Source organism: Girardinichthys multiradiatus, chromosome 5, assembly GCF_021462225.1.
Source record: "Girardinichthys multiradiatus isolate DD_20200921_A chromosome 5, DD_fGirMul_XY1, whole genome shotgun sequence".
Classification (NCBI taxonomy): domain Eukaryota; kingdom Metazoa; phylum Chordata; class Actinopteri; order Cyprinodontiformes; family Goodeidae; genus Girardinichthys; species Girardinichthys multiradiatus.
The window spans coordinates 28240176-28301123 of NC_061798.1; the positions used below are offsets into that span (position 1 = coordinate 28240176).

At 41.0% G+C, this 60948-nt stretch overlaps 1 protein-coding gene across 1 annotated transcript; it reads right to left on the reverse strand.

The window, feature by feature from the left end:
• Positions 1-11636: 11636 nt before the first annotated feature.
• LOC124868771 (B-cell lymphoma/leukemia 11A-like) lies at positions 11637-60051 on the reverse strand. Its single transcript, XM_047366344.1, has 3 exons — positions 58910-60051; positions 54277-54669; positions 11637-17417 (listed from the first exon to the last, which is right to left on the reverse strand). The coding sequence occupies exons 1-3, from the start codon at positions 58962-58964 to the stop codon at positions 15436-15438; spliced, it is 2430 nt and encodes an 809-aa protein (XP_047222300.1). The 5' UTR covers positions 58965-60051; the 3' UTR covers positions 11637-15435.
• Between the last annotated feature and the right edge of the window lie 897 nt (positions 60052-60948).

A 60948-nucleotide genomic window follows, 5' to 3' on the forward strand; every position in this document is an offset into this window, starting at 1 on the left:
CCATTCTCAGCAAACCCAAGAGATGCTTGAGCATAAAGTGACAGTGGTAGGCTACATTGTAGCCACAGCTGTCCTGGGGCGGACTGACAAAAATGGGGATGCCATACAATCGGAGCCCCTGGACCCTCCGACAACAATCAGCAGGCAAGTGAATTATGTTACCCAAGGACAGAACAACTGAGACAGGGGTTCGAACCAGCAACCCAGAACCACCTACCACCCGAGCTACCATTGCCCAATATAGCGGAGATGCAGATGAGTTATGGTAAGCAGAGCCAAGGAAAAGGACCAGAGAATGGCTCTAGTGGATGAACTAGTGCACCTAGTGTAAGTATAGTAATTGTACCCTGATTCAGAACAAGACTAACAACTTTGATGGTTTCTTCAGAGAAGACTTCAAGCTAGGTTGAAGAAATTAAGTCTGAGTTGCAAGAAGATGCCAGGTAAGTAGCATGAAAGTAATAACAATAATACTTGGAGGGCTTGACCACCACAACCAATACTGACAATCAGGTGTCACATGTCATTTTTTTTTTTACAGTGAGCTGACAGGAAAGGGGTGGATGGAGGGGCCAAGACATGCGGCAAAGGTCAACGGGTCGGGACTCTGACCTGTGTTGAGGACTTAACGCATGACCTCCAAACATGGGTCGTGCATTTAACCCCTGCTGCCCCTCAGGTGTTGGGTGAAAATTGTCCTGGTCCTTTTAAGCAGCGGCTTGGTGAAATGGTTGGATGAAGCTGAGTCTGTAGCAGAGCAGCTACCTCATGGAGAGAGAATATAGGGGGGAAAAGGCACAACAAATGCACAGCAACCACAAGATCATGACAAGAGATTGTACAGCAGGCCCAGGACTCCATCAGATTTTAAGATCAATTTGGGGTGAAGACTGCAAGATAAACTTATTTTGACCAAGAGCTGCACAGCTGACACAGAGTCAAGATGGGCAGATGGGTTTATTTTAGTAAACGTTTAATTAGAGCAGTGTAAATCCTTATAGTCATTCATTAAAGTCCAACTGATCAAATCCAGACTTGGGGTGGTAATTAGGGGAAAAAACTTCCCGCAACAATCTTGTTGGAAAGGGATCTAAAAGGAAAATTGATTAAGTCAGCATAGGTTTCACTCCAAATGTGAAAAATGAGAGTGACAAAAGTACAAATCTTTGTTTCACATAATCTCTAGCCTTTCTATTCAGTGTGAAAAAAAATTCATTGGATGTAAATTTAAAAAAAACTGAAAACTGTATCTGCAGGCAGAGAACAGTATGTAAAGAGTGCACTAAGCTGAAGGTCTGCCGGGTCAAGCGTGTGACTGTAGCCCTATCCCTCTTCACTCCCCTTTAAACCCACTCTCTGTAACCCCTTGGGCCTCAGAAGTGAACCAGGAGTGAACTGAGCTCACAGCAACAATTCTCAGGAACTTGCAGTAACTTCCATTGCCCGTCACCCCTCAACCTTAACGGTTTCAGCCTCCATCAGCCCAGCAGCAGCTGGAGTAGATCATTGAGCTCAGCCTGCCTCAGAGGAAGGGTCAACACCACACTATCCCTAAAATACTCACGAATGCATTGAAGGGCACATATGTACACTGACTAAATATTGATCACAAAGGCTAAAAGGGTAAATGCATGTAAATAAAATAAACCTCCCACTGTGTATAGTATAAAAACTATGGCAGTTGACAGGACTTTAAAAATCCTTTGGCTCAACTGCATTGCAAAAGCTTGTCTTAGTGGGCAATAAAGCAGTGTTAGACTATGGGTCATATATTTCATTCAACCAAGAAGTTTGTTCTTGATAGGAAATGAGAAAGGCTACTTTTAGAAGATAATACTACACTGTATAAGGCGTATTAATTCTGTAAACCAACAAGGTTACTTGTATCCCAGTCTAAATGTATTTATGGTAAAATAACCTGTAGATGAAACCATATATTTTCCCACAAAAAAATTGTATCTTCAAAAGGATATGGGGGTGGAATATTTCCTTTCTATCTATCTATCTATCTATCTATCTATCTATCTATCTATCTATCTATCTATCTATCTATCTATCTATCTATCTATCTATCTATCTATCTATCTATCTATCTATCTATCTATCTATCTATCTATCTATCTATCTATCTATCTATCTATCTATCTATCTATCTATCTATCTATCTATCTATCTATCTATCTATCTATCTATCTATCTATCTATCTATCTATCTATCTATCTATCTATCTATCTATCTATCTATCTCTCTCTCTCTCTCTCTCTCTCTCTATCTATCTATCTATTTTTTTGGTCTGAATCTATGAAATGTTGCATTTCCTATAATCCGGTGTATTTTATTGAACATTGCCTGCCTGGTAACTCGTGAAATATTAAAGTGATACTACAGAGGGCAAGTTTGAAACCCTCGCTTTTTGGCAGGCTTCACAGTAATCCACCAACCCAACTGCTTCCTCCATACATGTTGCCAAACTAAACGTGATGTCACCCACCTTTTTGCATCAGCGTTGAAATCTTGTCATGGATAAAGGTCCTGAGATGTGGATGTCTTGTTGATGTTGATGTAATTCTTTGTGAAACAAGGTTTGGGAGGTCATTGACTTAATTTGGTTTCACCAAAACCTTACACTGGAGAAATATTGGACGTTTGAGAGCAGTGACATCTCGATGTTTTTGTGCAAGAAAGCTTTGGTCCACAAGGTCTTACATGTGTCTGTTACTAGTATGCTAAAGACTTACATTTTCTGGAAAGCTATGATAACACACAAATAATATACAATATAATGCATGACATTGATGACAATGCTTTCATTCCCCTTTTGTTAATATCACATTAATATCTCTGGGAGAGGTTCAAAAAGCATGTCAAAACCAGAGTCAACAAACAGTGTCTCGAACCTCTTGACATTTTCACACTAACGAGAATGTTTTTATTGGAATTTTATGCGAGTAACACAAAGCACAGCATAGAGGTGGAACAAAAGTAAACTAGTTTCAAAAGATTTATAAAAATCAGAAGAGTAAGGCTTTCATTTGTGTTAAGCCCCCTTAGTTAAATCTGATACCTGAAATTAAAATCAGATTTAGTCAACTGTTAATTAGGTGACTTTAGAAGTCACCTAATTAGTAAATCGAGTCCACATTTGTGTAATTTAAAATTAGCATAAATCTAACTGTTGCTTTAAGAGTTTTGTTGGAGAACAATAATGAACAAACAACATCATATGGAGCAAAGAACACAGCAGACTAGTCATTTATAAAGTTGTGGAGAAGTGTGAAGCAGGGTTAGGTTATAAGACAAAATCAGAAGCTCTGAACATTTCAGCAGAGTCGTGCTAAATCCATCATCTGAAAATGGAAAGATTATGATGCAACTGCAAACAAAGACATCAAACTAAACTGACAGGCCAGGCAAGGAGAGCATTAAGAAGCAGCCAAGGGACCCATTGAAAATCTAATGAAATTTATTACACAACTTCAGATAATGCCAATCTGACTTTGTACAAATATTTTTCACAAATCACTGTGTCTGCAGCAAACATCTCCTGTATTTATGCCTGTCTTTGCCCTCATTGCCTTTTTACTATGACACCCTTGAACAAGTCTTAACTCCCTTCCTCATTGTACACCTTTTTCATCTGTGCGTGTTTGCTTTTCTTTTTTCTTTGTCAACAGGTTATCTAACTTTATCTAACGTATGTCCAGATCAGCATTTTAGCTTTGGACCGTTCTCCTCCTTGTTTCTTTCTGTCCCTGCTTAAGCACTGGAGGGCAACATGACAGACTAATCGCTCTCCTTGTCCGAGCCCGGCGCTGTTTGCCTTGCAGAGCCAGATTAAAGTTCACAGATAGAGCGAGGTTCCTGCTTGGGCCAGGTGTTGACAGTTGAGATAAAGCAGAGACACAAGGAAGTGGAGCTGGTTGGGAGGGTGTTACAGGGGAGTAGTTATTAGCTTGTGTGTTATATACACTTTTGTAATCTTTAGAGAAGCAGTTGCTCTGGCTCAGTCGTCAAAGATCACCCAAGTTCAATGTCAGGAACAATGCTCAGGCCCACAAATCCTGACACCAATCAAGCCATGCATAGCAGACATACTTCTCCCATAGCACTCTTCCAACCCTTGCCTACTATCCCCTGCCCCCACTCTCCAGCCCTCCCCCACCACATTTTCAAGACATATGTCCTAAACTTGTAAAAGCAACTATTAGAGCTTTTATAATGAAAGAGTAGGTTTGTATGCTTTTTAAAGCCAGTATTTTGCTTTAAAAAGCTCTGTTTTAACAGCTTCATGAAACTTGCTATTTACTTGCTAAACAAGATGTTGGAGAAAACAACAAGTGTTAGTTGAGATATACGTATGGCTGACTAACCTTATAGCCATGGTTCTCCACCTGTGGTAAAAGTGCCACCATTAGTATCATGTTGGTTTCATGTCATTGTTATGATTTGGGGTTGTTCGATTTCAGTTTTTTTCTTATATGTTTCTCACAGTTTTTGAATTATGTTTCTGTTTATTATTTTTCTGGTTATCTCTGTTTTGCTCCAGTCATGTTTTGTTCTCTCCTGTCTGTTAATCAACTTCATTCGGTTCACCTGCACCTAGCTAATCTGTCTCCTTGCTTCACCTGGTTCACGCTCCATATTTACCCCTCCGTTCTGTTTATTCCTCACGGAAACATTTTCTCGATCATGCTCATGTCTTGTTTTTCAAGTCAGCTATGCCTGTCTTGCCTGCCCGTTTATTGCTTTGTTCACGCCAAGCCTGTTTTTCCCTGCCTGTCCATGTCTGCTTCTGCCTCCACCTGTGAGTGAGTTTTTGTGGTTTTCAAAAGATTAAATCTGTTCACTTACCATCATGCTGCCTGCTCGTTTGCATTCTGGGGTCCTACGCTGCATTCAACCTAACAGTCATTTATTTTCACCGTAAATAAGAACCAACATTTCTGGAGAGCTAAATAGCACCAGCAGTCACAAAAATGTTTAAGCAAACTGATTCCTGCTTTCTCAGAAACATCTCTAAAGTAGAGTGCAGTGGAGAAACTTTTGAAGAACTCTATCCAAGTCCTGAAGAGGATGACAGAAAACCGGAAGCAATTGCTTTTGGCCACTTCTGCTGTGTTCCATTTACCTCTAAAGGCAGAAACTGAATCTGGGAATGACATCAAACCATATTCCACTTTCATGTTCAAAAACCAATGGAATTTGCTAATTCATGTTTTCAGGGACCAAGCACTTTAATATTCTTTGGTATTATGTTTACTAAAGGAGTGTGTGAAAGATTTGGTGGGATCCAAACAGTGTAGGCTACAAATAAGTTGTTTTTGTTACAGTTAACAAAAATGTTTTTATGCAAGGCAGCCATATTGGATTTTGAGGTGAGAACTCCTTTGAGTTTCTCACTTGGAATTCCTACATTTGGAGGAGCGTCTTGCTAATTTCTCTTGAAATGCAGATGAAACCTTCAATCCATGACCTTCATCGTGCACTAGAGTGCTTCACAGCGTAGTGTGATCAGTCTGGATTACAGACAGCTTCTCTAAAATCTGGTTAATGCTTCCCATCCTTTAGTTATCAGGCTCCTCTCCTGTGGAACCAGCTCCCAGTTTTAGTCTGTGAGGCAGACACCCTGTCTACTTTTAAGGCTAGGCTTAAAACTTTCCTTTTTGATAAAGCTTATAGTTAGAGTGGCTTAGTTTATCAGGGAGGGAGCCTTCCTCCCTCCCTGTTGGATGGAGTAAGGGGGAGTCAGGTTTAGCCTAAACCGGCTCAGTTATGGTTGAGGTGAAAACACACCCTCCATTTCTGCTACCTGTATGACCCCATCTCTTTTCCAATGGTTATAATCAGTCTGACAGAGAGAGGTATCCCAATCCTTGTGGTTTTTAGTATAACAATGACCATCAGTGGGACCCTTTGTGGGGTGCCTTGAGATGACATTGTTGTAAATAAGTGCCGTTTTACTAAATAATCTGAACTGAAACTATCTGTGTAGTTATGCTGCTATAGGCTTAGGCTGCTGGAGGACATAATGACCACTTTCACCCTCTTCGCTACATTCTCACAATACTCTCCAATTTTGCATTATTTGCTGTTATTTCAGCTTTTAACTTTATGTTCTCTCTTTTCTCTTCCTAGAAGCTACACCTGGCCTGGCTCTGTGTCTACCTGTGACACCTTTCTGGAGAGGGGAATGGTCCGAGATTCTGCTGGCAACAACTTAATGCTCACCCTCTACCGATGATCCACATAGCCCTGTCTTTTAGTGTTTAACCCTTTCTCTCTCCTAGACATGGCAATTGACTGAGCTTAACTGTAACAAACTCTATGTGCTCTCTTTCAGACTAACCTTGAAAACTGGCTCAGAGTTTATCTGTTCTTTCTTTCTAGGTGAAACGACTAAAGGAGCTACATCCATTAACATTTACTTTTCCTTCCCATAGAAAGTACTCCTGGATCAGTGCTTCTGTGTTCTTTTTGTGTCTCTGCTCTGTTCTCTCAAACCCCCAGTCAGTCGTAGCAGATGGCCATTCACACTGAGCCTGGTTCTGCCGGAAGTTTCTTCCTGTTAAAAGGGAGTTTTTCCTCTCTGCTGTCGCTACATGCATGCTCAGTATGAGGGATTGCTGCAAAGTCAACGCCAGTCACTGTCCACTGTCTCTACATGCTCATCCGGGAGGTGGGAATGCTGCAAGTCACTGACTGGATGCAATCTGCTGGGTTTCCTTAGATAGAAAAACTTTATTCAATTTGAATAAAAAGCTAACTCTGACTGCACTGTTCAATTGTTAGGACTAATTGGAATGTATGTACCTGACTGTTGTGAAGTGCCTTGAGACAACATGTGTTGTGAATTGGCGATATAAATAAAACTGGATTGAATTTAATTTCTGACCTGGTGAATGGTGTTGACTGACAGAAGAAATGATACATTCCCTGATGAGTGGCATTCATCAATCAGGATTAGGAGATTGTAGATTCTAAAAGCATGCTAATTACAACAGTTTATGTACAGTTGAATATCAACACAAAAGGAATATCTATTGCAGAATATGAAAACCACTTTAAAAAACAAGGTCAAAGTATTGAATGCACTTCCTCTACATATTATTCTTCTACTAGAAATCGTTGAAAACAGGTAGATTTATGTGTTGCAATATCTGTGTAAAATGAGAACTGCAATGCATCATGTCCCTTTAGCAAAGGTTTCAACTGCAAAGAGTAGTTTTTCATGTCATATTTTTTCCAGACATACACCATATTTCCAAAAGTATTTTTCTGTCTACTATTACATGTAGTTGAACTTTAATAAAATCCTATTCTTAATCTATAAATTCCAATTTGATGATGGACCCATTGTTGCCAGAAATGCTAACTGTTCTGTGAACATCTTCCACAAGGTTTAGGAGTGTGTTCAGTTAGATGAGAAAACCAAAATTGCATCCTCCGCTCTAATTCATTCCAAAGGTGAAGGTTAAGGTCAGGACTCTGTGCAGGACAGTCAAGTTTCTCCACGCCAAACTTTCTACACTTGCAGCCATAGAAGTGTTTGTAACACTGGAATTCATTGATGAGGTGGTGTGACCCAATACTTGTGGAAATATAGTGTATGTTGCTATGGTTCTCGAAAGGAAGAGTCAATATAACCTATTAGGTTGCAGGTCAGTCACTGCTTTAAGTTGAGTAGTTACTATCTTGGTGTGTTGTGATGGTAGGATGGAGCAGGAGATGCATAGATGGATTGTAGCCTAGTCAGAAGTAATGGGGGCATTGCTCCGGTTTGTTGTGGTGAACAAAGAGCTGAGCCAAAAAGCAAAATGAGTTTTCTCCATAAAGTGGCTGTACTTATTTTTAGACGAAAGATGAAGTGCTGCAACATATGAGAGGAGCTCAGAGTAAAGCTGAAACTACTTTGCTTTGAAAGGAGTTTCCTGAGGTGGTTAAAGGAACTGATCAGGATGCTTCCATGATGTCTCCTTTTGGAGGTTTTCAGGGCACATCATACAGGGAGGATACCAAGGGGCGGATGCAAAACTGGCTTGAAGGACGTTATACCCCTAATGGCCTGGGGACATCTTGGGATCCTTCCTGAGCTAAAGAAAGTTACTGGGGACCGAGATGTCTGGGTTTTCCTGGTAGACCTGTCACCCCAACAACTCGATCTCATGTAAGTGGAAGACAATGGATGGATGAAATGCACAATTAAGCTCCATCCTTCAACCAATCAGGCACTGTCAATCGCTAGAAATTTTTTTTGGTTTGTTTTCTTTATAGGACACAGCAACACAATATGTCCTGTTGAGCCGCTGTTTTAAAATATGTGTCAGTATTGTGGTACTTGTAAAACTTGTGCTAAAAAGCCGCCATAGAGAGATAAAGTGTATTTTTTCTTAGAGGGTAAAAATTCTCTAGTTTGTTTTTCCAATTAAAGGTGTTTGTAAAGAAAAAAGAATAAGATATCTTTCTTAAGGTTTTTCTCGTCTCTGCCTCATCTTTCTCTATTGGTCCTGGTGTGTGTTTAAAGACAGATAAAGCCAGCAAAGCTGAGGAAATCCTGTCCAGGAGAGAGTTGATGTGTTGAATTAACATCATAATCCTTTTTAACATGCCTCTTCTTTCTGTCTTGCTAATTTTTTCTAATGATTCTTACCCTATTTTAATTTTCTATATCTCTAACATTCCTACTTCAGTGTTTTGCTAGCAATAGTTTAGACAGATTTTTTTCCCCGCCTCGAGCTCGCCTCACAAGTATCTGTGAGTAGGGGAGGTCTGAAGAGCAGCGATGGAGAGGCAGACTGCAGCTGTGTCATGGTGTGGTGAAGACCGGGCCTTGTCCGGGATCCTTGGAACAATATAAAAACGCTAATCACCCAGGACAGCTTACACCCCGTGCCTAACATATACTAACTGTATTCCACAGACACACTCATACATACACAGAAATCTAAGGATCGCCTTCACAGGGTGGAAGGAGAGGAGCTCTGCCCAGGCAGGTCCAGTGCATGTTTTGTCTGCTGGTTAGCGATGCTTCAGGGCTGAAAGAGCTCTCAAATAAAGGTGCATGTGTTTACCTCTAATAAGAAGCAAGCATATAAAACAACTTCAAAGTTAGCACGATACAGTATAGAGGGGAATTTTCCCTTCATGCATGATTGTATGCAGAATCAAACACATGCTTATCTTGCACTAAAAAACACACATAGTAGATCGGGTGCATGCACACTCTAGTACATACATAGACGCACACACACGTGCATACACAAAAGTGTCTTGGGGAATTTGACCTTTTCCCAAAAGCCTCCCTTTCCTGCCACTGCTCCCCTCCCCCTCTGGCTGTGTGAAGACTGAAGGGGTCAAGGGTTAGGTTTTGGGGGGCTGAAGATTTGGTTTCACATGACTGAGCACCTTTGTTGGGGCAGGCCGGCAGAAAGGAAACGTCCAGGAGGGTAGCTCTGTCTGTCTGAGTGGAGAGAAAGAAGAGAGGGGGGGTGGAGAAGGGAAAAAGAAGAGAGCACGGATGGAAGGGCAGATGGATGAATGGACCAATGGAAGGACAAGGCTTTGGTTGAACTTGAGGACTTATGCTGAAGTGCAAGATCAAGGAGGAAGTGTAAGAAAAAGTGAGAGCATGTGAGAGCAAAAATGAGAAAAGCAGAGTGACTTCATCCCAAAAATTCCTCACAAACCTCTTATACTTCTTCTGCTTGTCTTGACCACGTGGCTTCTTCTTGGAGCTGCAGCCAGGAAGTGTCCTCATAGGCTGCGCTGATCTGGCGTGTGACCACACAGTGAGAAGAAAGTCCCGGCCAAACAGTAAAATGGATCACAGCAGAACCAACGCCCCACCCCCTTCGTCCTCCTCCTCCCTGGTCTCTCCACTTCACAACATCTGACACGCAGGCTGCCCGCTAGACAATATGCGCTGTAACTGGCAGGGAAAGACTTGGCAGAGACCTGGATTACCTCGCTTGTGAAGTATTGCTCTAAATGTCTGCGTGTGTGACTTTTTTCTCTCTTTCTCCCCTTCTTCCTCTACATCTTAGAATTAGAGAAAGGGATTTTAACGACGTGCAACAGTTTAAACAAAATGACTCTCAGAGGTGGGACTGGTACTTCTGATGGTTTCCAGATAAGGTGAAAACTTTGACCTTAGAGTGAAGAGAAGGACTGAGGGCAGGAATGTGTCGAATGTATCACACGCAGGCCTTAGTTGAGGGAAACCTTTTTCTGGTTTCATCCTATAAGATCACAACATTTCTCAAAATTTTGTTTATGGACAATGCATTCTTTAAAAGTGTATTCCAACACTTTGTGCATTTGTGCTGTTTTATATGTGCGTACAGTGGGTGCACAAACACACAGGGGGGCAAGCCTTGTAGTGGTCACTAGGATTTCAGTAAGAAATGCAAAGTTTGGCACTGGTAACTGGTTGGCACAGGTACATGGTTGGTCTATCAATGACAGGCTTTCCATTGGCACGCTGCAGGGTTGGCTCATTCCAAAGCATTGGGTAGTCTGAGGGGAAGGTAAAGGAGGTGAAGCGGGAAAGGCCAAAAGATTCCAGACATGGACTGATCTGACCTTGAACCTCAAGATATTGAGATTAGGATGACAGTTTTTTATTGTTTCTTTGCTTTTTTTTTTTGCCAAATTTTGAGTTTTTGTGGTTGCATTTGACATTCAATGTTGGCGGTAGATGCATTTATTCACTGCAATAAGCTGCAATCACAAGCATCCATATGCGCGGGTTAATGTATACTTGTTTAATGTAAGCACAGTGTTTCCTAGGTGCATGCCTAGCAGAGTTTATATGGCCAGTATAAAAGGGTCATATTATCAACATCCTCTGACTTGTGTGTGCTTTTTTATTGTATGTGCATGTGTGTCTATTTGTGTGTGACTTGAATGCTGTGTGCACAATTAGAGATGGCAGGGTGCCTGTCTACTGTCTTGTAAATAAGAGGCTAAAGTTCACCCCTCGGCCTCTTTATGCCACTATATCTCAGTGTTAGTAAGGCTGGACAGTAACTGAGGAAATGCATATTTTACAGCCTCTAAACTGTCACCAATAAAGGATTTGGAGTTATTGATTCTGGCAAATATCTCACTGAAAAACATGTGCACTGTCTTTCTTTCCACCTGACACTGAATACAGTTGAAAAAGTATTATTTTTCCAGCAACGCTTTTTATATTTCATCACATTACAACCAAAAACTTCTATGTATATAATTAAGATTTTTTGTGAGAAGCCAATACAAAGAAGTGAATAATTGGGAAATTTTCTAAATGTTTAATTACAAGTAAATATAGAAAAATCTTTGGTTTTTCCGATTGGATGGAGAGCATCTGTCAAAAGCATCTGTTAGTGATGATCTTGTTGTATGTTTATGGTCATTGTCCTGCTGCTTTACAACTACACAGATTTTTTGGTGCCCCAACAAGGGTACAGAGAAGAGATACTACAAGGAACTTCTAACATTATGATCAAACAAACAGTGGTGCACCTCAGTCTAATAATAAATTGTGTCTCTGTGAGTTCAGATGTTTCTGTCTTCCATATATACTTCATGGTTTATATATTTTTAAGAAGGCAGGTTAGAACAGGTGGTGCAACAGAAGAAGCGCAGAATTCAGATATGTATATAATACATTTTATTATTATTATCAAGACAAAATGGCTGAGTGAAGAAAACAGCTGAAAATAGAGTGGCATTTCCATAAACTGAAAACAATAAAAACAAGAAACTTGTAAGTCGAGCAAAAACTCATAGATGTTGGTCAATGACCTTTGGTCATCAAACAGAGAAATTAAGCCGTCACAATTCATCAAGAAGGGAGAAGAACTGAACTGATGTGTTTTTGCAGTGACTCTGTTCTGAACAGAGCAGGTGTGTGCGCGCGTGTGTGTGTGTGTGTGTGTGTGTATGTCTGTGTAGTCAGAATAAATAATGTCGGCCTATGCCAGGGGCCAACTTCAAGTTCAGTTCAGAGCAGACAGCTTGAAAGCAGATGCAGGACACGGGATTAAATGTTAAATGTACCCCAATATCAGCGGCATGTACCCACATTTCTGTTTGTGATTTTACTCCTTGCATATGAGTTGTACCATCTTCTAATCAAAAAGCACCATGGTTTATTTTGTCAATGAAAAACAAATTTTTACAAGTTGATATTGGACTGATTGCATATGATAAAATGTTTTTTTAATTTTATTTTAAACAGCTGGAATGTTTTCAGGTGGTACATGATCAAAGACAGTAAAAAGTTGGCTACCAAGAAAAACCCAACAATAGCTTGTATTCTGCATATAAAATGGCAGGAGAGAAAGAAATATATAAACAAACTAAAAAGATATGTACAACCACCTGTTTTTACCTCAGTGTGGTCACCTTCCCCAGCGGGACTGCCTGAAAAGGCCATCATATGGCCTCTCACCCTTTGGGGAATACCACAGCTTTTTTTATTTTTCAGAAAACATGTTTTTTTTCTCCCAAGCATACAAATTATTCACACTATATTATCCTGCCAATTAAGAAAATATACGCTGGCAGCTTGTTGGGATTTTTTTTTTCACTACAGAAAAAAAAAAAAAGAGTACACTGAAACCTTTAAAGAGTACAGGCAAAATAGTTAAAAATACAGGCTTCAACATAAATAGTATAAGTGCCTACGCTAAGTGAACATTAATTTCAAATACCATTCTAAATACAGGAAAAAGTAGACCATAGATGTGTTTTGAACATAGGAACTTACAAGAGTGTGCATTTTCCTGTGTTTTAGGTTCTCTCTATATATTTATATATCATAAATCTCTCCTCAATGCAAATTTGTGTTCAACCTGAAGACTTGTATTTTATAGTAAAGGCAAAAAGATCAGAGACATGTTTTTTTTTTTTGTTGTCTTTTTTTTTCATTACATAGTGATCAAGTCCTGGATGCTACCATAACAGATTAGAGAAACATCAAAAAATTATAAAAAAAAAAAAAACAAATTAAAACAAAATTTAAATACAGTTTCCCCTAAAAAATATTGAAGTGTTATTTAAAACAGATTTCATTCATTTTTTAAATCTAAATTTACTACACTGAGCTTTATTACATCTCTATGTTTGTATGGCAATTCCTGCATTTATACCCCCAAGAGCAAAACCTCTGTTTAGCTCTCAGAAGGAAACATGGCTGGCAAAAGACTCTAGATCAACACCTTTTTTTAATCTTCCTCTTTTTTATTTATTTTTACTTTTAATGCTAAGCAATGACACCGTGCTAATCTGTCAGCAGAGAAGCAAGTTTTCCCTTGAGCGCCCAACTGTAAACTGGGAAAATTGAACAGTGCATGTAGGTAGCGCCAGATCTGGAATCTGGTTCTCATTTTATACTCAACCGACTGTACCTCCGATTAGAGAGACAGATACAGAATCCAAGGCAGAGTGACAAGTGCTATATCATCATTATCATTGACAAGGGCTGGAGATAAAAATAACTGAAAAAACTGGCACCATTAGAAGGTCTACAAAAAATTTAAAACAAATTGACCTTTCTAGTATGTATGTATAGGGGGGGATTATTTTTTTAATTGAAATTATTTATTTCTTAGACAGTCAGTTTTCAAAACATAATGCGGAAAATAGGTTTTCACTCTAAGGATTTTTTTGTTAAACGTAACCTCTAGAGATTCACCAACTCATCACCCAGCGATCAGAATGAACCAATTTTCCGATAGATTAAATGCTCAAAATCTACATCATTTTTGATCTACAAACACATCAACCAACAGCATGTACTTGGATGCACTTTTTGTTTAATAAAAATTGGATTTTGGTTGTGGACGCATGTTAATCCTGTCAGACACTTGTTAAACTAAATCACTGGAGATGCACTAATTAGTCGGTCAGAGATAAGACTTGGCCAATTTTACTTGATCGGTAGGTAAAATGCTTAAAAACTTGAAATCTTTCCCCTATTAATTCAATGTTCCTGCCATTTTCAGTCTATAAACACTGTTGATACACTTTTTTGAGTTGAATAACTTAAGATAAAGATTAGAGTTATATAATTTAATGTACTTTATGTTGGATTCAAAACTAATACCTCAATAACAGGATCAGCAGTACGTCTTCTTCTCTTTTGTGTGCTATGGAACTGGCAGGTCAGATCTCAACAGAAAATCACAAAATGGTATCGGCAAAGAAAAGCCTGACTGGTTCATCTCTAACATTCACCCACCCTCATGCTCCTAAACCCAGATCCCTCTCCTTTAGTCTATTTGAGTTGCAAGAACTAAATCCCGCTTTGTCTTCGAGTGACTTCTGAAATAACAGCTTAAATGGCTAGCACAAAAGGAAAAACATTTTCAAAGAATATAAACACTTTGAAACCTTTAAGAGCTTCACGTTGGTAAAACAACTTGTCACAGTACCTTTTTTTCAGTTGTACCAAACACAAACACCAAAACCAAAAACCTCTGACCCCTTTTAAGCATGTAACATGCCAGTAAACAGAACTGTAATCATGAAAGCATTAATATGTATGAGTCAGGCAGTTAAATGATTTACCAGAGATACATTAAATCTTTTTTTTTCTAGGTTTGTCTCAGCTGGTTCCCTATGTTCTGCAAAAACCAAAAATACAACAATCAGGTTGTGCAGGTGCTTGATGCAAGGACCTGCATCTTCCCCGTGTCCTGTAATCATTTATAGCTGAAACTCCGAGCTTAGAGCAAAAAGGAGTATTAACTGATGCAGGTAAAATATCCAAGGCACTCTGTCGTCATGTCACACCACATTGTTAGTTTTGTTTCATTGATGTTTGTAAAAGAAATATTTAATGGCGCTAGTGCCTAGCATTTCATAGGCAGCCCAATGTTTATATACATATGGATAAATACGTCATCTCAATGTTGCATGGAAAATCTTTCACAAAGATCGGTTTTATGTCTGACCCTGCTTGTCTTGATGGTTTGACTATATGACACTGTCTGCTATGTTTGAGCGCAAAACTGTACATGATATGTAAAACAGTATGTACTGTATGCAGCGTGGGTTAGAACTGACTGTTTTTTTTCTTACGCAGTGAAAAATCAAAAGTACCAACAGCAACACATGTACAACCAAAATCCTCCAGCCAAGGACAGTTTTCTCTTTAAGTAGCCAAAACACACCAAGCATGCTGTCCAGTTACAAAAAATACAAAATGTGTAAATTATTGCACAATAGAAAGGCTCAAAAAGTTCTGATGCAATAGTATTGCCCCAGTACTGGATCATGCATCAAGTTTTCTCCAGAAGGGGATGGAGAGCAGGGCTGCACGGCATTCCGGTGTCGAACCCTGTTGTCTTTTCCCCAATGCTTATTGGCTACATAGCCAGGGTTGCTTTTTAGCTGGGGGGTGGGGGGGTGGGGGGGGGTGGAGGGGCTGAGAGAGAACTGTTTTTTGCCTATTCAGTTTTAATGTCATTAGCCAGAGGGCGGTCACTGTGCCACTTCTTCATGTGTTTTTCTAGAGTGCTGTACACACTGAAAGGCATGTGGCAAATTTCACATTTGTACACGTCCTTGCCCATCTGTCCGTGGGTCTTCATGTGGCGGGTGAGTTTCGAGCTCTGGGCACACGCATAGCTGCACAGCTCACACTTGTATGGTCGCTCTCCAGTGTGGCTGCGCCGGTGCACTGTGAGGTTGCTGCAGTTCTTGAAAACCTTGCCGCAAAATTCACAGGTGTCGCTGCGGCGGCCGTCCTTGGAGCTCGGCCGGCCATTTCCGCTACCGCCATGCGGAGTGCTGGCACCGCTGCCTGTGCCGCTGCGTCCTGAAGGTGCCCGTTCACCGTCGAGCTCACCAGGCGGAGTAGAGAAGCGCAAACTGCCATTTTCTGATGAGTGCTCGGATGAGGAGGTAAAGGGTGATTGTCTGGAGTCCCCGCCTGTAAAGTTGATGAAGGGGTCCTTGAGTTGCCGGGAGGCAGCATAACCAGCTAGCCACTGAGAATAGACATTATCAGTGTTGGGGATGGTAGGAGTAGGGGGATCAAGGTCTTTTTCTACCTTGATGCGCTTGGATAGAGGGCTGAGTGAGCCAGGACTAATCCTGCCACCCAGCAGCTTTCTAGAGAGGCTGTCATTGGATAGGGGTCCAAGCCCATTGAAGGAAGTGGTTGATGCATCATCTGCACGGTCTAATTCAACAGCTGAGTCATCATCGGCAGGCTCTCGAGACAAGCTCCGGCGATGTGGGTGTAGAGCATCACTGTTCTGGTGGTGGCGGGCCCCTTCCAGCCGCAGGCTGAAGCGGTAGTTATTTCTTCCCCCTTCTTCAACTCTTGGCTTACTGTCAATTTCCTCCTCCTCTCCTTCCTCCTCTTCTTCTTCCTCCTCTTCTTCCTCCTCTTCCTCCTCCTCTTCTTCATCCTCATCCTGCTCTTCTTCTTCTTCATTTTCAGGCATAATTCCATTGTTCTCACTTTTGAACTTGGCTACCACAGACTTGAGAGCATCCGTGGCACTGGCCAATATGTCACTGGTGCCAGGTTCAGGCGAGCTGGCAGTTGAGAGGCCGTCGTCTGACTTGGCATTAAGTGCCGATGACTTGTTCTGACAGTGCGTCTTCATGTGACGCTTTAGCTTGCTGGCCTGTGTGCACGCATGGTTGCAGAGGTGACACTTGAATGGCTTTTCCCCGGTATGACTTCGCCGGTGCACGATAAGGTTACTCTGGAACTTGAAGGTCTTCCCGCAGAACTCACAAGACTTTGCCTTGAGAGGAGTACCTGGCTGGACAGCATTTGATACAGGATTAGGGGTGGAGCGAGAACCAGATGGAGACTGAGAGGTGGAGAGAGGAGGAGTGGCTGTAAATGGAGGCTTGGAACCTGGCTGGAATGGCTGTAGCAGCCGTTGCATAGGGTTAGGTCTGTTAGGGGAGAGAGGCGGAGAACCACCAGTGGCATTGCCAGCAAGCTCCCTCAGACGTCTAGAGAAGTCCATGCTCTGATTGGGATCTAATGGCACTGAGTTTAGCCTCATCACTCTGTCGAAGGCGCTTGGATGGTGGGTTGCCAGGGCAAGATCATCGGGGCTGAGATGGTGGCGTGGCGGTGGGCTGAACAATGGGGGAGTTCGGGGGTAACGGCCCTCGCGCGGTGTGGATGCTGAATCCCGGCCAGACCCTGAACCCGGCATCCTCAAGAGGCTGAAAGGGCTGCCATCTGCTAAGTGAACCGCATGGAGGGGCGGCTGGGAGGAGGCACAATCGCCCCCCATCCCTGGAGCGGCAGCTACACGTGGGGTGAGAGGGCTGCCAGGTTCACTCTCCAGATAGATGCGGAAGCCATGAGTGTTCTGGGCATGCTGGAGCAGAAACCAAGCACTGGTAAAGGGCTGTTTGCATGTGGTGCAGGTGTAACTGCTGGGCTCATCTTTATCTGACAAAAAAAGAAACACAGAGAGAAAAGCTAAATTAAAATAAAACACAGTTGGATAAGATTTACAACATACCTGCTGGTTTTTTAAAAAAAGTTTCTGTTTTTAACTTTCATAATTAATCTTTCTTTAGCATACTTTAACCAAAATTATCAAAATAGATTAAAGCATTAAAAAATATTTAATAAACAGAAACTACATTGTGAACACTTTATTTAAAAAAAAACTTATTGGGGGTTTTTAAAGGTGAAAATCAGTTGTGTGAGGATCTGTAAATATCTAAATAAAATGTATTGTTACCAATGCACGATTTACACAGATGAGAAGGCACAGAAATTTTTCAAGCAGGATTTGACTTTCAATTGCACTTGTCCACTGACCTGAGATTTGCTTGACAATGCACGCCTAATCTCGTTAAACACATTCATCTCCCTTCCAATACCTCGTTTGTGAAATTAGCGATTCTAAAGTGGGACATGTATCAAATGCTACATGTTAATGATGAACACAAATAAGGGGTCACATGTTAATAATTGTACTAATGTTTATCACACAAAAAAAAACACATTCACAGGAAATAAAAGCCAGGAGAAAAACTGTGTTTGTGTGTTAGTGTGTGGGTGGGGAGGCTCCTTTGAAAATGCATTTCATGCAGTACTTTTCTATTTCTGATATTTCATGCTTTATGGATTTATTTAAATCCTCTCAGGTGAATAGAAAAGGAGAAGAAGGGGGAAGCAGAAGTGAGAGCTATGCAAAATAAGAAGCATCCACCACTTGCAAATGTGCCCCCTCTTTCATCTTTCGCCTTTCTTATCCTTTCTTCTCTATTTTTTTTTCTACTGGAGGGCATTCTTCTAAAGTCATTTGCAGACACTGAACCCAAAATCCAGGGCCATACTGTGCAAAAGAAGTAAAAGAAGGGACTGGGAGAGAGAAAGATAGGCAGTGCATGTATGATGTGGACTGTGTGTGTTTTAAGCCGGACATGGCTAACAGACAAAGCGGGAAGAAGAGGGCAGAGAAAGCGGCGAAAGAAGAAATGCTGTGGTTTAGCCGTAGTGAAAAGAGTTGGATGTTTTGTGGTTTTGCCTCCTATCTCGTGTGTCCGCAGCCACAGAGGCCCCCCTCCGAAGTCTCCCACTTGAAGAACAGAATGCGGCATAAAATGTGCACCAAATCAAACCTCTGCACAAACCTTTCTCTCCTGACTGAAAAGAGTTGGAAGGGGGTATAATGGTAAATTATGGATCATTACAATCTGCAAAAATTACAGTTAATTGCTGCCACCTGCAATGGGCTTTGACCCACTATGGAATTTTTCCATCATAAAAAAGCCATTTGCCCATACGCTTTTTTGCTCTCTGTCTCACACACTCTCTCCTCTCATAAGCGCAAATAAAATGTGCCCGTTACATTAACGCACACTTCCTGATTATGTGTGTGTTTTTATGGCTTTAAAAGGAGAGCCCTCGTATCCCCCATAAAAATGGTTGCAATAACCTGTGTTCTGGTGTACATTTTCCTTTGATTTGCAGCCTGCATATACTTCCCCCATGCAAGCCTAATGTGCAAGCAGACAATGTCAATGCAGCAGGAGAAAAACATACTCTTGTTCTGTTATTTTGAAGGACTAAAAAGGAAGATAAGGGGGTTGTGCCTGTCAGAGAGAAGAAATCACAGAGGTGTCTGAAAAGTGAATGAAAGAGTCAAAAAGGGAACCAGAAGTGTGGTTTGACTGGGACAGTCCTAATGACAACCCTCAACACATCTAAAGGACACAAAAGGCACCACAACTCTTAAAAGATTTCTTTTAATTCATTGTTTCATCCATGGCAAACAGCATACCTTGAGCAATACGAACACTTTTTCATGTTTGAACATTTGACAAACTGTGCTCACACAACAAGCAAGGAAAATAGTTGTTTTTTTGCATCTGAGGAGTGGACACAATGATGCACATCAGAAAGTCAGAACAACAGATGCCAAGACTCACAACAATGGCACATAAGATATCTAAATAAGCCCACTATTGTCCTTAATAGCCATCCTCTCGGGAATGGAAGAAAAGTAATTCAAAGGGATAAAAGACATTTTGACAAGGCGTTTGATGTTTTTTTTTATATTCAAGAACAGAAGAGCAAAGAACTCTGTGAGGGAGGAAGGAGGATCTTACAAACAAGTCTGTCCTCTAATGGAATAAAAGAGAAGCTCCCACTCTCTCTCAATCTGTTTCTCTCCTTCTAGTAACTAAAAGTCTGGGGCGAGTTAGGGCTGGAGAGCAGCAGAGCTCAGGCTAATGCTGGATCTCCTGGTCCCTTTGAAATAGGATCAGCAGACAGGAGAAACCACACTGACAAGCCCTTAGCTGCCATTTCATGGCAAGGGGCTGAAAGAGAGGACTTTAAAAGAGAGAGAGAAAACACAAAATGTGTGGGAGAAATGAAAGAGAACACGAGAAAGGGGCAAAAAAAAAAAGTAAATCAACAATAATCAGGGGAAACTAAAGAAAAAAAAATTCAGAGTTCACAAAGTATTTTTGGGCCTTTCTGTGTATTGCAACACAAAGAAAGAGAAAGCAATTATGCTATCGGTAACTCCACTGCCATCGGGCAAAGAATACGATCTTGATCATGATCAAACTATGGTCCCTTGAATAGCAGATAAAGTAACCTGACAACCTACTCACACTATCATCCCAAACTACACTGCTTACAAAGCAATATACAGTCCAGGTTACTGAGGTGTACATTTGTCTAATACGAGCTCATTTCACACAGTGCCTCAAGACAGGACTACGTGTGATTTCTTTAAGGTCCAAGGCAGCAAAGGGGGGTTGAAGTCGACTTGCTGATATTACACCTCAAACTTGGCAATAGAGGTTGTAACTGCACCGTAAAGGTTTGGATTATGTAACTATTTTTGTAGCCTGAGTGTGAGGTGATGCGTAAACTGACGGTCTATTGTAACTGCATTTACAGTGCTTTCACACCAAACCTTTGGAATACTTCGTACCGTGCCAGAGTCAGGATTCTGGAGTGGATCATGCCGGTGTGAACCCATCCCAGACCCTGAAACAGACCAGAGGACCATATCCTGGCATGGTTACAACTGCCAGTCTCTGCATGGTTTATCCAAACCCTTGAGTAGTTCACTTGCAGTGTGAATGCATGCAGGACCAATGTACCAGAAGCAGGAAGTAAGGATGTAACGTAAGAGGAGCGCATTTGAGTAAAAGGAGATGTAGAGGAAAACCAAATTAAAAGCGCAAATCCGAAGATGAAAGAGTTTGAAAATGTTTTGAAGAGGTGCAAGTGGACAACTATATTTGAATACCAAAGCAGCAACAGAAACCCCGGCGAGACAGACTTTTCGTTTTTTCTTCTAGATCAGCACAATGTTGCCCAAGAAACAATCCATTGCAACATCAAGAATTTGTTTGGTCCATTTTAAAACAACTCTGTGTAAAAGCAAATTGGACCAACTGAAGGTGGGAATTTTCTCACTTTAAGCCATTAGAGCGAATACTAGAGATGCACCTAAAAAGTGAGCTACTTACTGGGATTGTGCCAATCAACTTACCATGAATTGTAATCACCCTGTGCAAAACTGAAAATTCAATAATTTTCCTATCAGTGAATTCAGCATGCTTAAGTAGTAACTTTCTAACACTCTCCTTTGTTAAAGTTGTTGCTAACAATCCATTTTCTGTACCAGTCAGGTGTTCAGACAAAGTGAAAATGCTTTTAATAGCATCCCTGGAAAGAAAACCCTTTTCTACAGACATACTGGCTGCCACAACATGGAGACTTTTGAAGAGTCGAATGCTGTCTATTATGGAACAAGCTGGATTAATAAATGCTGGCAGCCTTATATAAGATACTATTTATAATAAGATACTAAAGAGAGTTTAACATGTTTCCTCTGCAATCATTTTGTCTTTTGTTTCAAAAATTGTGAAGTTCTGTTTAACTAGCTGTGTAACAACATCTCTCTTTCACACACAATCAATGATCAACCATGACAGAAAGGCTACTATATAAGTGTAATTAATGAATTCATGCTATAACAGTCAGTCAGTCATCAGTCAGTCATTTTCTACCGCTTATTCCATAGTGGGTCACGGGGGAGCTGGTGCCTATCTCCAGCAGTCTATGGGCGAGAGGCAGGGTACACCCCGGACAGGTCGCCAGTCCATCGCAGGGCAACACACATACAACCATTCACACACCTAAGGGCAATTTAGAGTTACCAATTAACCTAACAGGCATGTCTTTGGACTGTGGGAGGAAGCCGGAGTACCCGGTGAGAACCCACGAATTCATGCTATAACAGTCTAACACATAATAGCTAATCAGAGCTTTATCATCCCAAATATTAAGTTGGACAGTGCTGTTTTTTTATTTTTTAATGATCTGGTAGAAAAATTTAAATATCTTGTGGCCTGAAGCACCTTACTGTCATGATCCTGGTGGATGAGTGCGAATTTGTTTTGTGTGAGATCTCTCTCCTACAGAGGATCTTTGTTGGACAGCACGCTGGCTGTGAGGACACACCTGCAGATGATCAGTTTACCAGGTCTCTGGAGATTTAAGGAGCTGTTTTGACAACCAGTCTTTGCCTTATGCTCAACCTATCCGATAGAATCAAGCCATCTGAAAGTCCCTTGGGGGATTTTTGACTTCTGTTTTTGCCTGATTTTTACCTTGGGTTCACCTCCTGCTTTTCAATGTGCCTCCTAGGTTTAAGTCCTCTTGCTGGTTCCTGACAAAACCTGAAACCTCCATGTTTCTAAGCCCCCAGAATCGTGCCCACGGTAATCCACTGCTGTCATTCTACCTCCTTCAAGCCTCTGCCTGCCCGCTCTCCACCTAGCCTTCCTTTGGATCTCAACACCAAACCCCTCTGACACACTCTCTGGAAGCAAACCACATCTGAGCAAGCCGTCCCTCTACCACCAGGATCATCTTAACCCTTCTGAGCAGACCACCATCCCCCTAAACACTAAGCCGTTATTTTCTTTCAGTAACCTAGAAAATCCATCCAACCATCTTTCTCAATCTAATAAGTTTTTCCTTCTTCCAGATGCGGTTGAGACCTGTTGCTGCAGTCAACTATCTTTGAAACTTATTTGCTTTCTTGCATCCTGGATTGAATCCGTATTTGGGTCAGGAAAGTAAACAAGAATATGGCAATTACATTTTCAGGTATTCGCAAAAATAAAGAAAAAACTGGAATTGAGTTGTAATTTATTTTGTCAAAGGGGATGTTCTGTAGAGTTCTTTAGAAGGGGTAGGTTGGTAAAGATGCCTCATCCCCGTAATTTGGAGGAATTTACTGTGTGTATTTCCAGTGATGTTGAGAGAGACAGTTGTGTAACTTAAGACAACCTGAAGTTATACAATAGGCGGTGCAAAGAGATGACTTTAAAACAGTTTTGAAGCAATGAAGAAATCAGTTTCCACTCTTAGATGTACTCTAAACTTTCTGGTCCTACTTTTAAAAGTTGCCACACTTGTCTTGACCTCTGTTTCTTTTTTGTTTGTTTGTTTTGTCCTTGACCATCCCCAGTAGTTGTCTAAGGCTGTCCTGGTGTGACCACATAGCTTTCACTGATATTGGTCATTAAGCTAATGGAGGAACAAGCTAACAAGATTAGCTCGCGAGTCCTCCAAAGGAGACGGAGGAAGAGGAACAGAGGAGGAGGATGGCAGAAAAGCAGAAGACATGGAGGACACAGCATGTCATGGCCATTTCTCAAAGTTATCAGTTGCTACGGCTTGAAAGAGCACTTACAAACACCTGAAAAGTGATTATGCTAATACAGGTCCTTGCCAATATTCATAAGTGTTTATAGGTGTTGGCGTGAGTGCTTTGGGAGGAAGGAGGCTTGTCAGTACAGTACCTAAGAGTGCCTTTAGTCGTAACTGGCGTTAATGTGATTACTACTCTGTTTATGTCATTAGGGTATTCACAGTCAGGAATTGGACAGGGGTGAAGAGTGAAGCAGCAGATGACATGTTGAGGCGAAAAGACGGTGAGTGGTTGTGGCCCAGGTCTCTTTAAAAGTCCCTCTCTTCTAAATGACTTTCAGCCATATTTAAATGGATTGTTAGGAAATTGTTTATTAGCAGCTTCAGAGATAAATCAAAGAATCCATGCATTAAAGGTCTCATTATACATAAGCTGATTTGTCTAACATCCAGCCATGCTTGACCTCCCTTCTTACTTTACTCTGTCTCTCTGTCAATGTTTCCTTGCTGCACACATAGGCTCATATTCTCACTTCTTTGTAATCAGCAAGGCTTTTTGTGGCCTGCAGAGCATCTGGACACAGGGAAGAGACTTGTCTGACCAACACTTGTTTCTGAGATAAAGAAATCCAAGACATACAGTGAGCTAAACAGAAAACCAGCCAATAGTAATTGGTGTTGGAATTACACATGTCACCACTGGGCTAAGTCCACTACTAGCTGCTGGATAATTCACATAAAGGGAGAGAGAGTCAGAAAATGGACACAACATAGAAGGACATTGGAAGCTAAAAAAGCAGAGGTGCACAAGATATTGTGAAAATTTACCTATTTTGGCAGTAAGAGCAAAAAGGGAAAGGCAAGTTTGTAAGATAAAGATGCATGGTGGACTTGGAGGGTCTGTGCCCAGTTTTAAAGTAACCTGCTGGCTGTTGGCATTGTCTCACCTTTCTGTTCCCCGTCTCGTTCTCCTGAAAGTTGATAAGAGCAACTGTGGAAGTGAGGAGTTGCTCTGAACTACTAACAAACCATTATAGACAGATGGCACCCACACAGGGACCAAGGAAGGCAAGCACCGTACACAATAGACTAATTTGTGTGTGCATGCTGGGGAAGACAGCATATTCTTCATAAAGATACGCTTTGGCATGCTCTCTTATGCTGCTCATGCACACTCAGTGTTACCTGCCCACATGGCATTTTCAATAGATGTTTTTGTGTGTGTGTGTGTGTGTGTGTGTGTATGTGTGTGTATGTGTGTGTGTGTGTGTGTGTGTGTGTGTGAGAGAGAGAGAGAGAATGGAAATTTGTAACAGCGCCTGCCACAATCGTTTTAAAATTAGCATAGCTCAACACTGTCTGTTTCCCTGTGTGACCTTACTCTCTTTGATCTTTTCTCGGTTGAACTGAGTTTGAACTGACCATGCAACCCAAACATCTATCCATGCATCAATTTCTCTTCTTCTATCTATTATCTCTCTATTATCTCTCTCTGCATTTGTTGTGACTAAACCTGCCTGAGCAGTGTCGTGCCTGGGCAAAGCCAGGTCCAGCAGACCTTTCTAACGGGCAGGACCAGCTATGTCTCCAATGCAGATCATTATTTGCTCTTTGCTTACCGTATAGGAGAGAGGCCAGACAGTATTGTTTCTCATGCTGGCTCTAATAATGCGGAGAAAAGACCTGGGGGCCTCCAAGCTTAACCAGTTTAATTAAACAGGCCGTCACTTATGTAAGCGTCCACAGAGATTATTTGTCAAGCTGGGAGCTGCTTCGCAGGATCAAACCACCATCAACAAAATGCTGGTACTCTGTGGAAAAAGAATTACATTAAAGGAGAGATATCAAAGAAACTGCAACGTGAGGAGCGCCACTTTAAGTACACATATACAGGTACATAAGAAGACCTAATCAAGCAAGACTATTTTTGGACGTGAGCAAAATCCCAGATGGCGAGAAGTCTCTGAGCACTTCAGAGGGGAAATGTGAAAGTGTGCTGTCAAAGAAAAAATATGTCTCAATAACCTGAAGGTTGGAGGGGGGACAGCAGAGTAAAATATGTTAATAAAAAATAAAAGGTAATTTAAATAAATGGAGTACACCAAAGTAAAATAAAAATGTAGCCACTTCTTTCATATGAAAATACGTCCAGCAACATTCAGATATACGTTTGTCATCACTGTTTAAAACGCTATGACAAGATAGCCTCCACACGACATGAGGCCAGCAGCCTGAGCTGTACTATCTCTGCATAGCTCAGCTTATGACAGGCTGCCATCCCTGCAGAAACGATGGAGGGGGACTAGGGAGGTTGGCTAGATGCACATTTCTGCATAAATCTCCAGACAGATAGCATCAGGAGAAAAGAAACAGGGGAGGGAGGCCGGCAAGCAGTGAAGGATGATAAGGCCCCCAGGGCAGGGCATTCGACACTGTCAAAACCGTTTCTGCGCCTGCTATTGGACGAGTGGAGCGCGTTATTAGCCTGCATACCATTTTCCAAGACAAGATTCGGCTTCACCGGAGCATACAGCGCCCTGTATCTGACCTCCCCTCTTTTCTCCTCCTTGACATGCGGAGAGATGGACAGAACATCACAAACATCGCACAGGAAAGGACTACGGACATGTGAAGTGGATGTTTTGCCTTGATCAACATCACCTCAACCAATACGAGAAGCTTACAAAAACCATAAGGAGGATAGAGACACTGAACTTTTTGTTTGTATGTACTTGTTCTGCAAAAGTAGATTTTGTCTTTTTGAAGTTGAAAACCATCCGCAAGAATGCAAGCAAACATTACAGTGCCAGGCACTAAGTATCCATATCCCTTAAACCTTTTCACTTACTGTGACATTTCACAAACTACAGAATAGTTCAAAAGGATTTTTTGTGATCGGCCTTCACATGACAGGAGAATGAATAGAAAATGAGTCATTAAAATAATTCTTACAAATAATTCTTACAAATAAAAATCTGAAACAAGTGGTGAAAATTTGCATTCAGCCCTCTGAGTCAACAGAAATTACAGCTGCTTCAGATGTTTTCAGGGTCCCTACCAGCTCTCCACATCTACAGACTGAAAAATTTGCCATTTTTGCTTTGCAAAAAATCTCAAGCCCAGTAAAATTGGATGACGAGTATCTGTGATCAGCAATTTACACGTCTTGTTTTAGTTGGATTTTGTCTGGACTTTGATTTGGCCATTCTAAAATATGAACATGCCTTAACTTAAACCATTGCATTGTAGGTCTGACTAGATGTTTAGGGTTGCTGTGTTGGTGGAAGGTTAAGGTCTGCCCCAGTCGAATGTCTTCTGTAGCCTTTACCAGCTCCATCCATCTTCCCATCAAGTCTAATCAGTTTTTCTGCCCCTGCTGAAGAAAAGCATCCCCACAGCATGATGCTGTCACTATGTTTATCTGTGCTGATTGTGTGTTCAGGGTGATGAGCAGTGTGAGTTTTCCTCACATACTGTTTACAAGTAGGTTAAAAGGTTTCACTGTGGTGTCACCTTCTTGTACCTGTTTGATGTGTTCCCTACATGGCAGTGACCTCTGAAGACAAACTAAATATTTAGGGGTACAAGAATAACAGGGGCTGCAAACAATTCCAAGCATCACTTTTCAGATGTTGCTCTAATTATTTTTTATGCATAATGGCTTTAAAGATAGTGGTTCACATACATAAAAAAACAAAACAAGAAATAATTATTACAAAATAATAGACTAAGTTAATATAGAATAGGAATTGCAGAGGATGTGAAAGAAATCCTGCAGACTTCACCTGCAGTATTCAGGTTAGAAGAACATAAATAATATATTTAAATGTAAAGGTGAGACTGAAAATCAAAGGGATAAAATTAAGTTAGTAGGCACTGTTGAGACTGCTGTGTTGAATAACTCGGATGGTGATAAAAGAGAAGAATAAAGAGAGCAGAAAGAGCAGAACCCAGACAGAGAGTTAGAAAGAAGAAGAAATGTTTGATGAGGAAGAGCTGATAAAGAAGGGTTAGAGACTGATTCCTTGAACCGCAGATACAGACCTGCAGACAGAGAATCTCTGAGCTGATGGAAGATCAGACACGCAATTCCACACCCTGTGACAAACACAGCGCGAGTCTGTCTAAAATGAGTAAATAATAATTCTTCCTTCTCACTCCCTGCCCCTCATGCAGCTCAATGCTACTCTCCTCCCACTCTTTCATCACTACATCTTTAACAGAATCTGATGAGAAGATGGCAGGTGTTAATACAAAGCTACACAAACATCTATGGTTTCTCCTTTATCAGTTTCTGTGATGTTCCTTGGTTTGGTTCAATAAAGCATACAAACAAGGCATTCAACTTTGTTCAAGTCAGTTCAATTAAATTAAATTCCATTCACTTTAATTCAGTTAAATCATTTTAACTTAATTCAGTTCAACTTAATTTAGGTAAATGCTGTTCACTCTAATTTAGTTCAACTCAACTCGGTTCATCCATCCTTTGTCTAAGCCTGCTTTTCCTTGCAGGGTCAAGTGGGACTGGTACCGAGAGGCTGGTGGACTGGAAGTGGGGTACACCCTGGACAGGTTACCAGTTCATTCCAGGGCAACACAGAGACACACATAACAAACAAACATGCATAAATGCACCTAAGGACAATTTACAGACTAATTAATTCAGGACCTTCTTGCAGCAAAGCAACAACGCTACCAAGAACACCACGGTGCACCCCTCAACTCAGTTTAATTCAATTCAGTTCAACTCAATTTAATTTAAATGAATTCAATGTAGTTTAATTCAGTTTGGGTGAATGAATACCAGTTCAGTAGAGTTTAATTCATTTGAATTATTTTAACTCAACCCAATTAAGTTCAATTCAGTTCAGGTCAGATCAATTCAGTTCCTTGGATAAAGCACCAACTCACAACAAATGTCATCTGAACGCACCAGTTGAATTCTTATCCAATTAAAGAGAATAAATGTTTTGTCCAACACACTCCAGTTATGTAGTCACATTCAGATCCAGTTACATGCAGTCAATTTAAGTCTGTATTTACTATGTTTTTATTGTATTTATTTGTTTTGTCTTAGTCTTGTAATTTTAGTGCTCGGTCAATGTGTAATATGCAGTGGGAGAAAGTGGATATAAGTGTGAATGTTATGTGATGCAGCCAGTGTTTGTATCCAAGATAGATTTCTTGTGAACAATAAAGTTAATCTAATCTAATCTAACTGTAATCTAAATTATAGTACAATACAGTCAATTTCATCTGATCTAATAATGCAAGTTGTCAAGAAATATCTGTCTACATTTTATATTATAATTACAAAGACAGACATGATGAAAACTACAATAATGTGAGTCTACTGTATATAACGTATTGTAATGTAATGTATTTCTTTGTCTTGGTGTTAAGTTGGAAAGTAAAAATAAACCTGCAAACAAATAACTGAGTTTCTGGCTAACATTGACCAGAGCAGTGTGTTCCTGAACACACTTGCTTTTGCCCCAGAAGCTTTCAAGCATGGCCATCATGGAGATGTCAGAGAACAAGGGCTGTTTTTGAAACATGCAGCTATTTTTCACCATGTCCCTCCACCTCGGGGTGTAAGGATCAGGGCATGTGAGCTCAGGCCAACCATAGCAGCTCGTTATGCACCGAAGCCTTGAGGCATTGTGGAGGAACATGGCACTTTAAAACAAGAGGGCCAGTGTTAAGAGTGTCCCAAGGCCCAGAGCTGTGGAGACTGAGGGTTTAACACGCGTCCAATCTCCAGTGTGTGACTGTGCACACGGTGGTTGAGTGGTTAAGAGAGTATCAACAGCCAATCTTTAGATCGGGTCAGATGGAGCTCACAACATGGAGACTGTGAAAGTTAGAGAGCGACTCTGTCTCAAATTAAGAGGAATTTTCTCTTTGTTTCTCTGTCGTAAGATTTTGTAATGTAAAGGCCTCAAACTATAAGACCTTAGCACCACAACCCACCACCAGCCATTGAGTCAACCATCCATGCCTTGCTCCATTATTAATTCATTGAGGAGAAAACTGTGCTGCGCCAAACATTGATTAAATTTGCAAAATGGCCTCCTGTTCAACCCAGTTCAACCCCTTCAATACAATTATGAGTCAGGAAGAGACATGGCTGAAAAAGGAGGTGGTCAAACAGTCAAAACAGCTTGCATATGCTTCCCTTCCTGCTCTTCCGCTCCATCCATGAACTTCACAGTAAAGTTGTTAGGACAATTCAAGAGGGTATTAATACCCCCCAGAGTCAGTCACACTTGTATCTCAAGCCCCTTTGGACACAAACTGGCTGGTAAATGAAATGAATCCCATTTGGATTGCATATCACAGTGCAGAATAATCCTTCACAATGTCACAAGCCTGCACCGAACATGCTTGTAAAAAGACATTATGATTTAAAACCAGGTGAGTGGAGTGAGTAAATATTCATGTGCAGTGCCTTGCAAAGTACCTATTCCCCTTGAGATTGAACACATTGCGTTATGATACGACAACAAACTTCAACATATTTGTATTGGATTTTTTTTTTTTCGATAGACCAACACAAATTAGTACATAATTGTGAAGTGAAAAGAAAAGAATGGCAAATTTTCTATTTTTTGTAATAAATAGGAAATTGAGAATCATGGAGTTAATTTATATTTAGCAACACTTTTTTGTAGAAGCACCTGTTACTGTGATTACAGCTGCAAGTCATTTGAGTCATGTCTCTCTGCCAGCTTTGCACATTTAGAAAATGTTATTTTTCAGGTATTCCTCTGTGCAAAATGATTTGTGAACAAGTCTTCCCCCGGATCCTCAATTGTTTTAAGCTCTGGGCCATTGTAAAACTTGAAAATGCTTTGATTATAACCAAACCACTGTAGCTATGGCTGGATGTTTAGGGTCGTGGTCCTGCAGGAACGTGATCCTCCACCCCAGTCTCAAGTCTTTTGCAGCCTCTAACAGGTTTTCTTTCAGGATTGCCCTGTATTTAGCTCCATCCATCCCATCAACTATGACCAGCTTCCCTGTCCCTGCCGAAGAAAAGCATCCTCACAACATGATGCTGCCACTACCATGTTTCATGGTGGGGATGGTGTTTTCATGGTGTTATTTTTTCACTACACATAAAGTTTCACAAGACGGCCAAATGTTGCCAGAATACTTTTTTCCACATGTTCTCTCTACAGGTTGAGGGAAACTGCAAAGAGAATGGCCTTCTTTCAACAATTCAACCATCTTTCCACTCTTCCACAGGGGTCGGGTTTGTGGAGTGCACAACTAGTATTTGTCCTATCAACAGATTCTCTAACAGGAGCTGTGGATCTTTGCAGACTGATACTGAGATTGAATTAGTGAGTTCTGAAGAAAATTGTTGGAACTGGATTTTGTTTAGGAGTAAAAGGGGCGAAAACATTAAAAATAAAATATATGCAAAATATACAAATATACAAAATAAAATTTTTGTTTTGCTCCATCCCCCTCAAATTTATGCATTACTTTGTGAAGGTCTATCAAAAAAAATCCCCACAGAACATATTAAAATCTGTGTTTGTTACACGATGAAATTACTAAATATTCATGTGGTGGAGTAATTTTGCAAGGCATTGTAGCATTTAACATCAATAACAGCCTGTTGGATAGATGGGCCACATTGCAAGGCATTGGCAAGCCATGCACCACAAAGTTATTCATGTCCAAGTAACAGATTCCTACTTTCTAACTTAAAATGTATGTTCTGATTACCTCTCTATAGCAGTGCAAAAACCTTGGGGAAAATAGGATAAAAAGATAAAACTGTTTTTCTTTTTGATAAAAACTAAGCTTTCTGTTTATTCTCACATGATTTGTGTCAGAAGCATGCATAGGTCCAAGCAGTAAGTGTGTAGGATATTAATTAAGGTATTCAACCTGTAGGTTTCGAGGGCCACAGATGTAAAGCATAAATCAGTCTTTTAACAAGGCCAGGGTCTTAACATCTCAAACCGTGTTGGAAAGCAACCTGCTTAACCATGCCAAAAATCTGTCTGGTCCAGAGCACCTATAGATCACTACGTTTATCAGGGGGGCTATAGCAAACAACCCCAGGGTGGAAAAAGAGGGCAGAGAAGGCAAAGCAGAGGGGCACAAAAAAACAGAGTGCCAAAAAAGGGAACAAGAGACTATACCTACATGGGTCATTAGGTTTCCGAAAGATCATATGGTGTGTGTACATGTGTGCTGCAGGGGGGTAAATGTGTTGCAACAAATTAATCTCAGTTTCTATAATGGTTCTGTAATAAACGCCAAAGGAAACCTGAGCTAATAAGAAAGAGAAGATGGAAACAGATAACATTTTTCAAAATCTTTAGCAAAGGGTTAAAAATCTCACATTTCAAACATTGCAAACACACCTTTTTTGATAGATGCCAAAATGCACTTTCAGACCTCAAAAAAGTTGTCGAGCAGGACATGTGAAGAAAGGCTGAGTGCCATTGGTGACATAAGGATTTATTCACAGACAGCTGCAGGACAGGACACACTCGCGAACAGGCTTACTGGCTGGGCGAGTCCGCCTCCAAGCCATCGTTTCTTCACAGAAAGAACCACGGATTCAGACATTCCACAGCAGGCAGTGCCAGGACACAGCTAATTGGAGGACATAATGCTGATGCAGACATTTACACTATGAAGGGCTGTAGCTGTGCTGCTAAACAAAAAGCATAATTTTTTTTTTTTTCTGTTTCCAAATAGACTAAAATTACTCACACTGGGAACATTACCAGTTATTAGGCAGCATACAAATATGTTTGTGTGGAAATGCATAACTTTGAATTAATTGCTGTTCAGAGGGTGGCTAGGTTTCTGATGCTGCTCCAGCTGAGATTTATGGGCCAGATGTTTGTAGTTCTGCTCTAGAGGCTACTGGAAATATTACTGCAGAACACAAAAGACTAGTTAAGCCTCAGCAATATCCAAAATTCTAGCTACACTGATGAAAATGTGAATTCTTAATATTTATCTGCAACAGCTTTTTTTCCTGCACTTGTTTTATCCCTGATTGTGTCAAAATACACAGTCCTGGCAGGAATGTGGCTCCCCTCTCTGTCAATATGGACTCAGCTTCTCAGGATCCACCCTGTCCTTTTAAGAGCGACTGACAACCCCTGACTGACACAGGGGTCACAGGGCCAGCAAACCCAGAGGACTGCTTGTGCTGCATTCTGAGAAATGAACTGTGTTTGCACAAGGTCAAACTGTAAGTGGCCTTTAGTGCTCATTCCATACGTGTTCTGCAGATATGGTTTAGGCCTATTCAAAATCATGGGAGGCCTGGGACTGCTCTGAGGACGACCCAGCAACCTGTCTTAAATCACCTACAATGCCTTACAAATATATTCATACCCTTTTTCACATCTGATCAATTTACCACCACAAGCTTCCCGGTGTGTTTTTAGGAATGTATGTGAAAGACAACGAATTTCCACAAAAAAAAAATCTGAAAAGGGTGGTTTGCATTTTTGCATTCATCCCCACAGATTTAATACTTTGTGGAATCACCTTTGCTGCAATTACATTTGAAGCCTTTTGAACTATGTAACTACCAGCTTCACACCCCTAGAGATTTAATTTTTTTCCCATTCTTTTTTGTAAATAAGCCAAATTAAACTGCACTAAATAGATGGACAGAGAATGTCTGTGAACACAGATTTTCAAGTCTTGTCACCGATTCTCAAATGTCCGCACTTTAATTCGGTCTTTTATTAATATGTTTTGATCTAAACCATTCCATTGAAGATCAGGTTCTTTGTTTATGGTTGTCTGATGGAAGGGTAACCTCTGCCCTAAGTCTTTTTCCTCCTCTGTCAGAGTTTCTTCCATGATTTTCCTGTATTTAGCTCCATCAATCTTTCAACCAGCTTCCCTGTTCCAGCTTTAGAACAGTATCCCCACAGCATGGTGCTACCACTGCCATGTTTCCATGATGGGGATGGTGTATTCAGGGTATAAGTTGTCTTCCACATATAATGTTTCTCATGGTTCAATTTCTATCTCATCTGACCAGAACATCAGTATAAAGCTGCTTCACAACAATGGCTTGTTGTATGCTGCTCCTCAAAAACGGCCAGAGTTGTGAAGTGCTTGACTTTTAGTTGCTCTTTCAACTGATTTTTGCACCTGAGTTGTTGATCTCTGCAGCTCCTGAGTTACCATGGGTCTCTTGGCAGCTTGTCTGATTATTGCTTTCCTCAAACCTTTGAAGCCTTCACAGAACACATGGATTTATACTGACAACAAATTATACACCGGCAGACTCTATTTGCTGATTAGGTGACCCCTGAAGCCAAATGCTTGCAATGGATTTTATTTAGGGATGTAAGAGTAGGGGCTGTATCAACAAATTCTTCCACTTGAGCTGCTTTTTTGAATAATCCTCCCCTTGACCGGTCTGTCATTTTAATTACTTGGCCATGTCTCGGCAGGTTTGATGTTGTGATGTACTCTTGCCATTTTTCCAATGATAAACTAAATAGTGCTCAGTGAGATGTTTCAAGCTTAGGATATTGCTTTATGGCCTAACCCTGCTTTAAACTTCTCTAGAGTATTAACCCTAACCTGTCTGGTGGGCTCCTTGGTCTTTATGATGCTGTTTGTTCACTAATGTTCTCTAACAAACTTCTGAGGCATTCATAGAACAACTGGATTTACATTGGGTTAAATTAGGGTATAAAGTTAATTACCTATTTAATAGCTAATTAAGTGAAGTCACCTATTTAGTAAATAGGTAGACTCTGTTTTTTAACTGGTCGACGTTTCAAGGCATTTGGTTGCACTGGACTTTTTATGTGAGGGTGGCAAAGAGGGATAAGTACCAAAGTACACCACATTTTCAGATTTTTATTTGAAAGAACCATGTCTCTTTTTACTTCTTCACAATTATGCACTACTTTTTGTTGGTCTTTCTGCAAAAATCCCAATATAATACACCGTCATTTGTAGCTGTAACATGACATAATGCAAAAGACATAGGGGTTTGCATATTTTTGCAAGGCACTGCACCTTAGTTGTAAAGACATAAGCTGAAAAGAAAACTGATTTTTGCACCTTATACAAATGTGCCTCATTGTGAATTTCCAGTTAAATAATCTATACTGTATACAGAGGAATAGCCAATAAAAGAAGAAGAATATATAGTTTACGTAGAAGAGTAGAATCAGAAGAGAAAGGGCTTTGCCTAAAGGGTGTCAAGAACGACATTAAAAGCTGTACAGAGGAAAGGAAAAAACAAAAGAGTGGTGGACAGCTTTGCAGTGCAGCACACCATTCTAGATTACATTAGTGGCAGCTGCTCCCTTTGTCTGGTTTTATAGCCTGGCCTCAAGAAAAAGCTCCTAAAATTTCATTTAATCTGCTGCTGAAACTCAAGTGTCAGTCAGCCACTCAAACAAGGGGAGACTAAAAGCACTGAGCTCATATAACTAAGGCAAAATAACGCTTATAATATCTCTCTCGGTAGCCGCTCAAGCCGACATTTTGTGTAACCGAAGAGGGCTCGCCATTCTCGCCAGCGCATGGGAACCTGGCCTGCTCTTCGAGTCCAGGAGCAGGTCTCTAATGGTGGGTGAACTATTCAGACACCATCCTCATCTCCCCCTATCATCTTTACCTCCTGTTCATCCATTTAACTCATTAGTACATGTACAAAAATATGCCTTGAGTTTATAAAATACCAAAGTGATAGCCAGAACAAACACATGTACTGTTTAAAGGCAATAAGAATCATCTAAGTTGAATTGGCAAACTGATATGCTGAATTTTCTGCTGAACAACTGAAGGAGCTGAACTAAAGAAGAAACACTTGTTACAGAGCGCACATTACCAGAAATATTAGAATAGCAAGGACTTCTGAGGAAATATGATGAAGAGGCAAAAATCAAAGCAGAAACACCCTAGGAACCTGATTTAATAGAAGTCGTTTTAAAGCTGAAAATTCAAAAGACCAGATTGGGAGAAAATAGTAATAGTAGTTAAATCTTTTATTTATTTTTTATTTATTTATTTAATTTTTTTATAGTAGTTGAACTAAGAAGTAAGCTAGGTGAGCGTGAAAGGCCAAAGCAAAAAACTAGGAGTGTTGTGGCGTAAAAATTTGCCTAACTCGCTTATCGTGTTAGCTAAAGGTAGTTAAAACTAGCTGCTATGATAATGGCATGCTATGTGCAAGAGTTTGCAAAGGTTCTAACATTGAATACCATGTACACTAGCAAATATGCTACCATTAGTAGTTTGTTGGCATGAGAGGAGGGCAAAACAAAATTGTATTTACAAGAGTAAGCCACAACAAAGCTAAATGTTTAAAATGCTAGATAACATGGTGACAGATTTCTAATTCTTAAACATTCAAGCTGCAATAATCAGTTTATTTCCATTTTAGGTTATGCATGAATGTACTTTATGCAACCAATACTGTGCCAACATTGTGCAATAAAGCGATTTGACTCCGGTAAAAAACTGAAAGCTTAAAATGTTGCCTGCCTTTTATGAATCACCAAAGTCATGAATACTTTTTAATGTACTGATATCAATAAATTTAGCATTTCACTGAGCTCCCTGCTCTGAAAGATTCTGATATTAAAACAGCCCAACAACACACATCGGTTTAGCCATTTGAAGGCAGTGCTAACTGACAGAAAGAGCAGCACCGGCAGTGGTTAGGGCCAGTTTCCTTCCTGATCTCACACTGCAGCATATCCACATGCATCCACGTACATTTTATAAATTTTGGTGGGGTGAGTTTCAGGTGAGAAAAATACTAAAGCTCCGGGCAAATTGAGACAACAGATGATGCAAGGGACCCTTTCTTTAACCTCAGGGTGAGAAAACGAAAGGATTGTGTGGGAATAAAAGAATTGAGAAAGTAAAGGAACTGACCAAAGAACTGTGCACAGAAATACAGGGGAGGAGAGCAGTAGCAGGTCGTTTGGTCAAGATTTCCTCTCCATCCATCTGAGTGGGAGTAGGATCACTGATGAGTGTAAGCTGGTGACTTTCTTTCTCACTGGAGCAAGTTAAACTTTTCATCCACTCAAGATCACCCTCATCTGAAGTGACTGACACTTCTGTGAGAGAATCATGATATATGGCAAGATAAATGGCTGTCAAGCGAGACAATAAGATGGTTATTCAGTAACATTAATACAAATCCCCTAATAAAAGTAATGCATAACAAGTATGTAACGAGCATGATACTTTTGCTATATTTACAAAATTTCTGGTATTTTATAAAAACATAGGAGCTTTGAAAATGTTTCTGTAATGAGCAGTTATGCTAAACCCTGCATGGTGCATCCAGGCTAGACATGGGCCAGTATGAGGTTTGTATAATATTGTGAAAATATCACAGTGTCATTAAAAAATTTAATGAAAAAACATAATATGATGTAATCACATTTAAAGGAGAAAAGCAGCAATAATACTAATGCAAAATAATATATTAGTACAGTTATATTAATGTTATATTTATTTATTGATATTAATATACAGACACAAGCAAAGATTTACACCTGCTAAATTAAGTGGTAGTTTTAAGAAAGTAGGCTTACTGTGCATTAAACCTATTTACTATTCTGTTCTAACAGAATAACAGAGATATAACAAGCGGATATTAGCTTTGCAACTAGTTAAGCTACTGACCATGCTTAGCGCTATCTGAAATATCTTCAATCAACTAAATATATCTTGAAACAATATCCACCTTCTTTCAGGACACTGATTATCAGTGTGCAGCAACAGATGGGTGAGAAGGTGAGCTGAATTAGGGTACGCTCTACTTAACCAGATAAAACTTCAATCAGTCTGACACTTTGTTTAGCATCTTATTAGAAGCACTTTAATTAGTTGGAAAGATATGACTGAAACCTTGTGGTTCTGACATGCTAAAACCTTTGCGCACCTTGTTAGCGGAAACAAACCGTAGCCCAGTCGAGAATGCAGAAACATTTTAGGATCTTTTGTAATTTTAGAACATTTTGCACTTTGCAAAAGATATGATCATTTAAGGAAAATGTCTCCTACTAGCAGTTCTAGAGACCAACTTTAACATGGTGTATCTTTAAAAATATACAAAGTAATTTAAGATTATTATAATTATTTATTTAACCTTCTTGTTCTTCTGCTGAATCTGGCCATAAACACCAATTTAAACAAACAAAACTGAATATAATACAAACTGCTGTTCTAAGAGTCAAGAATATCTACTTAAAATCAATAATAATAATTTACTAGCATTTGTGGCTCAAAAATGCTAATGAGTGTTCACCCTTAAGACTTATGGAATAAGAAGATTGCTTAAACACGAAATACAAAAGACACAAAAAAATTCAAAGGAATCAACACATGAAAATAGGTGCTAATGAAGTCATAGAAGGCAGCAGAGGGGGTGTAGGGGGATGCATGAGGGCAAATTAACCTTTTTAATTGGAGAGCGGTAGCCCTCTTTGGACCCAGCAGTTGGATCCAGAGTGCTGACAGATGATGAGAAGAAAATGGCAGACCTATTACAGACAATCTGGCCCTACAACTTGGCAGACGACTGCAGTACGAGAGTCGGCGGAGGATGGGGCATGTCCAGCATGGAAAGCTCTCCCTGCCAGAGCACTAGCTGGCAAGAGACAAGACAAGCTTGCTTCAATAAAGGTATAAATAGAGAACAGTTATCCTGGCACTTTGAACCTTTGGGGTAAAGGGTTGTCATACGTGACTTTGGTTTCCTGCGCGATAACAAAATACCACCTGGACAAGAAAAAGGAGAAGGGTTTTCCTCTAATGAAAGGGAGGGAGAACCAGTCTGACAGGTGTGAGAAAAAGGCCACAGAGGGAGATGGTGACGGGACAATGGTGGTTGAGGGGGATTAGGGATCTCACTGAAAAATTCAGACACTATTTGAGTTAACCTGACATTGTACTCATGCACACAAGACATTTTAAACACCGAATGTCTTCCTCGCGCTTGCAGAGGAGCCTGACACAAGAGAAAAAACACTGGAGAGGATAACTTCCTGTCTGTCTGTGTGTCTGGATGCGAGAGCTGTGTTTATGTCTGAGGAAACAAGGAAAACAAACATCAAGGTCATAGAAGCTGGAGTCTATCCAAGCAATAGATAGCCGCTTCTTAACACGGCTGCAGGTCTGCTTAAACCTACATGTTCCCTGGAGGGACACAGGATTTATACACAGCTCTTAAGCAGGCTTTGGTTGGGAATATCTGAACCACTGCACTTTAAGAGCTAAGCCCCAAAGTCAAGAATTATTACCTGACATCTCAGAACCTGAACATCTTTAAATAAAGATACTTGGAAGCATCAGAGAAGACTTGGCTGGCAACCAGAATAAGGTGATTTTCATCTTGATTGGCCCACACTGGTGACCCAAAAATCCAGCATTTTTCCAGTCTTAATACCCAAGCACTAGCAGGTCACAATAATAATAACACTCTTCAGTGTGGTTGCAGTTACTGAGTGAGAAAGACTCAAAGTTACCCATGTTCAATAGGTGTTGAAAAGTTACTCAAAAGAAGCACAGAGATGTAAGAAACAATTTAAAAGGAAACTGTTATTTCTATCGCATGTCACAATAGTGTGCAGTCCATTCAGGCTGCAAGGGAGCAAGATATTCAGCAGATAATATAAAGGTTGAATGGAGGACAGTACGTATGTTCTCAGCATTAAGTCCATTCTCCAGAGAATACACATGGACACTGCTGTTTTATAAAACCTAGCTGTTCTAACCTTGCTAACCGCTAATACAAGATGTTAAGACTGTTTAAAGGGTTAGCTCAGTAATCATTTTGTGTTTGTTGCAAAACAATAGATTACAATTTTATGTAAAATTGGTTTGCTTTACAAAAACCAGATTGGGCACAGATTTCCTTTTATTGCATCTGTACTTGAAAGCCAACAGCAGGGATCAGGGTAAAACTATTTGATACTTGATATGCACCTTTTTATCAGTCATAGACCAAAAGTGTCCAAGCTTAATCATTCATTGTCTCACTGTCCAGCATTGTTAGAGTAAACATAATCCTGATGCTTTCTCTTCAATGGTGACCTCATTACCCAGACGCCGATGGACGTCTCTAGGTCATCTTCAATAAGACAAAGCTCTCCTTTCCGTTTTTCCCCCTGTTAGTCCATCCCTCTATCCTCACATTCTCCTCTTTCCCCTCTCTGTGTGCATCTGCCTTGAATTATGTATTCTAATGCATTTAGAACAAGGCACAAAGTGGAGGACCACACTAGACTGCTTTTAGTCATGTCATGCGTAGACATCCAAGATGCCCATGAAGTCTCAACTCATGCCGTCTATGGACATGTGTATCCAGTTTATGCATGTCTATAAGCCTGAATCTCATGCATTCAACTCTCACTTACATTTTTCCATCACTCTCCCACCTCTTAATATCTGCCTCTGTCCATAACACAGTCACACACATACATACCAGACACATGGCCAGAGAGAGCAGACTACCATCTGGGTGTAGTGGCTGGCTTTGTCTGGGAGGAAGGTGGGGGGTGAAAGTGCCAACAAGACCCCCTCCTTATAATACACACACACACACACACACACACACATAAACCATATACCCAACCCTTACAACAGCACCCCCATCCCCCTGTCACCCTCCCCACCCAACTGCTCTAAGTGTGAGAGCTCTTCTCATACAATCTGCACATATACATATGCAAATTAGCAGGGGGCATTATAAAAACAGCCATCTTCTCAGACACACACAAGCACACGAACACAGACAACCAAGCTTTTTAGTTGGCCTCTGCACCAAAGTAGCCTTGCAGTGTATTGAAAACAAAAACAGGAAAACACATTTCTCAGAAACAGAGCAAAAACCGAAAGGCTGGGAGAACAGTAAGATAAAAACAAGAATATAAAGAATAACCTTCCTTAGAAATAATAAAGTAATCTAGGCATGTGTGAAATACATGAAAATGGGATTGCATGCATTTACATGGAGACACGCATAAACACATGCCGCACACAGACACGCAGCCATACATTATCCATGTTTGCCCTGCAGCATGCATATGATTTCTACCTAAAGACTCCCTGCATCCATTGACACATGATGTCATAACATCTGTTTAGCATCCTCGGGTAAAACAACACAGGCTTTGTTTATGTTGATATAATCACAGCACATTTATATTTCTATATTTCTACACTTTTGTTACCAAGCAGATAAAATTATGAGGATACCTTGAATAAGGCAACACCTGAATTGTTTAACTCTTCTGCATGGCATCAGGGAAACAGACCAAAAAAACATGCAAAAGCCAAGTTGCTTCGTCATTAGTTATCATTTCACGTTTCTTGTCAGTTTAGGATGCGCTTTAGTATTTGAACTGGTTGCACATGGATTCAGCCCTTTACCAATTTTTACAACCACTTTGCACCCATGTGTTGCAATGTTGCCCCTTTCATACTCACAAACAAGCCATTTACTACACTACTGTAAACTACACACATTTTTCTGCCTTAATGGAAAGACAGAAAGACCAAAAGGTATAATAGATAGTAATGGATAGAGCAAAGAACAATTACTTGAAAAATACTACTAAATTCAGAGGTTTATTGAATATGTTTACTTTAGTGTGTGAAAATTAAAATACATCGATAACATAATATCAATAATGATATATATAAGAAACATGACACCTCATGACCCCATTTCAAATCAAAATGCCTCTAAGTGATCTCTAGCTGTTAGATCTTAACCGGAGTCATCTAACCATGTTGCATAAACTCTGAGTAGAATGTAAGAAATTAAAAGTATTGGTTGCCAATGTGGGACCTGAACTTCCCAAAGGCAGGCACGAAATGCCGCGTGGTCAGTATGAAAGATCCTGTGACAGACAGCTCCATGTCGCACCTGAATGGGTTGGGACCTGAAAAGTACGAAATGACCAAAACTACAAAGGAAAAAAACAGTGAAAGGAAAACAAATAAACAGCAGTAATTTGAATCATTTGTGTGTATAATAAACATTATGGGTCAGTTGCAAAAAAAAAAAGTCTTAAAAGACGTACGTCACAAAATACGCTGTTCTTCTCTGTTGAACAACCAACAACCTCTTCTATTCAGAAGCGTTGACAGTTCTGATAAAACTGTCCTCCGCTGAAGTCCAGTTTTCTGTTGCGTCTTGGTGGACTTCAGTACGGTGAGTCCAATGTGCCTTAATGACACCAACTGACACCTGTCAGTTTAAAACTCTTGTTTCACTGAATTCCTTGGACCATCCTCACTTGTTAGAGCTTTCTGACCTGGCATCTATATTGCATTTTTACTGTTTAAGGTGAAATCGGATAAAAATAAAAACCATCAGTTCAACAAACAGATGATACTCAGTGAAGCCACATTCATATTTTATGGCATTTGTGGACACAGATTTATAAACATGATTTTCTTCCTAGAAACACGTGAACATCCAGTATCAGAGATATGATTACAGGCAAAGCTGGCTCAAATAAAAGGTTTCTTGCCCACACAGCCCTTTATGTGGCATCTTCGGTATCAAATTCTTTCCCCCAGTTTTCACCAGTCTCATGTTTGCTGTAATGTTTTCAGTACACAATAGCTACAGTGGTGTTACACTCATGTTGTCACATCAAGAGCAGGGCATGGACCACAACTAAACATTCTGCCCAACCTCTTCCCACCCCGCTCATGACCAGTTCCACTGGTCTTTTGCTTTGTTCCCACGCTCCCTCACTTCTTTCTTCTCACTTGTGCATTGTCCTGTGCCCCCAGGTTAGAGGTTCTCTCTGTTTCCTCCACTAAACGAGAGGAAAAGGAGAGTGAGAGGAGGGTCAGGCAAGGGAGGAGGGCCTGTCCATCTTCCTCCTTCGGCCTCACTTTCTAACCGGTCTGAACTGGTTCTGTCATAGGTGAACTAGAGAAGTGTCCTCTTCCTCTGGAGAAAAAAGAACGATGGTAGCATTCCATCTATAGTCAGCAGGTACCAGGCAGCCATGAAGCTGTGTGTGTGTAACTCTATGTGTGTCTGTCTCCCAAGACCTTTGAGGCCTGGATCATTGCCAAGTTCATCTGTTAATGGACAGCTATGAGGAGAGCCTCCCCCATCCCCCTCTTTCCCTCCTTGCTGTCTCTGCAGCAGCGGTGCCTGCTCACCACCCCCCTTTAACCTCCCCAACCCCCATCCAGTCCGGTTCAGACACAGGCCTCCACTCTCCCTCTTGATCCATTCCTTTTCTCTCCCTCTTTTTTTCCACCTCCTCCTTCCAGCTCCCCCACTGCCTACCACTCTCTGTGCTTCTCCTATTCAAGATAAACAGAGTGCTTCAAGTTCAGGGGGACACCATGGGACCCTTTAACAAAGCCATCTATCATGCTGCCTCCCCAAGACTCCTGTAGCCGTAGCGGGCTGAGCTGCTGCTGCTGATACTGCTGCAGCTTCTGCGTCTGCCTCTCAGTCAGCGTGTGAGAGTGTGAAAACCCACAGGCTGAACACAGACCGGCTAAAAAGCATGCCGACTCTGACTAGCTGCTGGATGATTTCAAACAGTTTCATTTTTGTCATTCCGGCCCCTCTTAAACCAAAGCATTGGCAGATCAAAGATACTGTCCTTATCAGAGACAGAATGTGAAAATTGCAAGGAACAGCACAGACAAGTGAGGCTCCACACCTTGGAGACAGACTCTGACATTTCACTCATTGCCTTCTGGTTTTACTGCGACATGATTAACCAAACAGTCAACATGTTAATAGTGGGGGAATATGACAATGACAGCATTATTGAAACACTGAAATGAATTCCCTTTTCCCAAACTGCAATATTTAGCCTCAGGGCAGTAGATTTGGCATTCATGCTTGTCAACCCAAACACATATTCTGCTTTTCGACGGTTCGCTTCAACCAAGTCCCAGTACACAAAAGGAAAATGCAAAATTAGGATTTCATATTTGTTGTTAATGAAATGAATTTCACTGTTTTAGCTGCCTCATAAAATTATATAGCTATCTGGATACAAAGTTCGAGCTGGAACATTGTCATAGTCATAGTCAGAAGCATGCATACGATCCCAATAACAGCAGGTAATTTTGCTGGTTTGCCTTTCGTAGTTTTGCACTTTTGGTAATCTCTTACCCAGTTTTTTTCAAGGTTCAGAATTGGAGTTGCAGGGCCCTTTGTTCTGGCCGTGCATCAATTTGTGTCTATCTTGGGGACATTTTGTAAAGGGTCAAAGTAAGGCCCACCAAGGTTTTAAAAAGCTATAGTTCAAAACCACATAAAAATCTCATCATATTGTTCAAAGTTCATCTACTCTTCTGAATGAGGTGCCAGCAAAAGTACCAGAGTGACCAAATCTTTTACACTGTATATAACATGGACTAACCCTGTGCCACCACTCCCCCAACTGTTGCTGCACACTGCCAGTAAGCTGGTTGAAAGAAGGCTGTTTTTAAACAGACGGCAACTTACAAGTGCATGTCTGTTAAACAGTCGACTGCAAACTCTATACTGGAGCAGATAGCCTGACTAATTCAGCTAATATCAGCTTTCTGTGCTTCTGTTACTCTATAAAGTGTGGAAAATTAAAGAGATGTAACATGCTGTACAACAGACACCTATAAATTACAAAGTTTATGTTTCAAAATAACACATATATGTAAAAGATAAAATTATTTTAAATTTAATATTTAAAACCTTATATTATTTTAAGAGTTGTGGGAAAATGTGTCTATTTGCTTTTAAAGCAAAATAAAATGGAAACATGCATTTGAAATGTTATACATTTTGTTTTAAACTTTGGTGTAAATATCATTAAATTGTGGTTTTCATACTGTAAAAATCTCATCCTGGCCTATGATTATTACCACATAAAGTGATAAGAGTTAAGATCCACGCAGAAGGACTCAGCAGAGAAGCCTGTCAACTGTTGACATCACAAACCATCCCAAGACATTTTGGATATACCCACTTTTAAATAATGGCATTTCTATCTGTCCTTCTCCCTCTTTAAACCCTCCTTTACTTTTCTGTTCTTCTGTATCTGTCTGACAAACATCCGCCCCCAAAGGCCCAGCAGCTGCTTTGCTCTCTCCAAGCTACTAAAGGAGGGTTGGGGGGGCTGCAGGTTGTAGAGCGCTAAATTATCCATTAGATGTTATCAAGTTGTAGCAGGGCAATGCCATTCTGCTAGGAGCCATCAATTTTTCATGTGTCCCAGACACACCGTGCATTGGGAAGCTCTACCAGATTCACTCCACTCCCAGCACTCTGCCTGTCCCGTCCAGCTAACAGAACTGCACGCAAACTTGGATGTGTACATGCAATCAGCCAGACATCCCAGTATGCAGTCAACAAATAGACACGCTAACATAAAGGCAGCCAGGTACATGCTCTTGCACTCAAGCTCCGCCAAAACAACCTGGACAGAGCTTGTTTATGGAACATCGAGTTCTACATTTATTGTGTCTTTAGTTCCCCCAACTCCTTCTTTATTCCTCAGCCTACAGCATCTTGAGTAGTTCTAAAAATTAACACTCCCTACACTTTGTTTCACTACCCATCACATCTTCCTTACTTGCACACTCTCCCTCCCTCCCTCCTTCCCTCCTCCTGCTGTTTCTTGCCGTGGCCTGGCAGGCTGGCAGGGCAGACATGTTCAGAATGTGCTCCAGTAATGGGCTAATCAAAAATGCAAAACAATTGGCAATTACCATGCGGGGCCCTAATGGTCATTAGAATTTACAACAAGGTAATGAACTGAGAGTCAGCTCAGTCCATGCATATTCATAAAGCAATCAGGCCTTTGAAGATTAAAGAAGCGCTTCAAATTTAAATGAGGACGCCAGTATGTTATCAGTGAGATTCAGCCTGCAAAAAGCAAAGGGTGCCTGGGACAGGAGTGTGCATTTATGATTGTGTATGTGTGGAAAGAGGACAAGGGGTCAGTTTGGTATGGGAGTGGATGAAGTGAAGGTGTAAGCACACGTGTGAGTGCATCCGTGCATATGTGATTACCATTGGTGTGCACAACAGTCTTGTTCGCTGCAGCTTGTGATTGCGCATTTCTGTGCAGAAGCAAAAAATCTGCAACCAAAAACGTTTGAAAGCCTAAAGTGTTTTTAATGACTAAATTATGACTCGTTGAAAAATGAATGAAGGGAAGTCGTTATCCTCTAAGCAACATTTAAAAGATGTGGGATTTGAATCGGAGATCAAATGCAGGCTTGACTTGAACTATTAGGAGGGACTTCTAAACCCCTTGTGGAATAAATCTCACTACTGGTACACATTTATATTTTACAAAACCTCATGCATGTTCCTGGTAAACAGCTCTGAGAGTTTCAGTAAAAGAGATGGTGCAGGCTGTCTCCATTTAGGCCAATGGAAATTGGACCACTCACTCGAATCTGTAGAGACAGACTAACATGAATTCCACACCATGGCTCTTGTGTGGCCTTAGCTGTATCTTCATAAGTTTTAGAAAGACAAAGCAATGGTTCTGCAGGACTATGGCCTACAACACAACAGTCACAACATGAATGGTTGAGGTGGCATCCTGAAAGATATAGTTCAAGATCTTTGAAAAATTATACTTTTTAACTCTTTCTGCTTCAGAGCCTGAATGTAACAGCTAGTCTACATGAGGTTCAGACCAAAGTGGACTTCTACTGTCTTAAAGCAACTCCAATCCCAAAAACATCATAACCCTTTTCTAAATGCTACTTTATGAACCTTTAAACCACCATCCAGTCTGCAGTGGGCAGTTATTTACAAAGAAGCTGATCATTATTTAAAAGGTAAATAGGGCTCAGAGAGGCGCATCACTGATGACCTTCCTGTGTGAAATGTACTGAGAACGAAACATATAAAGCTTTCCCACTGCACAATAAACCTTATTTTAATGTTGGGAGCATATTTGTCACATGTTAATGAAGGTGTAGTTGTCTAGCTTAGTTAGTTATGACAAGTTGCTGGTAAACGAGTTCTCATTTCAAGTCTAGATCATGTTACGTTTTCTTTGATTATACTTGTCATTCTCTGCAAAAAAAATTTTAATATTTATCCCACTAATACACATTTAAACGCCTGATTTAAACATTGTTTACAAATATTTTCAGATGTGAAATGGTCACTTGGCAGTCAGAGTAACTATTTGATATAAAAGCAAGGCAGTGTAAAAAGCCAGTAGCACCATAGTAGTCTTAGTGAACACTACCTTTTTGATATTTATACTGCTTTACTTTTCCCTCAAGCAGTTACTTTGATAAGAAACACTTTACAAGTTCTGTCTTTGTATGTGTTTAACACACGAACCTACTAACCTTATTTAAACATTAAAGCTATAGGTACACCTGATTCAGACCTGAATTAAAGTTAATTGTATACATACCTGTGATTTGAATCTATATCTTTGTTCTAGGTGTAGCCCAAAAGAAATAGCTTAGACTTTTTTTTCAAAAAAAGTCAGTAAGTCATAGAAAAATGCCTGGATGTTTATACCAAAGCTTTATTGTTTCAGTTTAAGTAATTTTATTTTTCAGTTGTAGTATTGGGTTAATAAGGCTTTGTTTCCCATGATTTAAGAGCTAAAAACTACTAGAATAGTAGGAAATATTAAATATATGTACTGTACTTGTGGGTGGAAATAATGCACATTTTAATCTAAAGAGCTGTTAAACATTTGAGCTGTACCGCTGACTGTGCAATTACAGCTAGGCACTTTTTGGATAGCATCACTTTCTGGAAAAAAGGATTGAAATGCAAGCAACATTTTTTTATTTTGGACTCTGAACCTTAACCTGAACCTTAACAGCTTATATTAATAAAACAGCCAAGTACCACCTTAAACACTATCAGAATAAAGGGTTTCAAAACAGCACACACACAAACCCGGGGATGCTTCTGCTTTTATTAGGTTAGATTATTAAAATTATGTGCATACTGGGATATCAGGTAGCTACAGCTCATGCACCTAATTACACCAGTCCTCTTATTCCACCAGTCCTTAAACCGCTGCAATGGCTCCCTGTTTGTCAAAGGAGAGAAATTAAATAAATAGTTTATGGTGTGAAAGGTGCTAAATAGTCTTGGCCTTAAATTGGTTTCAGAGGTTTTGGTCAGGTATAAACAATGTAGATTCATCGTGTCATCTGGGATATTTTTACTCAGAGTTCCCTGGACCAAAATTAAACAAGGGGAGGCGGCCTTTAGTTTGTAGGCTCCTCACCACTGGAAGAAACTTCCTGAAACTGTTTACTGTTTACTTGAGTTTTGCCATAAAAGTAAAATATTGTTTTATCATTTTATAATTTATTTATTACTATTATTAGGGCTGCTCGATGGCGTAGTCATGGCCTGGGGTCTTTCTGCATGGAGTTTGCATAATCTCCCTGTGCATCTGCGGGTTCTCTCTAGGTACTCCGGCTTTCTAACACAATCCGAAAACATGACTGCTCGGTTAACTGGTTTCTTTAAATCGCCCTTAGGTGTGAGTGTGTGTGTGCATGGTTGTTTGTCTTGTGTGTCTACGTGTTGTTTTGTGATGGACTGGCGACCTGTCCAGAGTGTACCCTGCCTCTCACCCAATGAGTGCTGGAGATAGGCACCAGCTGCCCCGTGACCCGGCACAGACACTGGGTGGATGGAAAGATGGAAGGATGGATTATTATTACTGAGTGATTTTGTCTCTTGTTTTTACGCATTTATGTGACGCTTAGTTACTTATCCCACCTCAAACAAATCCGCCTTCCTAAAATATCACATCTGTCCTTCTTGCTCTGATCAGTCACTTCCTGAGCTACAGCTGCATCAAAGCCACGTTTTTCTTCCCTTCCCTGTTTCTGTTCTGTCTAAAAATAAAGTCATTAACCTGCAGGTGGTGAAACCAGTGTGGAAGGGAGGGGCTGGCATGACATGCCCTGACGCTGTCAGATGACCCCTGACCCGCTGATGTGACTGCCTGCCATGCTATTGACAGGACAGCAGCAGGACGTGCTCATTTCTGAGGATGTTTTTTTCATCTTATATGACATGACCGTGGATAAACATGGTTGTTCCTTGGTCTGATAGTAGGTAAAGAAGACAGAGAGTTACACGACATATGTCTGTTCCAACGCGCTCTGCAACCAAGTCTGTGAGAGTGAGATTTAGCCCTAGAGTGGAAGTTGGAAGCCTTTAAGAAGTGCAGACACGCTAATGTAGCCAAAACTTTCAGTTTCCAGTTCCCCGAGGCAAACCAGTGGAGCGCTACGAGATGTAAGGGGGGTGGGGCAGAAATGGAGGGGCTAAAATAAAGATCATGTGTTTCTGACACATCGCATAAACTCCCAACACATCATGGGACCTGTCCCGCAACATATTTATTCCAGACAAAACTCAGGTTCACATACGTGAGTTCCACAGATACTGCATGTGTGTGTGTGTGTGTGTTTGTGTTTGTGTGTGTGTGTAACTCAAATGAGTGAATGTTCGTGAGTGTTTGTCAACCAGATCTGTGAATGTGAGTGAACTTGCATGAGCCTCCTAACATGTACAGTGTGCTTGTGTTTGTGTGACTCTGCATTTGTGTGCATACTTCAACTAGCCTCCACCTGAATGGCTCGAGGCTGTGGTGCTGGGGTTGTTAGAAGACAAACAGAGACACAGGAAGCCCAAGCCAGGAGCCCCCACCGCAGAGGACCATGCACACGCACATACAAACACACACGCACTCCAGCACATACCTACACTCCTGCTGTCATTCACACAAACACACACAATCTTGCATGTGGCTACCCCCTCATTCTACGTTTTCCCTTACGGACTCGCAAAACAGATTTACCTACTCTGATTCGCACACACATGTTTAAGCCCAGTGTTTCAAGCTCACCGCTGTGTGCCAAGTCTGGCCTGGCATGGTCCACAGAGAGGTGTCCTCAGGCAAGGCTTGCCAAGTCAAAGACTCTTTCATGTTCAGCCTGCACGCCCAGGGTAGAAAAGCTTTAACAAACATAACCACGCACATGCTTTTTTTTCCCTGCCTCTAACAAACACGAACAAAAAGCCATAAAACATTTAAGTGGTCAAAACCCACACTCATGCACACACGTGCATTAACACTACTTCCGCACTCAATATGTAAACATCCTCAGCTCTTAAATGCAGTCGGAGGCACTAACATTTAATCTGACAACAAACGCCGACAACATTTGTGGGTGCTTGGAGCTCAGCTTTGGAATACAAAAATGTCCTTTATGAAAAATTCATCCTCAAAACCATTCCGGTTCACCTCCATTAAAACTTACCCAAGCCAAAAATAGGACTGATCTTATCAGAGCCCAAAGCGACTGTACGATCAAATTAGAGTCAGTTCTCACAGACAAAGGAGCGCTTATGCTCAAATATTAGCCGGTGTCCAATAATTACAGAGGCATGCATCTGTGCCTTTTCAGTATCAATTAAAGTGATCACCGAAACAAAGGCTCAGCACGTAAACTTGCACGATACCCCACCATATGCCTTTTCACACATATATTGCACAAAATATCACAACCAAGCAGCCCCCCCAGCCGACTCCCAGCTCACACACACTCTCGTAAAATGCACCGCTCACCCCCAGGTTCTGCCTGAGTGATACCCTGTGTGGATGAATTTGGCCAGGAAAGAGGAGGGGGAGAAACGTGGCAAAGTGCCAGCACAGAGCCTCCTAAACACCTTTGTGTTCGACTACACACAGCCAGAAAACGTCACGCAATCGAGCAAAGAAATATTGCTCTATTGTTACAGTTTTTCCTTCCTCGTGAAGGGGGAGGAAAAAAAGGGGGGGAAATGGTGGCTGCCATAATTGACTCAGTATCGATTCAGAGTCCACGTTACAATGGAAGCAGCACCCTGGAAGGAGTCAAAGTGTGAGAGTTCGGTTGATTGGCACAGCTACAGTGGCCTCATTAACACATGTGGCTACGCTGGTGAGAATGTAAAAGGTGCTAATGCTGTGAGGGATAAGTAGGAGAGCCAAAATGATCTGCAAATATAGGCAGAAAAATGGGGTGGCATTCTAATATAATCTAACAAAGACCAATGAGTTGTAGATACACTCATTGCAGAATGTGGGACATGAAGAAGCTTATACATTAAAGTGTAATTGTGTGGCTTTAAGGCTAAAAAAATTGCATTTTGCTCCAGTTACTCAGTAAAAGATAACACTAGAGGTGCAAGAAGATTTTGTTTTCTTCTTGCTACATTAAAATGCTGCAATATTTCCCATCAAAGGGAAGGACTGTGTTGTTGCTGTTAGCTTAGTTTGTTTAGGTAAATGTAAGCTGTTATTATGCCCTGCTTTAAGCTCGATGCACTTATGTTTGAAGTAAGAAAGGCAGTAGATCTTGAATTGCCCCTTTGTGTTGACAGAGTCAATAAAGACTTCTTACTAACCTGGTAAACAAAACTGGGTTAGAATAGCATCGTGAAAGCCACCAACATCTTTAAATTGTTTATTTGGCAGAATTTTGGGTACTGGCATGTTAGCTGCTAATGATGCTAACATCTGCTTCAGGGTCCGCAGCAGCACCCAGTGCTTGTTGAGAAGAGTGATAACGAGTCTTAAGAAGTCTCTAGTAACACCAGAAAAAGTCGCTACATTTGTTGGCTTTTTTTTTTTTTTTAAGAGTCGCTGGAAGGGTCTGAACCGCCAATAAACACAGTAACAAAGCCGCTAAATTGACAACACTGATTGTTGCCGGTTGAGTGATTTGTGGTCCGTTTATAGAGATATTCAGGATTTTGGAAAGGGCGTGATTGATTTTGAAAAGTGGAAATGTTGCAATTGATGTTCTTGGCAACTTTTAAATCTCCTTGTTACTGTTCTTGCACCCTCAAGTTGCAAATTTTTACAAAAATATAATCATATATATATAACATATCATTACATCTCTATGAAAAAGTTATTTATTGCACTAGTAATGATTATATTTAGTTAAGAGTAAATGTAATTGAACCCTTATGCTGGTATATCACAGGTTGAGAAACCATCCCCTATTTTCTCTCTGGGCCATCCAAAATCTGTCGACAAGCTTCAATGTCCCTATGCATATCTTAAATTATTTATCATGCAAATGATTGCAAGCAGGCTGCCCTGCCCTCTGCTAACGGCCCGGAGCTCTAGACAGCAGACCCCAGCCCCAGCTGCAGTCAGGATACTCCCAGACGGCCTCAGCTGTCCCCTAGACAGACACCGAAAGGCACAGCTCGTCCTCAGCTCTGGGTCTATTGCAGAATGAGCCCACTTATTCCAACTTCCCGCCTCCATCTCCCCCACCTTCGGGTTCAGTCGTCCCCTGGGTGTCAGCACCCTTCGAGTCTAGCAGCCTCTTTTCTCAGCCTAAACCAACCGCCTGTGCCTTTATAAACTGCTGTCCATATGGAAATCTATCTGTGTCAAATGACAGGTCAGGACGAGGGTGAGGAGCTAAAGGGGCCACTTTCAAGTGCAGGGCTGCAACATATTATGCACTCTCCTGGAATGGAGTGAGAATGAAGCCAGTGTAGGGACAGTATGTATTGAGACGCCTCAGCTCGGTTTCAGAGTCTAACTGAGAAGGGTGAAAGAACATGGCAGCAAGCATATGGAGCGCGAGGTGGCTCACTGGCACTGCCAGTCTGTATCCATCAATCTTGGATGCAGAAAACAGAGGTGGCGGTGGAGGTGGCGGCAGCAGCAGTGGAGGGGACTGGGTTCTATGCATATGTTGCCTGTTCTGCACACAGGCTGCATTTTCTGCCTGACCCAAAATTCTCAAGATTTATTTATTTGCTGATCTGCTTTTTTTTTTTTACCTGAAATATAACAAAATAAAGATGAGAAACTGATACAGTCCGAGCCCTCCAAAAATGTACTCTGTTCACAATTAGCTTAAGCAATCCAAACTGTTACTCAGAGCCACCCAAGGCATAAGCTTACAAACAATGAGGGACACCAAAAATACTATAAAATGTCAAATAAATCAGGTTTAAATTTTGGTAATATTTTTCAAGGGTTTGTTGAGGAGAATATTAAACCTTTTGTTGTTCTGCTCTTTATAAAGTAACACTGAATGTATTACAAGCTGAAGTTGCCTGATTAATTAGTTGGACTATCTGCTCATGTAACCAGCCTGCAGTAGGATGCTTATCACACCTGCCAGTCATAGCTTGCCAACCTTAATAGGAGTAATAGATGGCACTCCTTACATTTCCATATCACAACTGGCTTTTTTTAGCACTGGAAACATAACAAAACTGAATTTGTCTTCCTTGTAAGCAAGGGAAAAGTAAACTAGCCTTCTTTCTACCAGCAGATCAGCAGCGTGCAGCAGCAGGTGAGGGAGGAGAATAATAATACGCAGAAAACTCCAGTCATACTTTCTTGGATCTAAATAGAAGTACTTTAAACCCCAGGAACAGTGCGGCAACATTTTGTGCTGTTTTGAAACTGTATTTTTTATAATTCTCAGTATACATTAATACTGCTAACAGGCCTGTGCCTACCTGACATTAGGGAAAAGAAATCCCTCTCTGTAATTTTTTGTTATATTTATATTTCTTAACAGGGACAGTGCATAGTTGCATAAATGAGACAAAGTTGGCCAAAAGGTTATTTTTCATTAAAGCATTTGGTTGTAGAGTGAATAATCGTAATATATTGGATGGATGACATTACTTTGCTGTCGTAAATTATCATAATGATTATGTCACAAGTAGAATGAGTAAATGTTTAAACTGGGATAACGTAAACGAAGTACCTGGAAGCCCCCCGTAAATAAAATTCTATTTAGGGCCCCATACAGTCTTGGGCCGGCTCTGCTGCTACACAAAGTCAAAATACTTTATAAATCCCATAAATAAAGCTCTGTTAACAAGGCCAGTGACCTTATGATATCATGTGAACTCCACTGCATAAAGATCTAAATGAGCAAAGAAATGCATGTTTGAACAGCTGACAAAGCCAAAAGGCATGTCTGATGTGTGTGTGTGTGTGTGTGTGTGTGTGTGTGTGTGTGTGTGTGTGTGTGTGTGTGTGTGTGTGTGAGTGTGTGTGTGTTTGTGTGTGTGTGTATACACGCAGATGTTTAACAAACTGTAAACTAACGAACAGTGGTAATTCTGTGTCACAGGGGGGGCACTCACCGACAGAAATAATAGTAGCTCTCTAAAGAAGGCCATCTGCAAATACATGTTTCTGTCTAATGCTGCAAAAAACAATGGAGCACCCTCTCCGCGTTTAGCCTTCACTGGCATCAAATTAAATGACAACCGTCTGGACAATCAGCACAATCTGGCAAGTGCTATCGGCGCTCCGTTAAAGGAAAGGAAATGTTTGAATGTGCTGGCCGAAATCAAAGCCCGTTGTGTAAGAAAAGCCAGCCATGAGGGACTCATGCTTGTTTGCACAGCAACTCGTGTTTTCTTTGCACCCTCATTTAGCCCCTATAGACACCCAACAAACCAACTACCCAGCTTAAGAAGTCCTTAATTACTTCAAATCAAGGAAAACACTGACAATTAGTGGCTTTAGAGTTCCTCAAATAAACACTTCTTCGCTGACAGATAATCACATTCCTCTCTATCGCTTTTTAATTTTAGAACCGGAGTGAGCCTCTGTAGGCACATATTTAAGGGTAAAAGAGATACTGTTTGACAGTATAATAAGCCAGTAAGGAATAGAGATACATCGCTGAGCGCCAAATGAGAGAGAGAATCTGTCCACATTTGAACACATCTGTGATGCAGGACAAACCGACCAAAACTCATCTCTACTTTCAGTCTAAGCTCTCTCCTTTTGGAATTGTCTCTTCGTAAGACTAATTCTGTGTCTTTTTCATCATCTCCAATGTTTCCTTCATTTTTAATATGCCTGGTCTTCCTTTAGCTTTAGGACATAGCTGGGAAAGTTGGCAGCTCCTAAATGTAGCAGCAGATACTTTCCTCCTTGTTTATGCTTATTGTCATACATCCCAATTACAAGAAGCAAACCAAGTAAACCTCAGGTAGTTTTTCTCTGAAACAGACTCAGAGTGAACCCAAGGTGGTGTGTAATCTTTCAAGGCACCCATCTCAAGCTCCCGGTATGTTTACCTGTGACATTCTCCTGCTTGGGGATAATTCCTTGCAAGGGCGCAGATAAACAATCCTCGTCCAGAGGGGACACCTGTATGGCCACCTCCACTGGGTGACGTGCCTTCTGCGGGTGCTGCTGTTGGTTTCGAGAGTGAGATGAGGACGTGGAGAGGGGCGAGGCGAGTGGTGAGGACGGCGGCCTGTCCGGAGGCTTGTCCGAGCAGAGGCTGCCGTGGCACTGCCTCCGTTTGTGCTCAATGAACAGCAGGATGTCAGCCAGGGGAAAACGGGTGTGGCACTGCCCGCAGGTGAGCAGGTCCGGGTCCCCTTTCAGGGGCTCATCCTGAGCCACACCCAGCCTGGGGGAGTCCTGAGAGTCTTCTTCGGCTAAAACACCTGAGGGTGGCTCAGCTGGATAAGCAGACAAAACAGAGCATACTATTAAGAGAAGAAGTAAGACTGCAGGTACAGTACCTTCAGAAACTATTCATAATTCTTCGTATACTTTACTAGAGTAATATATAGACCAAAACTTCCATAATTGTGAAGTGAAAAAAAAAAATACATGGTTACAAAATTATTTACAAATAAAAAATAAATTCCAGTGCAACCAATTACCCTCAGAATGACCTAATTATTTAATAAAGTCTATCGGTGTGTAATTTAATTTCCATATAAATCTAGTTGTTCTCTGAAGGTTGTTAGTGATGTTTGTTAGTGAACAAACAGCATAATGTCCAGACCAAGGAGCACAACAAACAGGTCAGAAAGAAAGAACTGTTCAGTCCACCATCAGAAAAAGGAAAGTGCAAGGGGCAAACTTGGAAACCAACTAAAACATGGAAATGTGCCTAAACTGACAGGGTGTGCAAGGAGAGGGCTAAACAAAGAAGCAAGGAGGAGACCTATGTTAACTTTGGAGGAGCTGCAGAGGTCCATAGCTAACATGAGATTATCTGTTTTCAGGATAGCTACTTGTCATGCCTTACATAGGTCTACCCTTTATGGAAGGGTGGAAAGAATAATGCCATTGTTGAAAGAAAGCCATAAGAAGTCCTGTCCTCCATCTATGGGATCCAAAAAACGTGGAAGAATGTGATTCATGTTCAGATGAGAGCAAAATTGAACTTTTTGGCTTGCATGCAAAATGCTATGTTTGACAAAAAGCTGCCTCCCAAAACACTAAACCAACCATAAAACATGGTGGTGGCAACATCATACTGTTGGGATGTTTTTCTTCAGTGTTGACAGTGCTGCTGCTCAGAGTGGATGGGAAGATGGGTGGAGGTAAATACAGGACAATCCTGGAAGAAAACCTGTTCGGGGCTCCAAAAGACAGAGACAGAGATTTAGATTCCAGCAGAAAAATTATCCGAACATCCAGCCAGAGATATAGAAAGGTTTAGTTCAAAGCATTTTCAAGTGTTAGAAAAGCCCCTGTCAAGGTCCAGTTGGGTATCTGAGTTCAAGACTTCAAAACCGATGCTCACAGACGCTCTACGTCTAATCTGACTGAGCTTGAGCTATTTTACAAAGAAGAATGGGTAACAATTCTAGTCTCTAAAGATGTCAAGCTGGTAGACACACCCAGAAGACTTACAGCTGTAATCGCAGCAAAAGGTGACTACATAGTATTGACCTGAAATGCACAGACTTTTCAGATTCTTTTTTGTAAAAGGGTTTTAAAACCAAGGATCATTTCTTTACCTGTTTCACAGTTATGCTTTCCTATGTGTTGCTCTGTCACATAACATCCAAACATCTATTGAGGTTTGTAGACGCAGCAAAATAGGACAACGTTTAAGGGGTATGAATACTTTTGCAATGCACATTAAATGTCTGAACAGAACAGGTGAATTACTGGGTCTCATATTGGTATGGTGCACTCTTATAGATGTCTAACAGAATATGGTCAGGATTTTAATTGTAAATGTGACATTTTATTTAACAAGTAGCAAAAGAGAAAAGATAAAAAAGAGCAACACAGTCTGCTTCGATAAGGACTGACACATTCAGCTTTCTGGCAGCTGTCAAACGATTAAGTTGCTTGACCCTCTTTATTGTGCTGCCAATCTCACTTTTTTAATGAACCTAACACCTCAGAGAATCAAAAAATAGATTCTAATTTGAGTTCAAAATGATTGGACCCCATTTCGTTAAAAGTGCTGGGATCTTGTGAACCAAGGTTAGACATTGAGGGGTTGGATGTGGAGTAGGTCCCTGAAGTACTGACAGAGAGAGAGAGAGAGAGAAGAGAAGAGAGGAGAAAGAGTGAGCATTTAAAAAGAAGTATTCTAGCCACATGGTAAACGACATCAGGCGCCCCGACTGGGATGTTGAGATAAGTTGTGATGAATTCTTGCCGCCGCTTCAACCTCTAATTCTGCGTCGATTCACATGAGAAGGTAGTGAGGGACTGTATGCAAGATAGTTGTACGTTTGACTGCATTAATGATGAAGGAATGCAGCCCCTCTATTCTACTGTGGCTTATCTAAACTGGTTTGTGCTACAGACGCCGGCGAAAGTGTGTGAGGCTGGGTTAGATGGAAACATTTCTTTTTCTTCCAAACTAAATAATCTCATTCTGATGCCAAGCAAGAGTGATGTGAATGAAAACCCTTTTTCAGACATCTCTCACTGTGCCAGAATTTTAAGTAGTTTAGGCCAACATGTCCCACTGGACCGCTGTTGCAGTTCATCAGTTTGATTATCAGGGAAATCATTTAGCCTCTTTTTTTTTTTTTTTTTGCTTTGCCATTTTAGGCCAACATGACTCCCTGAAACAACAGTGGATCAATAACTTCATTCCACTCATTTCCTGAAAAATGCCAAAGCGGGTGGTTCTTATAGCACATTTTTATACAAATTCACAACAAACGGGCATGTTTCAATCATTCTTTCTACCTGTTATATTAGAAATAGGCGACTATCGTCTTCCTGATTGCTCCCAAAAATCCGACAAATTTTCATGCAAAACAACCAGGGGAGACTCGAGACTTTAAGAAGGGGGCCAGATAAGGGCTACTTGTATGGGACTAAAGTCATAACAGAATTTCTAGCACAGTTATTATACTACTGTTATATCTAGGTGGTGAAATATATTTAGAAAAGGCATAATACAAAGGGTATAAAAAATAAAATAAATAAACATAGCAAATAAAGTTATAATTCAAGGTCTTATACAAAATTATATGTTAAACCCCCCCCCCCCCCTACATATATATAGGTGTGTGTGTGTGTGTGTATGGGGTGGTCCATCACCAAACTGGACCTTAGAGATTGAGAATAGGATGTTATCAAACATCTTCCACAAGGTTTAGGAGTGTGTTCATAGTTAGATGAGTAAACCCGAGCTGCAGCCTCTGTTGTTATTTATCCCAAAGGTGTTTAAGAAGGTTGAGGTCAGGACTCTGTGCAGGCCAGTCAAGTTTGTCCACACCAAACTTTTTACACCTGCAGCCATAAAAGTGATTGTAATTCATTGATTTGATGGTGTGACCCGATACTTTTGGCTATATATATAAAATCATGTGTCACAAAAACCTATGCTTGTTTCCGGTAAAGCAGCAAGCGGATAAAGTAGATCAAGTTCATGCTTGTAAGGTGTGCGCCCCCACCCCCATCTCCACCCTCGTACAGGAACGCAATCAGCGTGCGCCCCCAACTGGCTACACTCTTCTTCCAATTATCACTCTACAGTGGGCATTTCACGTTAAGCAGACCGGATCATACTGATGTCAACGGAACGTTTTAGACGCATGGACATAATGGCCCTAACTAAAGTGAAACGGAATCCTGATCTCCTGATCGCCGTTACACAGCAGCACACTGTGAATGTGGAAGCGTCTTCCTCATCACTGATACGCATCAGTGATGAGGAAGACGCTCCTTGCCTTCCTGCTGTCATTTATAACTATAGGAAATATTTTACTGCGTAAACGAATCTGTTGCAGCGCGTAAAATCTGACCCACGGTCCTACATTAATGCACGGCGTGCGTAAAAAAAGCATTTCTACGACAAAAACCAGAGCCCCCGCTGACATTCTTCAATACATATTAGTGTTGATCACACGACATCACCCAGTATCTGTTGAGCAAACCATGCAAAACATAATTTGTTAAGAGGGAACTGCATTGTTTCTTTTTGGTACGGCACAGTCTGTTCCGTGCGCTGTTGACATGTGGGTATGTAAACACTATACTGTACTTCCCTGTGCCCAAACACCTAAATGTTTTAAATGTGTAATGTGCAGTCGGAAAAATCCCAAACTAGGCTGTAGTTGGGTGACTTTGGAGGCTTCACGTTGAAAGTTGTGAGTGAATGTCCGCAACTGTGAAGTCTGCGCTGCCTTCACATGCAGGCAAAGGTCTCTGGTCATAAAGCTCATGCATGCCCTTTAATGGCGAAAGAAACCTTGTTGACTATGTTATACAACTAACTCTACTTGGAGGTTCCAGACAGAACTTTTCACCCAGAAGACCCCGCATTTATCTGGAGACGACGTGTGTTTGTAAATGTGTGGCTTTCGTAAACCCCTGTACCTATAAAAGTAACGCAAGGAAGTTGAATTTAACGACGAGGAGAAAACAATAATTGAATCACTAAAGGGCAGGAATAAAAAAATCAAAAAGCGAATTATTCCCACTTACGCGAAAACTCCCGTTTGCTCAAGTGCAGGGGTTTGCCTTGCTTGCGGCGAGACATGGTCGGTTCGGCGAGGACTTTTCAGCTGAGTTCACATTGGGAAATCCGTTCCTACGACGTACACTCCAAATAAAAAAATCTTCATTGATGCGTCTGTCATCCGGATGAAGGAAGAAAAGGGACAAAAAACAGAAGCAGAGCTGCGGATCAAACGGAGCGAGATGCGTAACGCGCGACGGGCTGTGTGGAGCTCTTCATGACTTTTCCTCCAAAGAGGGAGAGAGAGAGAGAGAGAGAGAGAGAGAGAGTGATGGGGTATACGGCGAAGCCCCCTCTGAGCTGCAAGTTCAAGTGCGGACGTGACGTTCCTGCGAACTTGAACGTCAGGCGGTGAACGGACTGAGACATAGAAAACATGGGCTGGGCGAAGCGGGCCAGTGGGAGGGAGGAGGGCAAGCCTTAATAAAACCAATGGACACTCATTATGGACTACCTATGGAAGAGAGAGAGAGAGAGACCCCAAACATACCAGTGGACGAAGGGGATCAAGGAGGCTGGGCTATGGGAGAGGGGCAGGGCCGCTACAGAGCGCATGGAGCAGAGAGACTGCGCAGCGCGGCGTGGATGTAGTGGAGGACAAACTCAGCTATTACCCTCATATAAATATGCAGCGTGTATGTAAATTACAGAGCAAGAATTTGCATTAACAAAAAATAACGTATTTATTAGTCAAAGCCTTATTTCTCACACACCTACAGCTCATTCATACTTCACTGTTTGCAATGTAACGCTTTATGCGTGTGATGTGAGTTTTATTGTTATCGTATTAGTTTAAAATGCTAGGATGTTAAAACGTGTTAAAAACCGGGCATAAACAACCAGAATAAATATGCAGAAGAAGACATTTATTGTCACTGCATTCCGTCCAACTGCACAGTGCAATGAGACTAGGTCTGCAGCTCGATGGAAACAACACAAAGCAATGATATTGGGCAACTTACATTAGTGCAAAGTCAGGTGTGGACTGAGTGTATAGCAGCAGTTAGAATAAAAAACAACTGTGTACATGTACAGACTATATGCGAATACTTTAGAAATACTGTTCATTCTGTGTATAGCTAAAAGTGGTTATTAAAACCAATATCAATAGTTATGACAATAAAAACTTAACTCACTGTATTTCCTCACCAGTGTTTTTGATAAGATTAAAGCATGCAACAAGTTTGTATAGAATCACCTCCCTTTGCGTTGTGGGTTCATATTTTAGGTTACAGTTAAGGAATTGTTTAACACAAAATACTTATTTAAAAGGTCCAAACCTGACAGATGGCTTTAAATGCCGTATTAATTACTTTGTGATGGAGCATCAAATAATTCATCTTGCTAAATGTTACTGAATGAAAAAGAGCAATTAAAATGTGCCATGGTTGGTTCATTTAACAATTTAATGAATGCTGGCAGAAAACGCTGATTAACTGTTTCAAAGCAAACTTGATTGTCATTTCATTGTAGCCCCTATACCACAACATTACATTGATTTTCTAAGATCTCCAACAATGATTAGTGGAAAACATTACAAAATAGATAAAGCTGATGAAGAGAAATAGTCAGTCATCAGTCAGTCATTTTCTACCGCTTATTCCATAGTGGGTCGCGGGGGAGCTGGTGCCTATCTCCAGCAGGCAATGGGCGAGAGGCGGGGTACACCCTGGACAGGTCGCCAGTCCATCGCAGGGCAACACACAAACAACCATGCACACACTCATTCATACACCTAAGGGCAATTTAGAGTTACCAATTAACCTAACAGGCATGTCTTTGGACTGTGGGAGGAAGCCGGAGTACCCGGTGAGAACCCACGCATGCACGGGGAGAACATGCAAACTCCTGAAGAGAAATAATGAAAAAATATCCAATCCTAACAGTAGTTTTATTGCCTGGCTTCAACCTGACCTGGATGGTGTTTTATGATATCCTAAATCCCTAAACTGAGGTTAGAGTTGAAGACTGAGCTGTACAGCTCAGTACTCTGGCGCCATCTAGT

Bases quoted from the DNA above. Each gene is read 5' to 3' on its own strand.
- LOC124868771 (XM_047366344.1), bottom strand. From the start codon at position 58,964: ATGTCTCGCCGCAAGCAAGGCAAACCCCTGCACTTGAGCAAACGGGAG. The intron at 54,670-58,909 runs GTAAGTGGGAAT...CTGCTTATCCAG, and splicing joins GAGCAAACGGGAGTTTTCGC to CTGAGCCACCCTCAGGTGTT. The intron at 17,418-54,276 runs GTAAACATACCG...TTTTTTTGTCAG, and splicing joins CAAGCAGGAGAATGTCACAG to ATAAAGATGAGCCCAGCAGT.